This window comes from Lampetra planeri, chromosome 45, assembly GCF_965212315.1.
Source record: "Lampetra planeri chromosome 45, kcLamPlan1.2.h2, whole genome shotgun sequence".
Classification (NCBI taxonomy): Eukaryota; Metazoa; Chordata; class Hyperoartia; order Petromyzontiformes; family Petromyzontidae; genus Lampetra; species Lampetra planeri.
The window spans coordinates 3,215,291-3,286,938 of NC_136151.1; the positions used below are offsets into that span (position 1 = coordinate 3,215,291).

The following is a 71,648-nucleotide window of genomic DNA, read 5'->3' on the forward strand; positions in this document are numbered from 1 at the left end:
CAGGCAAGGCTGCGTTGGCTGGGTCATGTAGCCCGCATGCCCAGCCAACGCATTCCCAAGCAGCTTCGGTTTGGCCGGATAGAGGGTGCTAAACGGGCGCGGCACAGGCTAGTGAAGAGATGTAGTGATGTGGTCTAAGAGGATGTGGAGCTGAGCGGACTTGCCGATGACTGGTACCAGCGGTGTTAAAATCAGCCTCTGTAGAGGAGGCTCGTGAAGGAAGCTACTGGGCAGTCGGAGGCAAGTGCCCCCCAGCAACAGTGGAGGGCAGAGGAGTGAGCGGAGTGCCGGGCAGATACAATTATGCAAGTTGTTATCGAGGCGCCATGGTGGCGAGATATTTATTATCTCGCAACCCTGACGCCTGCTATATATTTGGAGTTTGCGTCTCTCTTTCTATCCCTGTTGCCACGTGGCTTTTTCTCTGGGTCCTCCAGTTTGTCTCTCCACGTTTAGAATCAATGGCAAGCGTTTAGAGTATTTGGCTGATATACATTTCCACGTGATTATCCACTTTGTTGAGCTACACAGGTTAGTGGGTCTTGTACCTGGTAAAATAACAAAAACATTTTTTTTCGTTTATCTCATTTAGTCAACCCATAGCCCCTAGGACCACTTCACGTGGCCTCGGAGTGCACCTAGCTTGGCACAAGTGCCGTGGTGATGTCACCGATAGTGGTGAATGGCGGCTGTTGATGTTGAGTGGGTGATAGAGTGGGGAGCGGTCGTGGAGTGCTTTGCGTGTTGTACTACGAACTTGGATGAGTAGGTGGGTGAACAGGTGAGTGGAGGAATGAATAGGTGAGTGAGTGGTTAAATGATTGAGTGAGTGGGAGGGTGAATGAGTGGGCGAATGAGTGTGTGAATTAGTGGGTGAGTGAGTGGTTGAATGAATGATCGGTGAGTCGGTGAATGAGTGATTGGGTGAGTGAGTAAGCAAGTGGGTGGGTGAATGAGTGAGCAGGATGGATGAGTGGGTGGGTGGTTGAGTGAGTGAGTGAGTGGGTGATTGAATGAGTGAGGGAGCGGTTGAGTGAGTGGGTAAATAAGTGGGTGAAAACGTGAGTGCTTACATGAGTGAATGAGTGGATGGGTTGGTGAATGAGTGGGTGAGTGTGTGGGTGCTTGAATGAGTCAGTGGGTGAGTGAGTGGGTGAGTGAGTGGATGGGTTGGTGAATGAGTGAGTGGTTTAGTGAGTGGGTGAATTAATGAATGCGTAGGTGAGTGGGTGAGTGGTTTGCTTGAGTGAGCAGGTGAGTGAATGAATGGGTTCGTGAATGATTGGGTGGTTCAGGGACTGGGTGGGTAAGTAAGTGGATAGGTTGGTGAATGAGTGAGTGGGTAAATGAGTGAGTGGGTGAATGAGTGAGTGGGTAAATGAGTGAGTGGGTGAATGACTGAGTGGGTGCATGACTGAGTGGGTGCATGAGTGAGTGATTGGGTGAGTGAGTGGGTGAATGGTTGATTGAGTGGGTGATTGAGTGAGTAAGTGAGTGAATGAGTGAGTGGATGAATGAGTGAGTGAGTTGGTGAATGAGTGGGTGATCCCATCTCTCTCTCCTCTGACTCCTTCCTCCCTTCCTCCCCATCTCCCCCCCCAACCCACCTCCCCCATCAGAAGAAGACAAAGGCGGTCGCAAGAAGCCGGGGGGGAAGGGGGGTCGAGGCAACAACAATAACAACAACAATAACAACAACGAGAACAACAAGAACAAGAAGAGGAAGAAGACGGGGGAGGTGGGGGTGGTCTCCGAGGTGTCCCCCACGGGACCGCCCACCTCGGCCCCGGCCATGCGAGCGAAGTGGCGGCCCGTGGTGGCCGTGCTGGAGGGCGAGAAGGTGGTGCTCAAGGTGGGCGGACGTTTCGGGCCCAGGGGCCTTTTTCAGGACCACGTGGTCCTGCTGCTGCTGCTGTTATTACCCGAGTTCGATTCCCGCTCACGGCCACCAATACTGGTGACATCGATGATCTGACCGGACCTGAGCCTCCTCCCCCGAGGTCGACTCAGCCTCAAATGAGTTCCCTGGTGCTGTGGTTTGTCGTGAACATCGCCACTGGGGGAGACAAAGGTGGCCGGGGCGTGGCGTTGGCCACCCACCCCCACTGTTTGTGCCACAATGCCGGCCTTCAAAGGGTGCTGCTACTCGCTACTAACAGTACTTGACCCAACAGTCTGTTTACAGGCTACATGGGGATTTTTTTTGTTATCTTTATTTGGTGCTCAAGGTGAGGGGACGTTTCGGGCACACGCGCCTTCTTCAGGAACACGTGTTGTTGTTGTGACCACTAAAAGCTAAACCATAAATTGTTTTCATCTCACCAGGTGTAAGCCCCCCCCAATCCACTGAGCTGTGTAGCTCTTCTTTCAGAAGCGACCACCTGGCCATCACAAATGATAGCAACTCAACCAAGTTGAGTTAATATCACATTTACACGTGATATTATCATCACATGGAAATGTATGGCAGCAAAATAATCTAAATAATCTCAATTTGTAGATCTGTTTGTTGTTGTTGTGTTCAGTTTGTTATCATGCCCCCGCAACTACGATTATCACGGTGGGCTACGTACGGTTTGAAGAAGTTCAACATAACACACTACTATACCCTACATTACACTACTATACACTACACTACTATACACTCCACTGCTATACACTGCCTCCGATTAGCACGAGTGGCTACATAAGGTGCGAAAAAGGTTCAACATGCATACATACGTACATACAATGCAGGTTTCTAAATGCACTTGTCCCTACAGCCTGCATGGGCTACATGGGGAAACTGTATCTGTGCCTGTGTCTCCGTGTCAGTGCCAGGCATCGGGAAGCCCCGAGTACACGTGGCTCCTGAACGGGGTGCGCCTGAAGAAGGGGAAGGGAGTGCGGATCAACACCAAGAAGTGAGTGGGTGGGCGAGTGGGTGGGTGGTGGGTGAGTGGGTGAGTGAGTGGGTGAGTGAGTGAGTGGGTGAGTGAGTGGGTGAGTGAGTGGGTGAGTGGTTGAGTGGTTGAGTGAGTGGGTGTTGGGTGAGTGGGTGGGTGGTTGAGTGAGTGGGTGAGTGAGTGAGTGGGTGGTGGGTGAGTGGGTGAGTGAGTGGGTGAGTGGTTGAGTGAGTGAGTGGGTGAGTGGGTGGTGGGTGAGTGGGTGGGTGGGTGTGTGGGTGAGTGAGTGAGTGGGTGAGTGAGTGGGTGAGTGGTTGAGTGAGTGAGTGGGTGAGTGGGTGGTGGGTGAGTGGGTGGGTGGGTGTGTGGGTGAGTGAGTGGGTGAGTGAGTGGGTGAGTGGTTGAGTGAGTGGATGAGTGAGTGGGTGAGTGAGTGGGTGAGTGAGTGAGTGCGTGGTGGGTGAGTGGGTAAGTGAGTGAGTGGTTGAGTGAGTGAGTGGATGAGTGAGTGGGTGAGTGAGTGCGTGGTGGGTGAGTGGGTAAGTGAGTGAGTGGGTGGTGGGTGAGTGGGTGAGTGAATGCGTGAGTGGTTGAGTGAGTGAGTAGATGAGTGAGTGGGTGAGTGAGTGGGTGAGTGGGTGGTGGGTGCGTGGGTGAGTGGGTGTGTGTGTGGGTGTGTGTGTGCACAGACTGCCCTATATGACATCATAACAACAGTCTGGACCACTGGACGGGTTCCGCAGGACTGGAAGGATGCCCTGGTGGTCCCCCTCTTTAAGAAGGGGGACCGCACAGACTGTAACAACTACAGGGGCATCTCACTCCTCAGTGTGCCGGGTAAGGTCCTGGCAAGGATTATTCAACATCGCCTTGCTAGGCATGCTGAGGAGAGGCTTGCGGAGCCCCAATGTGGTTTCAGGAAAGGGCGGTCCTGCACAGATGCCATATTTTCTGTCCGTCTGCTACAGCAGAGGTGTAGGGAATTCCAAAAAGACCTACATCTCTGCTTTATTGACCTGGTCAAGGCCTATGATACCATCAGTAGGACTGGGCTCTGGGTTGTTCTTCGTGCTTTCGGAGTCCCTGACCCTCTGCTCACGATCATTAAGGACCTTCATGATGGTGAGCGGGCCCGGGTAAAACTACGTGGCCGGGAGTCGGAGCCTTTCCCTGTACACCTTGGGGTGCGACAGGGATGTCCTCTGGCTCCCACATTATTTAACATCTATTTCGACTGCGTAGTTCGTGAAGCCTTCAATAGCTGTACCGGGGGAATTACCATTTGGTACAGATATAATGGGAGGCTGATCGACGCCCGGGTGCGATCAAGGGATGGCTCCCTATTGGTCAACCACGTTATGTATGCCGATGATTTGGTAATAGCTGCTCATTCAGAAGAGGAGTTGGAGACGCTGCTGCTGAGACTGGAGTGTGCCACTAAGAGGTGGGGCCTTACCATCAGCCCCACCAAAACTAAGCACCTGCCTGGGTATTTTGTACCATCGGGCACTCCGCCCCCACAACTCCCAATCGGTGATGGGGCAGTTGTGGAGAGAGTAGAGAGTTTCCCATACCTGGGCAGTGTGCTCATGACCAGCTCCAGTTTATCAGCAGAGGTCTCACTCCGAATCAGTCGAGCGGCAATATCTTTTCATCGGTTGCGTAACGCTGTGTGGAAGCTACCTGGTCTGTCGCTCCGCACGAAGCTTCAGGTCTTCTCGGCCACGGTCATTCCCTCCCTTCTCTACGCTTGCGAAACGTGGACCCCCCTAGTGGAGCATCTTCGCCGGTTGGAAACATTTAGGCTGGCCTGCCTACGATCCATCCTGGGTTTAACCAGGCTGGATTGTGTGAGGAGCTCACAAGTCCTTGAAAGATCTGGGCAAAGTCCCATCAGTGAGCTCCTCCGGCAGGCAAGGCTGCGTTGGCTGGGTCATGTAGCCCGCATGCCCAGCCACCGCATGCCTAAACAGCTTTTGTTCGGCCGGATCGAGGGGGCTAAACGGGCGCGGCACGGGCTAGAGAAGAGATGGAGTGATGTGGTACAGGAGGACGTGGAGCTGAGTGGACTTGCCGATGACTGGTACCAGCGGTGTCAAGATCGGCCTCAGTGGAGGAGGCTCGTGAAGGACGCTACTGGGCAGTTGGAGGCAGTCGCCCTCCAACAACAACGGAGGGCGGAGGAGCGACGCTCACAACAACGAGCGGAGCGCCGGGTGGCTAAAGCACAGCAAGTTGGCACAGTAGGGGGCACAGGTGGTGCATCAGCCAGTCATCTCGGTCATCTCGGTCAGTCGACCCGTGGCACCTGCTGGGTCTGCCCCGTGACCTCCTGCCAGCGGGAGTTCGACACTTCACATGGCCTCAGGGTGCACATGGCCTGGCACAAGCGTCGTGGTGACGTCACCGCCACTTAGTGGCGAATGGCGGTTGTTGTTGTGTTGTGTGGGTGAGTGAGTGGGTGGTGGGTGAGTGGGTGAGTGAGTGGGTGAGTGGGTGGTGGGTGCGTGGGTGAGTGGGTGTGTGTGTGGGTGTGTGGGTGGGTGAGTGAGTGGGTGAGTGGGTGAGTGAGTGGTTGAGTGGTTGAGTGGTTGAGTGAGTGCGTGGTGGGTGAGTGGGTGAGTGTGTGGGTTGTTGAGTGAGTGGGTGAGTGAGTGGGTAAGTGAGTGAGTGGGTGAGTGAGTGGGTGGTGGGTGAGTGGATGAGTGGGTGGGTAAGTGATTGAGTGAGTGGGGGGGGGGGTGAGTAGCTGGGTGGGTGAGTAAGGAGTAAGTGGGTGGATGAGTGTATGAGTGGGTGGGTGGGTGATTGAGTGGCTGGTTGGGTGGGTGAGTGAGTGAACAAGCCAGCACTTGCCCCAGTAGCCTGCGTGGACTGAGCTGTGTCCTTACCCTGTAGAGGGATTTCCCGACTCACGATCTCCCGGGCCGGCAGCCTGCACTCGGGCTCGCTGTCCTGCCAAGCATCCAACAGCCTGGGAACCACCACCATCACCACCACCGTCAGCGTGACGAGTAAGCCATGATACACACTCTTTACCCCACCACCACGTGACTCATCTGCCAATCACAGGTCCAGCTGCCGCGATGGGAGATAGAAGACCGTGTGTGCATCTGCGTTTGTGTTGGGAGCGGTGGTGTCGCAGTTGGGCCCGCTGCGCTGCGAACCCGACTGTGACCCCAGTTCGATACCTGCTCACGCCCACCACCACCAGCGATAGCTATTATCTGAACTGGTCCTGGGCCTCCCCCGAGGTCGGCTCAGCCTCAAATGAGTACATGCTGCGGTGTGCAGTAAGCATCGCCACTGGGGAGACAAAGGCGGCCGGGCGTAGTGCTGGCCACCCACCCCCTCGTGTGCCTTCATAGGTGCTACTCGCTAACAGCACTTGCCCCGAATGTCTGTTAAGTCTATATGGGGGATCTGTGTCTTCGTGCGTGTGTGTGTGTATTTAGGTCGACTCAGACTAAAACGAGTTACCTGCTGCATATGTTTGTGCGTGCTAATATGATGATAACCAGATAACCTTTGTCCATACTGGAGGAATCCGATAAGCTGTAAAGCTCTTGTTCACACATCTCCAGAGAAACAAAGGCGGTCTGGCGAGGTGCTTCCTACCACTCCACTCCCCCCACTCAGCCAGCGGGGCGCTGGTGCTCGCTAACAGCACTTGCCCCAATGGTGCGTTTGGGCTACATGTGGGAGCTTTGTCTTTGTGTGTTTGGGTGGTAGGTAAATGGTTAGGTGAGTGGATGGGAGGGTGAGTGAGTGAGTGGGTGGGTGAGTGGGTCAATGAGTGGGTGGGTGACTGAGTTGTGGGTGAGTGGGTGAGTGGGTCATTGGGTGGGTGAGTGGGTGTGTGGGTGAGTTAGTGGGTCATTGGGTGGGTGAGTGAGTGTGTGAGTGAGTGTTTGAATGGGTGAGTGGGTGGGTGAGTGGGTGGGTGAGTGAGTTGTGGGTGAGTGAGTGGGTCAGTAAGTGGGTGGGTCAGTTATAGGGGCATTGAGTGGGTGAGTGAGTGAATGCGTGAGTGGATGGGTGAGTAGGAGAGAGACAGGAGGATAGAGGGAGAATATAGATTGAGGGAGAGAGAGTGTGTGTGTGGATGTGAGAGAGGGAGAGAGAGACAGGGGAGAGAAAGGGGGGGGAGGTTGAAGAGAGGGAGAGAAGGGGAGAGCTAGAATACAGATTGAGATAGAGATGAGGAGAGAGGGAGGAGAGATATTGAGAGAGGGCGTGGATGAGATAAAGAGGGGGCGGTGGCGGGATAGAGAGAAAAAATAAAAGAATACAAAAGAAAGAAAAGAAGTAAAAAATAAAAAATGAGAGAGATTGAGAGAGGGGATAAAGGAGAGGGAGAGAGGGGGTGGAAGGGAGAGGTTGGGAGAGAGGGAGAGAGAGAATATAGATTGAGATAGAGAGAGTAAGACTTTGACTTTTAAACAACGTTATTGCTGCCAGCAGCAACAGCACTGGAGGCGATTCCGATATGAAATACACAGTCACCAGCAAACAAATAAACGCTATAAATCCACGCGCTGTGGCGCTAAATGCACTGCGCACAACATGACATGAAAGTCATGTGGTGGTGGTGGTCATCGTGCACACCACGGTGACGAGCGAGCGCTTCAGAAGGTGAACACGAGGGTGCCATCCACGCTGGTACAGATGGCTTTTCTGGCTCCCCAGCGTTCGAAGAAGACGTGCACATCACCGACATGTGTGTGGTATGCGTGCTCCAGCCTGAGCTGCGCCTTAAGCAGGCTCCTGAACACTGGAAGCACAGAGCAGCCGTCAGTGTCACCTTTCAGCATCTTTTTCCTCGTTCTGTACACCGCCATCTTCGCCTAAGCACAGGCGAAGTTGGCGAGGTCATGGCGCTTGTTAGCCAGGTAAGGCACCCCATATATGAAGCTGCTGTTGTTTCCTGAAGATGTTCCCCAAAAGGCGAACATTGGTTTGAACCGCTGGCAGCGGAAATACTGGTGGGACACATCCTCCCTGGCACCACCATCCCCCGGCGCCGCCAGCTTCAGGTGCAGCTCCTTCATGGCGCAGAGCACGTCCCGCAGCAGCTTCTCCCCAGCGAGCATGGAGCGGAGTCCCGCGGTGCTGCTGATCTCAGCTGCGGTCTTCCACTTGGGCTGGTCGGCCTGCACGAGGTGGAAGACTGTCCGCTGCCCTGCTGATGTGAGGCGTAGAGCCAGGGTCCTCTCTCCTCTGATCCCCTGGAAGAGGCTGTTGCAGAACAAGGGCTCGTTTAGGAACTGTACGAGGTCGTAGGGCGCGCGCGTTCTGCTCCACTCGAAGTTCCGCCACGCGTCCAAGAGGCTCTGGTGATAACCTGGCAGCCTCGTGTAGTCGACCAGGCTCAGGTCCATCAGGAAGAGCTCCTTTCCGTACCCCAGGCACCCCCTGCATTCCTCAGCAGAGCGAGGGCCAGCGACTTCCAGGGTAGCTCCTCCCGGTCGTACTGCAGCCACCTGACTGCCATGAGCCTGAAACTCATGACCCTGGCGGCGACGTCCACCAGACCCTGGCCACCCTCGCCCACTGGCAGGCAGAGAACGCCCGGCCTGAGCCAGTGTTTCCCATGCCAGACGAAGTGTGCGAGTGAGCGGTTGACTTTGGTGAGTAGCCAAGCAGGAGCCTGGAGGGGCTTGGTCTTGTGCCACAGCACGGATGCTGCCAGGGTGTTAGCAACGAGCACTCGGCCCCTGAATGTCATCTGCGGAGCGAGGCGTGCCCATGAAGGTAATTTAGCCTCGATTGTATCGGCCAGCTTGGTCCAGTTGTTCAGAGCGACGTGTGGTTTCCCCAGGTAAACCCCCAGGTACTTGACTCTGTCGTCCCGCCAACTGACTCCTCCTGGGAGGAGCACAGAGCGACCGCCGCCTCACAACCCCAAACACAGGGCCTCGCACTTGGCCCAGTTGACCCTGGCAGAGGAGGCTTTCTCGTACACTGCAACTGCCTGACAGAGCACGGAGACGTCATGCACGTCATTGAGCAAGACGCATATGTCGTCTGCGTAAGCCAAGAGTTTGACGACCGCGTTTTCAGGTCCCCGGACTTTAAGGCCAGACAGATTTGTCTCAGGTAGCATAGCAGTGGCTCAATGGACAGGATGTACAGCAGCCCCGAGAGGGTGCAACCCTGTCTGACCCCCCCCCCACCCCCCGTCACAGGAAAAGGGGCGCCGAGCCGCTGGTTTATCTTCAAGAGGCTGGATGTGCACATGTAGAGGAGCCTAACGTGCGAGATGAAGGCCTGGCCGAAGCCGAGCGACGTTGGGAGTTTGTCTAAGTACTCGTGGCGCAACCTGTCAAATGGCCTTCTCCTCATCAAAGAAGAGGAGGCCTAAGTCCATGTTGTATCCTTCTGCAAGGGAGATGATGTCTCTGACCATACCGATGTTGTCGTATATGCACCATCCAGGGATGCAATATGACTGTTCCGGCAGGATCAGCTGACCCAGCACTGTCTTGAGACGGTTTGCCAGCGCAGGTCCCCCGGGTAGCAGGGAGACCACCACTCTCCTGCATCTCTGTTGGAGTTCACCCTTCTGCAGGCTCTCCGTCAACAATTGTAGTAGTGGAGGGCCAAGCTCATCCCAGAAGGCCGCGTAAACTCAACCGCCAGGCCGTCAATTCCTGGGGCTTTACCAGCTGCGAGCCCTTTCACAGCGATGTGGAGCTCCTGCAGGGTGACGGGGCTGTCCAGACGATCCCGCTCGGGAACTCCTAAGGTAGGGCCCCCGTCCAGTAGCTCTTGGACAGCCTCGTCGTGTATAGTTTCGGCAGCGAAAAGTTGTGAGTAGAAATCCGTAGCGGTCATGGCGATCTCGCTCTTAGATGTTGCTGTTTGTCCATCTGGGGTTCGCAAACTGGAAATTTTTGTGGTGTTGGCCGGTGCTTTGTTTAAGTGGAAGACAAACTTAGAGGGAGAGTCCATCTGCGACAGGTGCTGCATCTTTTTGCACACAAAAGCACGATGTGCCTGCTCGTCCATGATGGACCTGAAACGCCACTGCTTCTCTAGTAGCGTCTCACCCTGCTGTGTGCCGTGGGATGAGCTCAGCTCTGCCTCTAGTGCTAGCAGCTCGTTTTGCAGTTGGCGTGCCACCTCGTTCTTGGCGGCGGCGTGCTGGCTCATGAACTGCTGACAGAGAGCCCTGACCTGCGCCTTTGTGTTGTCACACCATAGCTGGTGGGAGCTGAAGCTTCCTTTGGCAGGCAGCCACTGAGCCCAAAAGGCTTTGAAGGTTTCTCTGAAGTCGGTGTCATCAAGCAGCTGTACGTTTAGTCTCCAGTAGGCGCTGTGCTGCTCCGCTCTGGGAATTCGCAGCAGCACAGAGACCAGGTGGTGATCGGAAAAACCGGAGGGTACGATTTTACTGTCCCCGAGCAGGTTAACGCTGCTGGTGTTGACGTACAATTGGTCGAGCCTGGCAAGGCTCATCCTGCCTTGAGAGCCGCAGCGGCACCAAGAGTACTGCCGCTGGGCTGGATGCTGTAGTCACCACACGTCATGCAGATCTAGTCTCCGCACGAGGTCGGCTAGCGGCGGTGTTGCGGTCGAGAGCTGGGTCGAGGGTGTAGTTGAAGTCTCCCCCCACGACAGTGAGCACGTCGTCCACGTCATCTGTCGCGAGTGCGTCCCGCAGTGCGCCAAAGAACAACTTCCTCTCGGGGGCCTTGCTCAGCGCGTACACGTTAAAGCACCTGAGGTAGGATTTATTCAGGATGAATTCCACAGAAATCAAGTGACCTTTGACGATTTATTTGAAAAAGACATTCTCTGGTGCAAACCGCTAACTGAGCACAATCGCCACGTTGGTGAAGTTGTCCTCGGCATGGCTGAAGAAGGTGCGGCCACCTAGGAAAGGCTGGCATTGGGCCTCCAGAGTGGTGTCGAGGTGAGTTTCCTGGAGGAGAGTCACATCTGCTTTGTGTTCCCTGACAAAGCGGCAGATCTGGTCCCACCTCTTGTCACTGCGAGCGCTATTACAGTTCAGACTAGCAACCTTAATAGATGAAGCCATCATGTATTTGTGTGGTGGTAGTGTTAACGGTAGTTGCCGGTGGCTGGGTTTCTTCTGGGCAGAAGTAAGCTCCTTCTACACCTTGCGCATGAACGCTTTTAGGTGGTAGTATTCCTGAGTCGAGAAGCCAAACCTGTCGCTGTTGCGGCAGATTTGTTGGGACGCTTTGAGGAAAGCCGTGAGGTCAGGGAAAACGGCCCGACCCTAACTTGATGCTGCCTGAACGTTTTCCCGAAGAAGTTGTGGAGGTCCCCAGGTGTGTAATCGCACTCGCTGTTGACTTGTGAGTAGCTGAGTTCACTCACGTTGTCCTCTCCTTCAGTCTCCGACACCTCGTCATCCAAGTCCTCGAGCTCGTCAAACTGTGACTCGGCAGAAACCTCGTTTGACGTTGGTGATGGCAGGGCCCCATCGGGAAGTGGGTGGCTGCCCTCTGGTAGTGGAGGTTCTTTTGCTCTCCCTTCGGGTGAGGGGAGCTGGCCTTCGTTGCCTCTCTGCAGCAAGGCGCCGTCAGGCGCCGCACCGGCTGGTGGTTCCTCTTGCCCTGAGGATGCTGAGGCGGCGTGCGGCGGTAGCTGCGGGGGTGTTGGCGGCACTTGGTCACCGTGCTGTCCTCATGCGGGTCGCCATCGAGCATGTCTTCATATTCATCCCCCACAACGCCGTCTGGAATGGCGCTCGCGGGGGGGCATTGCTCGTCCTGCTCTGCGACTTTTGGGTCGGGTTCGTGATCGACGGTGGCCGAGCGCTTAAGGTTAGGGGCCGCTTGGCCTCCTCCACCGTGGCCGGGCTTTACCCTGCGCTTGTGCGAGGTGACGAGGGTGAAGCCCTCGCCATCCTCGTCGTTAGTGGGCGGCTCAGCGTCCTGCTGCTGCAACAGCTGGCACTCGTGCAGTGGTGGCTGCTGCTGCTGGCGCTGTTGCTGCTGCTGTTGCTGCTGCTGCATGACGTTTGTTGCAGGCTGTGCGTTTTTTCCTTTTGGTTTGCCCGTGCAGACTGCACGGGCATGGCCGAAGCCACCGCACACGTAGCAGCGTGGCAACGCGGTGGATACGTACACGGTGTAGGCGTAGCCTTCCGAAGTGTACTTAAAGTTCACGTTGAGTTCCGTGTTGTTGCCGTTTAAAATCATGAAAGTTTGTCGCTTAAACGACAAGACGTGTGCCATTTCTGGATCCCGTGAGCGAAAGGGCAGCATAATGATGCGCGACACAACTTTTACGAACCGCTCAAGGTCTCGTTGTAGGTCGGCAATTTTGAGGAAAGGTGGTGGGGCGTTGGAGATGAGCACTTTTCACGCGGGGGAGGAGAGAAGTGTGCGTCGCACAAATATCTCCCCCTTGAAGGTGAGCCCCGTGGCGATGACACGCACCACCATCTCCACGTTGGTGAAGAGGACCACGTAGCCGCGGTTCATGGGAGTTGCGGTGATGACGTTCCGCTTCCCCACGCACTATCCAGCGGCGTCTATGGAGGGGGAGAGATTGAGCGAGAGGGGATAGAGGATAGGGAGAGGTAGGGAGAGAGATAATATAGATTTAGATAAAGAGAGGGAGAGAGAGGGGATAGAGGCAGGGAGAGGTAGGGAGAGAGATAATATATATTTAAATTTCGATTTAAAGCTTTCGTGACTGCAAGGATTCATCTTCTTGGTTCTTTCGGTAAAGTCACGTATAGAAGGGAAATAATAAAATAATAAAAATAAAACATAAAATAATTCTCACGACGTTTCGGCCACAACGCAAGCAGCCGTCCTCAGGTGACAGACCTGTTCTTCACCTGAGGACGGTTGCTTGCGTTGTGGCCGAAACGTCGTGAGAATTATTTTATTATGTTTTATTTTTATTCTTTTATTATTTCCCTGCTACGTGACTTTATCGAAAGAACCAAGAAGATGAATATAGATTTAGATAGAGAGAAGGTATAGAGGGAGGGAGAGAGGGATGGAGGAGAGGGGGGGGAAGAGGGAGGTAGAGGTTGGGAGAGAGAGAATATAGATTTAGATAGAGGGGGGGGAGAGAGGGAAGAGACAGAGGGAGAGAGAGGGGGGGCACGCTTCACGGGGAGGGAGAGAGATTGGGAGAAAGGGAGAGAGAGCGAGAATATAAATTGAGATAGAGGAGAGGGAGGGAGAGAGGGAAGAGGGGGAGTAATGAGGGGGGGGGGGTTCTCCACGCGGAGTAACGTCAACCGCTCATGATTATTAATGAGGGGTGGGTGGTGGTCCATGTGGAGGATGTAACCTGTTCATGATTATTAATGAAGGGGGCTGGTCGACATGGAGTGACGTCACACACAGGACACACAGACATTATCGGCTCATTATCGTAGTAAATAGATTATGATTATGATACCTGATGCACAAATGGAAACGTTATAAAAATAAAATAAAACTCTCCGGTAGAAAAAAAAAGAGAGGGAAAGAGAGAGACAGTGGATGTGAGAGGGAGAGGAAGAGAGTGGCGGGGGGGGGGGTTATATAAAGCAGAGCATAGAAAACCGAAATTATGAACAGAGCAAAGTGCCGACGACACCGAGCATCTTCATGTTTCCACTGATCGTAAAAAAAAGAAAAAACGAGAGAGGGGGAGAGGTTGGGAGAGAGAATATAGATTGAGATGTACTCTTAGGTTTTTTCGGTAAAGTCACGTAGGTAAAAATATTAATAATAAAAAAATACTATTATTTTTAAATTTATATTATTTAAAATAATAAAACATAATACAAATACTAATATTTTTTTATTAATATTATTATTTTAAATAATACAAATAATAATATTTTATTTCTATTATTATTTTAAATAATAATATAATTGTATTCCTATTATAATTTTTATAATTTTTATTACTTAATTTTTACCTACTTGACTTTACCGAAAAAACCGAAGAGTATGATTCCTTGCAGTCACGAAAGCTTCAAATCTAGAATAGATTAAGATAGGGGAGTGGGAGGGAGGGGGAGATAGAGGGATTGAGGGAGGGGGGGAATTGAGAGAGAGGGGAGATTGTGAGTGAGAGTGAGGAGGGGGGTGGATGTGGATGTGAGGGAGGGAGAGGGAGGGAGAGAGACGCATTCATTGCGAAAATCAGCGCCAGGCAGTGGAGTAAGAGGAGAGGGAAGAGAAGAGAGATGAGAGAGGAGAGATGAGAGGAGAGAGATTTTAATGCAGAATCGTTGAGACAGAAAATTATTATACAGTGACGAGAGATAGAGAGACGGGGACAGATCGAGTGAGAGACAGTGAGAGAGACAGGGACAGAGAGACACAGAGACACGGACAGAGAGACAGAGAGACACGGACAGAGAGACACGGACAGAGAGACAGACAGTGAGACAGAGAGACATTGAGACACGAGGAGGAGAAGAAGACCTCGGAGTGGAGAGGCTACCGTGAATTTGGGCCTACACCTCCGTCAGACCGCGCGGCTCTTTCCTGAACTTCCTGCCCGTGAAGAGGCGCCTCCCCCGGCGGAGCGAGGAGCGTGGAGGGGGGTGGTGGCCCTGGGACTCTCACCACCACCACCACGATCGCGTTCAACGACAGCGACTTTATAATCTTTATTTTATATTTTTGTTATAATTTGTTGTTACAATTCTCGTTTTTGGATGTGATTTGTGTTTGGTGAGAGAGGAGAGAGAGAGGGGGGAGATAATTTATTAAAAGTGAGGTTTAAATATAATAATCTGTCATTCGTGTTATCAGCAGCAATTGTATCAGAATCATCATCAGTATCGGTCTCAGTATCATCAGCATCAGCGGTATCATCAGCAATAACAGAATCATCAGTATCAGCAATAGCATCAGAATCATCAGTTTCAATTTAGCATCAGTATCATAGTCATCAGAATCAGCGATAGTCTCATCAGTATCAGCGATAGCATCAACAGCAGTATCGTCAGTATCTAAATACCATCATCAGCATCATCATAATCATCAGTATCAGCGATAGTCTCATCAGATCATCATCAGTATCAGCGATAGCATCAGAATCATCAGCGGTATCATCGACAGCAGTATCATCAGTATCAGCAATACCATCAGCAGAATCACCAGTTTCAGTTGAGCATCAGTATCAACGACAGTATCGTCAGTGTCAGTCTCATTAGCATCATCGGTATCAGCAGGATTAGCAATAGCATCATCATCTGTATCATCAGTATCAATAAATCATCAGTATCACCAGCAACACTTGCATCATAATCATTAGCAATATCAGCATTATCAGCAGCATAACGCAAAAGCAGCAGCATCATCAGCAAGCAACAACATCAGGAACAGTCTCATTAGCATCAGCAGTATCATCAGCAACATCAGCAGCGGTATCATCATTTAGCAACAGTATCATCAGCAGTATCAGTATCATCAGCACCATCAGTATCAGCAGCAACACCATCAGCAGCCATGGTCTCTCCACTACTGGTTTAAACACCACGCATAACCTCGTTAATGTTGTGGAGTATCCGTGTGTATATCTATAAACGTGTAATTATCGTTAATTATTATAATTATATTCCAATTACATGGTGTGCTCGGCGTTAATAAGTATTTATAATCATAACGCGTTTAACTGGTATATGTAAAGTCTGGCTTTATAGCACGTGGCTGTGTGTTAAGTAGCCTCTGTGAATATACATTAGGCTCATGAATATTCATTAGCTCATGCATATTCATGACATCGGTATTATTCATAGCAATCGATATATTCATAGCATTAACGTGTTGCGTATCGATTGCGTTGATGTAACTTCGATATGAATATTAATATCGTCTAGGGTTGCACGCGCGTGCTTGCGATCCGATCCCACGCTCATTTGGGCTCGAGTTGGACTGAGGCACCGATGATCCTGTGAGTCTAGAGGTGTTAGTCCGAGTCTGTGTGTGAGTCCGTCTATAGGTGTATTAAGAAGGTCTATAGGTGTGTGTGAGTTGGTCTATACGTGTGTGAGTAGACCTGTGTCGGTCTATAGGTGAGCCTGTGTGAGGAGGTGTTTAGGTTGAGTGAGTGGGAGTCTGTGTGTGAGGAAGTGTGAGTGTAAGTATGTCTATAGGTGTATGAGTAAGTCTATAGGTGAGTGCGAGGCTGTGTGTGTGGAGGTGTATAGGTGAGTTAGTAGGTCTGTGTGAGTAGGTGTGAGTGTGAGTCTATAGGTCAGTGCGAGTCTGTGTGTGAGTGTGAGTCTATAGGTGAGTGCGTGACGGTAAGTCGGTCTATAGGCGTGTAAGTCAGTCTGTGTATGAGTAGGTGTGAGTGTGTCTATAGGTGTGTGAGCAGGTGTATCAGTGTGTGAGTACGGTCGATAGGTGAGTGTGAGTAGGTGTATAGGTGTGTGCGTAGGCCTGTGTGAGTAGGTGTATAGGTGTGTGAGGTGAGTGAGAGTAGGTCTGTACGAGTGTGACGAGGTCGATAGGTGAGTGAGTAGGTCTATGTGTGAGTGGGTCTATATTTGAGTGTGAGTCTGTGTGAGTAGGTCTGTAGGTGTGTGAGGGAGTGTCAGTAGCTATATAGATGTGTGAGTAGGTCTGTGTGTATGTCTATAGGTGTGTAAGTAGGTCTGGAGGTGAGTGAGTGTGAGTAGGTAAATAGGCCTCATAGCTGCTCGCTAACAGCACTTGCCCCCAACAGCCTGTTTAGGCTATATGGGAGATCTTTGTGTCGGCCTGTAGGTGATCGTGAGACAGTGTGTGAGTCTTGAGTGTGTGAGTAGGTATATATATGTCAGTGTAAGTAAGTCTGTGACTGTGAATAGGTGTATAGGTGAGTGTGAGTCTTGAGTCTGTAAGCGAGTGTAAGTAGGTCTGTAGGTGAATTGTGAGTCTCTGATTAGGTCTGTAGGTGAGTGTGGGTTGATGTGTAGGTGAGTGAGTCTGTGAGTCTTTGAGGAGATCTGTGGTATCAGTCTTAGGTGAGTGAGTCTGAGTGCTAGTCTGTGAGTAGGTGTGTAGGTTAGTCTGTGAGTGTGTGTAAGTTTAAGTCTGTGTGAGTCTATGGGATAATCACTGACCAATTAGTTATTCGCTAGTAGCCCATGGAATCCCATACAACGTAAACCTATCTCGTTTTTGTAATGTAACCATGCCGCGTTTATCAGTACCGGCTAATGTATGAAAATACAATCGTCTTATTTAATCTGTGCTTGTTAATTTAGTGTGAAAGGTCGCCAGTTTCTACCCTTCCGACACGGCCTATGAAATCGAATAGCGTTAATGCCCGCGTTTTTATCTACTCTGTGGAATGTAATACGCGTCTTGGGTTGTGCACGTGATGGTCCCGGGCATTTAAATCCCTGCCGAGAAATCTGCGTTTGAAGTCACTGCATTGCCCGTCCAAAGTCATTCTAAACCCCACGTGTGGCTAGTTGGATTGTACCTGGTCCACTAGAAAGTCTCGGTATTCATACATTCTTAATTATATCCATCCATAACATAATTCCGATTTGTGTACTGACACGAGCTACTGAATGACCCCCCGTGCAGCGGATCCGAAACTGGTCAATTTAAGTGAGCGCCTACCCGGTCTGGAAAATGCAACCCGGCTTCCCGTGGCTTTCGCTGGTGTGAATTTGTGATCGCGCCCTTCGACGTATCCGTAGTGCGAGATTCAGTCGCGTGCATTCCTATGGGAGCGCCTCCTCGCGAAGCACGCGTGTGGATGCACATAGCTTGGCACGGCCGCCGCCTGTGTGTGAGTGGTGTGTAGTAAACATCGGCCACTAGGAGAGAGACAAAGGCGGCGTGCTTGGTTACTGGCCACCCACCCTCTCATCTGTGTGGTGCCACAGTGCCGGTAGCCTTCATAGGTGCTGCTGTTGTTCGCTAGCTACTAAGGGCCACTTTCCTCTGACGGTTCTGTTACAGGCTACAACAGGGGGTTCTTTTTTGTCTGTGTACCTAGCCTGGCACCAGATACCATCACGACGTCGCTGCTCCTGCAGCGTAGCGAAGTGCGCGTGTGTGCGTAAGCGGCCTTCATAGGTGTTCCATGATACAGGTTGTATTTGGGTTAGAGCGCGTAAATATATCAATGTGTCGTTTAACCCGCCAACACACGACACAGCCAACTAGTAAGGTTTGTCACGTAAACACAACGTGGCCAATTCGTCACTAGTACAGCACACCGGTGTGTTGGAGAGCCAAGCCACAACATTTACAATCTGAGTACCGTGACGTTTCGCCAATATTTACAACCAGCATCATCAGGCGGACAGCCAGATTTGTGAATAAATCCTCCTGTTTCGTTCCTTAAATAGAGGGGAACCGACAACTCTGTACTGGTGGTGATGGTGGACCTTTTGCCTGCATCTTTGGTGTATTTATAATCGATGTGTACGTACAGACTATCCGTTGTAGCAATTGTTTAATCCCTACCCCCCCCCGGAACTCCGCGGATTATTATAGTGAATTAACGAAAGCGCATGACGGTTGCGTTGTAATTATTTGTTACAAGCACTGTGGCGGTGATGTCGTGTGGGGGTCGTGGTTGTACGGGGAGAGACCCGTAGACTCGTGTAGCGACCCGTAGATTCGTGTAGGGACCCTGTAGCCTCGCACAGAGACCCATAGACTCGCACAAAGACCCATAGACTCGCACAGAGACCCATAGACTCGCATAGAGACAGACCCATTGACGTGCCAGATACCCATAGACTCACATATATCCATAGATTTACCACACAGAGACCCATAGAGTCACCACACAAAGACCCATAGACTCACATAGAAACCCATAGATTTACCAAACAGACTCATAGATTCACCAAACGGAGACTCATAGACTCGCATAGAGACCCATAGACTCACCACACAGAGCCCCATATAATGTAACAGGGACCTGGACATGAGTCTTGACTAATTGTGATTCTGTCTGCCTCGGTAATAACCACTCACCCATAGCACCTGGCTTTGTCCCGTGACCTCCTGAACCTTACTTGGCACACCAGTAAACCCATGGTTCCTGGGTCTGGGCCCGTGACCTCCTCCTGCACCTAGCCTGGCACAGCAGTCAACATATGGTACCTCGGTCTGTCCTGTGACCTCCTGTACCTAGCCTGGCATAAGTGCCGTGGTGGCATCACTGCCATTTAGAGGTGAACGGTTGCGTGATAATTATCCTTCAAGCCAAACCACGTGTTCCCCAAGATCGTGCTGATACTGTGTGCGTGTGTGAGGAGCGGTGGTGCAGCGGTTAGCATCGCGCTGCGCTACGAACCCGGCAGAGGCCCGAGTTCGATTCCTGCTCATGGCCACCAACATCAGTGACGATTATCTGAACTGGTTCTGGGCCTCACTTAGGTCGACTCGGCCTCAAATGAGTACCTAGTGCGGTGCGTAGTAAACATCGCCACGAGGGAGACTAAGGCGGCCAGGTGTGGTGCTCTCCACCCACCCCCTCGTGTGCCACAGTGCCTTCATAGGCGCTGCTGCTACTTGCTAACATCACTTGCCCCAATTGCTGTTAAGGCTACGTGAGGGATCTTTATCTTTGCGTGTGTACGTGTCTGGGCGTAGGTGTGTATCGAGGTGTCTGGGTATAGGTGTGTGTGCCCTTGTGTATTGGTTTGTGTATAGTTGTGCATATAATTGCGCGTCTACTTGTATATTTAGTGTGCACTTGTCCCAGCGGGCTATGTAGGCTACACTGAAGACCTTTGCCTGTATACGTGTGTGTGTGTGCTGTTATATGTGTGAGTGTGAGTGTGCGAGTTAAACCAGTAACCAGTTTAATTATTGGTTACTGGTTTTTGTGAAGTCAGGAACCGGTCACCGTTTAGGTGAGTGTGTGCGCGCACGCGCGTCTGTGTGTTTACGCTGTGAGGAGCTACGGCAGACCAAAGTTCGATTCCCGCTCATGGACAAAAGAATAATAGTGGTGGCAAAAATTGGGACCGATCCCGAGCCTCCCCTAGGTCGACTCGGCCTCAAATGAGCACCTGCTGCGATGTGTAAACATTGCCACTAGGGGAGACAAAGGCGGGTGTGGTGCTGGCCCACTCACCCCCTCGTGTGTCACAGTGCTGGCCTTCATAGGTACTGCTGCTACTCGCTCCTCACAGCGCTCTTCCCCAACAGTCTGTTCAAGGCTATAGGGGGGTCTTTGTAAGGGAGGTGTGTAACTGTGTGTATGTAGACTCCATAACGCGTCACTATACCCATCATTGTGTTAACGCAATTAGGGTAGAAGCAACTAGGATCACCTTTTCTGTCTTCGTTTTTTCGGAATGTACGGAAAATCTAATGAGCACTGGATAACAGGCGCTTGGTAAGAGGCACTGTTTTATAACGTCGAGACATCAGTCACTCGCACGGTGAAAGCTGCTCATGGTTCCCTCGCGTCGACTCAAGGTGCTGCGAGGAGACCCATAGACTCACACAGACACCCACGGACTCACGCAGAGACCCATAGACTTGCACACAGACCCATATACTCACACAGAGACCCACAGACACACAGAGACCCATGGACTTGGGCAGAGACCCACAGACTCCCACGTAGAACCACAGACTTACACACAGACCCATAGACTCATATAGACACACAGACTCAGACAGAGCCCATAGACTCAAAGATACTAAGACGAACAATTAGACCCATTATTATGGATAGACCCATAGCATCACACACAAATCCATAGACTCACACAGAGACCCATTGACTCACAACTAATCATGTGTATTGAATGTAAGCACTGGGGAGACACGTAAACTATCGGAGAGATTTATTACAATTGCGTTGTAAGCCATCTACCTCATTAGGGTCTTCAGACGCTCATGAATATTCATAGAGGAGCTGGCAATGTGAAAAAAATCCGCTTTGTTAGACATCGATAAACAAACTGGAGGTCCGTCGGATGCCGAGAGATTCGATAAAAATTTTGGCTATAAAATTCCTCAAAGCATCGGTCGGAATCGAAGCATTCTTGTGTCAATCTTCAGATGCTGATAGTTTATTTTGGGTCTAGGTCATCAATTAGACACCGATGAGACTGTCGGTCTGGCTCAGACACTGATGAGATAGTGGTCGGGATCTGCGTTGATCACATTGCCGAAGATTGAGTGAGAAGTGGGGCAGCTTCTTCAGAAGCTAAAGCGTCGCTGAGTTCCAGTTCCGAATCCCTTAGGATCCAGATAGATGTTTGGTGAGTCGGTGTGAGTGTTAAGAGAGAGATTGGCGAGTGTTCGTGCGTGTGTGTGTGTTTGCGTATGCATTTGTTTAAAACTATTTGTTATTTATTTTCTCGTGCAATAGAGACCAAATCCATTACTTTCATATTTATTTATTTATTACTTTGCTTTTCGGGGTGGGACCAAAGTGATACATATCATCGATCCATTGTCTCACGTGATTGGTCATTCGCCAACCCTGCTGAAACACCTTGGAGCCTACTCAACCCTGATTGGTTGATTTTGAAACCAACTTGGAGCTGATTGGACAACCTTGGACCCTACTGAAACCTGATTGGTTGATATTTAAACCAACTTGGAGCTGATTGGACAACCTTGGACCCTACTGAAACCTGATTGGTTGATATTTAAACCAACTTGAAGCTGATTGGACAACTTTTAACTCTTTCTGAAAGCTGTGTTGTAAGGACGTCATCAGATTCAACAGCCAAGGGTTCTTTCCTGAAAGCTGATTGGATCATTTTTTAAACAAGCTTGAAGCTGATTGGACAACTTTGGGACCTACTGCAACCCGGAATGGACAGCTAAAGGACTCTTCTGAAGGCTGATTGAAGGATTTAAAAACGTGCTTGAACCTGATTGGATGGTACAGGACAGTGTTGTGATTGGACGGCTAAATATTGTTCTGGAAGCCGATTGGATGATTTTGAGACCAGCTTGATTCTGATCAGGCAACTAACTGCCCCTGATGAAAGCTGATTGGATGATCATCAAACACCGCTGTGATCTGATGGAACAAGACAAGATTGTGATGCATCGTGATTGGCTGTCCTGAAGAAGCCGCTCTAACCTAATTGGACGATTGTAGATGTTGCTGAATTCTGATTGGTCGACGAAACAAAGCTACTCAGCCTTGGTTGGATTGTACATCACCCTGCTGTGATCTCGTTAGTTCTTACCAGATTGTGGTGGAAGCTGTTTGGAATGTTGTAAAATAGCAAATACCCGATTTGCCAACTAAACAAGCTCACTGATTCAGGAGCCAACTTAAATGCTGATTGGTCAAACGAAAGACACTTGTCAGAAGCTGATTGGTTGGATAATTGCAGACAGTGCTGTGATTTGATTGCTCGATGATAGGAAAATACTGTGATCTGATTGGCTAGGAGTAGAAGCCAGTGAGGGAACTTAAAGCTCACATTCAGGGCAAAAGCACTTTACACAGATTAACGGGAAAATAGCAAATTAATGTAACGTGTAATTATAGCCACTTGCTTATTTAATTTGTGCAATAAGTTTACTTAAAGTTTATCCAGTAACAATTTATTTTGTTAAAGAGTATTAAAGTATCGACGCTGTGCTTGGAGTGCGGTGGTGCAGCAGTTGACGTGCCACTGCACAACCGCTACGGCTGCTATTAGGAAACCGGCGGAGACCCGAGTTCGATTCGCAGTCACCAGTGGCTGTGCTGGGCCTTTCCCCTAGATCATTATATACACAGACACACAAACACACCAAATAACAAAGACACACCAACACACACACATAAAGACACAGACACACAGACATACAGTCAGACAAACACTCAGACACATACAGATAGAGACACAAACACACAAAACACGGACACAAATATAGACAAACACGCCACATATGAGATGCCCCTTTTTTCGTCTCATTAAGTTATCCCTCTACCTTAGTAACGTAAAGTACTTGAAAAGTATAACCTCTACCACGGTGTGTGTGTATATATCGATATATGTGTCACGTTAGGGGCATTATTGTCAGAGTTGAGAAGGACCAACACCGATCGCTGCGTTCATGCCCGTCAGGCCGATCCCTCTGCCCTTTACGATCAGAGTGAGGGATTTGTTTGTTTGGGATTAAGAGGAGCACAACGTTTTGGCTTTTAGCAGTGGGTGTTTGGGAGGCATCGAATGAGAGGTTTAGAAGTTTAAGGAAAGATTCAGGACACTGGGATATAAAAGGTTAAATTGTTGATTTTTTGTTGGTTAAGGCGAAACTCGTTGGGCTGAAGGTTTTAGATGTTTCGGGTTGTTTACATTTGAGTGGCATATGGGGTTATAGTTTCAGGTTTTGAACCGGCTATAAGAGTTACGGTTTCAGGATTTAGGGTTCGTGATAGGATCAAGGTTACAGTCAATGTTTTAGGGGTTACAGTTTAGTGTTAGGATTGAGGTTTAATGTTGGAGGTTAGGATAAGCTTCAGAGTCAAGGTTTAGGGGTTAGAAGTTAGGATCAGTATTAGGATCGAGGTTTTCGTATCAGCAGTTAGGATTCAGTGCAAGGCATTGGTCTAATATTTAAGTGTTAGTTTCGGCGTTAACTTCAAAGTTAGGGAACAATCCACCTCTGCCACCAACAGCAGTGTCGACCTGCCCTCCGCAAAACTGCACAAACCCCTGAGAGGGCTGGGTTGCAAACGGCGACGCCGCACTGCACACGGCACGGGAGTCGAACCGCTGCTGTTCACCGACTCCAAAAAGGAGGGGCAACAGACTCTTTTCTTCGCTGTGTAAACTCTGGGGGGGGGGGGGTTCTCCCGTTTCTGTGGCAGCAGTTGAGAGTTCCTCCTCAGCCGAGAGAGCTTTTTTTCTTCCTTTCCCCGTGGGCCTCGAGGTGGGCGGGGGGGGAAACATCTCCCTCCGTGTCCGTGGACTGCGTTGGAGGCACGAGGGGATTTTTTTGCAAACGCTGTGGGCGGCGCTTGTTCATTTCTCCGTTCGGATCTACGACGACGGTGGACGAATGTGAAAACTCGTGAGGCATCGATCCGACGTCGGTCTATGCCGGTTGACTGAAAACTAGCCGGGGCAGGCGAATTCAGAGGCCAGAATGGGATGTGTCGATTCGGGGAATTTAATTTGGTTGTCATAGGCAACAGAACTTTGTTATCAGAATTTTCCACGGAAAGTGAGGTCATGGGGAAATAAGCCCTGGAAACCGGGAACCTCGCGGATTCAAAAACTGGATCAGAATGTGAATCGGGATCGACGGGACGAGATCAATCGGAACCTGAAGCCAGAGAAAAGCAAAGAACTGAACTTTTGATCGGCAAATCCCCTAGAAATTGAATCGTGATTGGTGACGATTGTTTGAGCGGGGGGGGGGGTGGGGAAGGGGGGGGTGAAAGGTTGGGTGGTAAGAAGAACCAAGATCAGAAAATCCGGAACAAGCCGAATCTAAAACGCAGAGAAAAGTTGAGGGAAACCGGTAACATTAGAACGGCAAACTCCGGACACCAAAGAAAGGCGTTCAAGTTGGACCGCCGAGCCGGGGAGCGAGACGTGAGCCCTCGGGCCATGGGCGTGAGTTTCTCACCGGGGCAGCGTCGTTGAGGCCCAGGCTGCTCCTGCACGTGTGTGATGTCATCGCTGGAAGATGGAGGCTGCCGCTGCTGTCGCCGCCGCCCTTGCCGCCGCCCTTGCCGCCGCTGCCGTGATTTCACCCGCAGCCAGACGGCGGAGGCCTAGTGTCTCCCACAGAGCCTGCCCAGCGGCGAGACGTGCCCACCGCCACCGGCGGTTGCGAGCGTCCTCGTGCAGAGGGGGACGGAGTTGCCCGGTTTCTCTGGGTTGGTGGCTACCTCCTCCTCCTGTCTCTCCCTCGCTCTTCTACTCCTCTCCTCCTTCGTCTGCTCGGGACTTCCTCGACTCCGAGGCCTCCGGCCCTCCCTCGCAGCCGCCTCGGCTGTGGACTGACTCCCGGTGCCCGCGACGCCCGCGAGTGTCGTGTGTCCGCGAGCGTCGCGCCCGGTCGTCCCTCTGCCCCCCCATTCCACCGTTCCCTCCGACGTCGCCGTCATCCCCACAGCCGCGGCGGCAGCAGCAGCGGCCTCCCGTGGCTACGCCTGCTCTGGCCCCGCGTCCACTCTTCGGTCCCCCGACGGAACGTCCGGCAAAGCGTCATTGCCTGTGGACCGCGTGCAGCCACCGCCTCCATCGTCATTATTGTCATCGTCCCCCCCTTCTTCCTTTACCTCCTTTGCTGCTCCTTTTTCGGACGCCCGCGTACCAGAGGAGGCCCTTTCCTCCCCGCTCCACCAGGGCGACCGGTGTCGATAAGTCTGTTGGCGAGCTCCCTCGCCAGTTTCCAAGGAGGCCGCCGACAGGGCCGGCCTACGGGACCCCGAGCGCACCCTCGCCACCGCATTTTCCAGGACCCCTACTGGCCATCACGGCCACGTGATGGCGACGCTGCCGCGAAGAGGGAAGAGTGGCGGAGGCACCGGCAAGGACCCCGTGTCGCTCTCGCCGGGCTCCCCGCGGGGTCCCGGCGAGAGCGCTACCGTCACGCTCTTGCTGCTTGATGGCAGCAGCCGCGCCGTCGGGAGCCGCCTGAGCCGCGTGACGGGCAGCGAGAGCACCTCCAGCCTGCGGGGCCTCCACGTCGCTCCGCCGTCGCCATCGCCGCAGCAGCAGCAAAAGCAGCAGCAGCAGCACTCCACCTCCCACGGTGTGGACAAAGCACCGGGCAAGGTCCAGGTAGGAGGCGGGGCGGCACTGGCGGCGTCGGTGGAAGCTGCCGTGGCTGCGTCGGCAGTGGCTGCAGCAGCGTCGTCATCCGAATGTGGACACGGAGAAGAGACGGCGGTTGACGATTTGGATGAAGACGGCGGTGGTGTTGGCGGCGGCGGCAACGGTGCCAGTAGCGGCGGCTGCATGCGCAGCTGGAGCCGGTTGGCCTCTGCCATCCTCGCCCGGACCCGGCGGTCACCACCACCGGGCCTCGGCGAAGAAGCCATTCCGGGCGAGGCATCAGGCCCTGCCCGGCGGCCCCGCAGAGAGCGCCTCGCCGTGTTGGCGCTGCTCACCGCGCTGCTCGTCACAGGGCTGGCGGCGGCGGCGTTGCGCTGGACGATGCTGGGGTCGGGAAGCTCCGGGGCCTTCCACCCACCGCCGCCACCGCCGCCGCCCCCGGGCCTGGCCAAGGCCGGCAGCGGGGCGTCGTCTTCGCAGGGCGAGGGCCCAGCCTCGGTCTACCCTGCCCCGGTCTCTGCATCGCCACCAACCCTGCCCCCCCTACCCACCAACAGCGATGTGACGACATCGCCACCGCCGTTGTTGTTGCCGACGTCTCCGTCACGAAGGCCTCATTCTCCTCACGCTCCTCCGCACCATGTTCCCCCCCGCCCTCCGAACCTGCCGCCCGCGGGGCCAGGGCCTCCCGCCAAGGCTTCAGAGCGGGCGCAGCCAGGCGGCGCAGACGGCGTGGGGCCTCCGTGGCCGCCGTGGGGCCCCAGGGGCAGGGAGGGCAGCGGAGATTGGTCCGAAGAGGATCGGTTAGCGGGAGGTATGGGGGTGGGAGGAGCAGGGCGAGGAGGCGCGGGACCGGGGACTGGGGTAACTACCGTGATTGACGACGAGGACGACGGAGACGACGGGAGCGACGTGAACGCCGATGGGGGGGACGATGCCGGGGAGGTGAGGGTGGGTGAGGGGAGGAGCAAGGAGAAGGAGGATCAGGAGAGGGGGCCGATTCTCACCGCCGCCCCCCGGGCGGAGAGAACGGGATTCCGTAAGTGACGGGATGAGGGCGCGAGTGGAGTGTCCCCTGTGTGTACGTGTCCGTTTGAGTCTGTATGGGTCTGTGTTATGTGATGGTGTGTCTCTGTGCGTGTCTGTCTGTGTGCGAGGAGCTGAATTGTGTGAGGTGAGAAGCTCACAAATCCTTGAAAGATCCGGACAAAGTCCCATCGGTGAACTCCTGCAGGCAAGGCTTCGTTGGCTGGGTCATGTAGCCAGCATGCCCAGACGCCATGTGCCTAAACAGCTTTTGTTCGGCTGGATAGTGAAGGCTGATTGATATGGTACAAGAGGATATGGAGCTGAGTAGACTTGCTGATGACTGGTACCAGCGGTGTCAAGATAGGCCTCTATGGAGGAGGCTCGTGACGGACACTACTGGGCAGTTGGAGGCAGTTTCCCTCAAGCAACAACGGTGGGCAGAGGAGCGACGCTCACAACAACGAGCGGAGCGCCGAGCGGCTCAAACACAGCAAGTTGGCAAAGTCGAGAGCATAGCCAGCAGGCGTTCAAGACTTCACATGGCCTTAAAGTGCACTTGGCCTGGCACAAGCACCATGGTGATATCACCGCCACTTAGTGGCAAAGGGCGGTTGTGTGTTCGTGCGCTGCGCTACGAACCCGGGACCTGAGTTTGATTCCTGCTCACAGCCAACACCAGTGGTGATTATCTGAACTGGTCCTCAAATGAATACCTGCTTCAAATGAATACCTGCTTGCAATGTGTAAACATCATCTCTCGGGAGAGAAAGGTGGCCAGGTATGGTACTGGCCACCCACCCCCTCATGTGCCATGCCGGCCTTCATCACAGCTACTCGTTAATGGCACTTACCCCAATGGTCTGTCAAGGTTATATGGGTTGTAGGGAGTGACAGTGCAGCAATTTGCGCACTGTGCTGCACTAAGAACCCGGCAAAGACCCGAGTTTGTTTCCCGCTCATGGCCACCACCAGTAAACCTTAATCTGAACTGGTCCTGGGCCTCCCCTAGATCAACTCAACCTGATTCGATGTGGAAACATCGACATTTTGGAGACAAAGGCGGCTGGGCATGGTACTGGCCACCCACTCTCCTCATGTGCTGTACCGGCCTTCATTACTGCTACTCACTAACGTTTGCCCCCAACAGCCTCTTAAGGTGATAACTCTTCTATTTGATTCGGTACGGCCCAACTAAGCTATGTAACTCTTTTTCAGAAGCAACCTGCCCACGAGCATCATGTGGAAATTTGTTTGCAGTCAAATATTCTGAAACACATGTTGATTCTAAATGTGAGGGGAAAACCGGAGGACCCAGAGAAATTGGGATTCTTTGTGTTGTATGTGTATATGCATGTATCTGTCTTTGTCTCAAGCGTGCGTCTGTGTGGTCGCGTTTGTGTGTGTGCGCTCGCTATTGGCACTTTCTCCTAGAGTTTGCTTAGGCTATACGGGGGATCTTTGCCCCGTGTATCATCATTGCCGCAGCCCGCTCCTGGTGGAACCTATCAAATGAGCTTAGAGAGTCTTGCGGAGTCTGCAGTGTGAGTCTCACCGTGTGAGTCTTATGCTACTGACAGGATCAACCAGGTATCTCGGTTTCAGCGCTATTCCGGCCTGCGTAAGTGCTGCTGCTCAGAAACTGCACCGACAGCCTATGGGAAGGCTACACATGGGACCTATGTTTGTGTACACCGTGTGTGGGATGGGGAGCAGGAGTGCAAAGAGATAAGCGTGCTGCACTACGAACCCGGACGACCCGAGTTCGATTCCTTCATAGGCACTGATACTCACTCCTAACAGCACTCACCCCCAACAGTCTGTTAAGGCTCTACGGGGGGATCTTTGTTTTTTGTGTGCATGACATAAGATGTTTTTTATAGATGTGCGCATGTCTAGATGAATGTGTGTTTGCGTGGAGATGAGTCCTAGTGGGGAGTGGTAGCAAAATGGCTAGCACTGCACTACGAACCCGGCGACCCAAGTTTCATTCCCGCTCATGGTCACAAACACCGGTGACGATTATCTGAACCGGTCCCTGGGCCTCTCCAAGGTCAACTCGGCCTCAAATGAGTACCCAGTGCGATGTGTAAACATTGCCGCTGGGGAGGCATACGCGGTCAGGCGTGGTGCTGGCCACCGACCCCCTCGTGTGCCGTGCAAGCCTTCATTGATGCTGCTACTTGCCCCCTGATGGTCTATATGGGTTGATATTTCGCTTTTGTGTGCGTCACATTTGGGATGTTTATACGGATGTGTGCATGCCTCGATACATGTGTGCATTTAAGTTTGTACTTCGATGATTTTAATTCCCACCCATGGCAACCAATGCCAGTGATAGCGATTCTCTGAACTGGTCCGGTACCTCCCCGAGGTCGACTCAGCATCAAATTATTAACCGTGGTGCAGTGAGTATTAAACGTAACCTCTAGGTAGACAAAGGTGGCCGGGCATGGTGCAGGCCGCCCACCTCCAAGTTTGCCGTGCCTTCACAGGTGCTGTAGAAAGGAGAGAGCGTGGAGAGGAAATGGAGAGACGAGGATGTTGTGGAAAAGAGGGATTCAAGAGAGGGAGAGAACCGAGAGCCGTAGAGAGCACAGTTAGATTTAAGAGAGAGCATCGGACAGGAGCGAGAGGCACAGAATACTACAAGGAGATTAAAGAGAGAGAAGCATATGCGCTGCTGCTACTTTCTACATGATATACCCCTAAAACCTATGTTATGGATACTATTTGTCGCGAAAGCCTACGTGTTGAACTTGCAAACATGTAGCCTAAATGTCAACACTACATGGGGGATCTTTATCTTTGCGTGTGTACGTGTAGGTGTGTACAGAGGTGTGTGTATAGAGGTAACTGTGTGTAAGCATGTATAGGCATGTCTGGGTGTAGGTGTGTGGATAGAGGTGTCTGGGTGTAGGTGTGTGGATAGAGGTGTCTGGGTGTAGGTGTGTATAAGCGTGTCTGGGTGTAGGTGTCTGGGTGTAGGTGTGTATAGGCGTGTCTGGGTGTAGATATGTTTAGAGGTGTCTGGGTGTAGGTGTGTATAGGCGTGTCTGGGTGTAGGTGTGTATAGGGGTGTCTGGAGTGATTGGCGGGCATGGGCCAGATCAGCTCAATAACAACGGTAGGAGGCTGCTCGATTTTTGTGCAGCCCATGGGCTTGTAATTACCAACACGTTCTTCCGGCATCGGCGCATCCACACAACATCATGGATGCATGCCGGGTCCAAGCAAGAACATCTGCTGGACTACATAGTGACGGACCAGCGGATGCGAGCCCATGTCCTTCACACCAGGACCTACCGTGGAGCTGATCTGCCCTCTGACCATCGACTAGTCATCTGTAAGATGCGCCTGCCATTCTTCCACTCCGGTGGTGGGTGTACACCCAGGACCCCATTCCAACCTAAAGTGGCCTGGTCTCAGCTGATGAAAGTTGCAAGCGAGAATTTCATCATCGCTTGCGGCTGGGGTTGGCATCGTCCCCCACTTCTCCTGATGTCGAGGGTAAATGGGCAAGGTTTAGGACTGTGACTCATGCAGCTGCAATGGCTGCTTTGGGTACGTGGTCCAGACCTCCCCAGAGACCCTGGCTGACAGAGGAGGTGTTCAGGATAGTTGAGAAAAAGCGACAGACACACTCTCATTGGCTACAGCATCCCACGTCCGAGAATGAGGAAGCTTTCCGCAGCCTTCGCTCGGAGGTTCGGAGAGCCGTAAGGCACTGCAAGGATGGGTGCTGGTCGCGGGTTGCTGAGGAGATGGAGTCCTCCTCAGTGGCCCGCGATCACAAATCTCTATTTAACTCCATAAAAAAGTAAGCTGCAGCGCCATACATATTACCATAATTAGGGGAAAAACGGTGATCCAATCCGACCCCCAGGAACAGGTTTGCAGATTTGCTGAGCATTTTTGTGAGGTCTTGGGAGAGGGGAAATCCCTCAGCCAGGAAAACATCATTGCACAAAGTGGGGATAACCCTGCTGAGGCTGCGGTGCTTCAAATATTGGAAGAAGTCACCCCCTGTGAGTGGCTGGCTGAGGTGCCATCTGTTGAGGATGTACTGAAGGCGATCCGGAGTCTGAGACAAGGAAAGGCACCGGGCAGAGATGATCTCCCGAGCGAAATGCTGAGGCAGGGTGGCGTTTGTGCACAGACTGCCCTATATGACATTATAACAACAGTCTGGACCACTGGACGGGTTCCGCAGGATTGGAAGGATGCCCTGATGGTCCTCTTTAAGAAAGGGGACCGCACAGACTAACAACTACAGGGGCATCTCATTCCTCGGTGTGCCGAGAAAGGTCATGGCAAGGATTATTCAACATCGCCTTGCTAGGCACGCCGAGGAGAAGCTTGCGGAGCCCCAATGCAGTTTCAGGAAAGGGCGGTCCTGCACAGATGCCATATTTTCTGTCCGTCTGCTACAGCAGAGGTGTTGGGAATTCCAACAAGACCTACATCTCTGCTTTATTGACCTGGTCAAGGCCTATGATACCATCAGTAGGCCTGGGCTCTGGGTTGTTCTTTGTGCTTTCAGAGTCCCTGACCCTCTGCTCACGATCATTAAGGACCTTCATGATGGTGAGCGGGCCCGGGTAAAACTATGTGGCCGGGAGTCAGAGCCATTCCCTGTACACCTTGGGGTGCGAAAGGGATGTCCTCTGGCTCCCACATTATTTAACATCTATTTTGACCACGTAGTTCGTGAATCCTTCAATAGCTGTTCCGGGGGAATTTCCATTTGGTACAGATATAATGGGAGGCTGATCGATGCCCGGGTGCGATCAAGGGATGGCTACCTATTGGCCAACCACGTTATGTATGCCGATGATTTGGTAATAGCTGCTCATTCAGAGGAGGAGTTGGAGATACTGCTGCTGAGACTGGAGCGTGGTACTAAGAGGTGGGGCCTTACCATCAGCTCCACCAAAACTAAGCACCTGCCTGGGTATTTTATACCATAGGACACTCCACCCACACAACTCCCAATCAGTGATGGGGCAGTTGTGGAGAGAGTGGAGAGTTTCCCATACCTGGACAGTGTGGTTATGACCGGTTCCAGTTTAACAGCAGAGGTCTCACTCCGAATCAGTCGAGCGGCAATAACTTTTCATCGGTTGCGTAACGCTGTGTGGAAGCTACCTGGTCTGTTGCTCCGCACGAAGCTTCAGGTCTTCTCGGCCACAGTCATTCCCTCTACGCTTGCGAAACGTGGACCCCCCTAATGGAGCATCTTTGCCAGTTAGAAACATTTAGGCTGGCCGGCCTACGATCCATCCTGGGTTTAACCAGGCTGGATTGTGTGAGGAGCTCACAAATCATTGAAAGATCTGGGCAAAGTCGCATCGGTGAGCTCCTCCGGCAGGCAAGGCTGCGTTGGCTGGGTCATGTTGCCCGCATGCCCAGCCACCGCACGCCTAAACAGCTTTTGTTCGGCTGGATCGAGGGGACTAAACAGGCGTGGCACGGGCTGGAGAAGAGATGGAGTGATGTGGTACAGGAGGACGTGGAGCTGAGTGGACTTGCCAATGACTGGTACCAACGGTGTCAAGATCGGCCTCTGTGGAGGAGGCTCGTGAAGGACGCTACTTTGCAGTTGGAGGCAGTCGCCCTCCAACAACAACGGAGGGCGGAGGAGCGACGCTCACAACAAAGAGCGGAGCGCCGGGTGGCTAAAGCACAGCAAGTTGGCACAGTAGGGGGCACAGGTGGTGCATCAGCCAGTCATCTCGGTCATCTAAGTCAGTCAACCCGTGGCACCTGGGTCTGCTCCGTGACCTCCTGCCAGCGGGCGTACGACACTTCACGTGGCCTCAAGGTGCACATGGCCTGGCACAAGCATCGTGGTGACGTCACTGCCACTTAGTGGCGAATGGCAGTTGTTATTGTTGTCTGGGTATAGGTGTTTGGATAGAGGTGTCTGGGTGTAGCTGTGTGTATAGAGGTGTCTGGATGTAGGTGTGGGTCTCCTTGTGGATTGGTTTGTGTAGCGTTGTGCGTGTGCATATAATTGCGTGTCTACTTGTGTATTTAGTGCACACTTGTCCAATTGGGCTGTGGAGGCTACATGGAGGACCTTTGCCTGTGGTGCTGACCACCCCCCACAACCCTTCTCCCACCCCTCGTGTGCCGTGTCAGCTTGCATTGGTACCATTCACGAATGGCGCAGCTTGGGGTGGGTTACATAGGGCATCTTTGTATCGAGGTGTATAGATGATTTTACACATGTATGTTTGCAGAGGTCTATATGTGTGTGTATAGGTGTGTGTTTGAGTATAGATTACTGTACATGTGTATATTGAGTTGTACACGTGTGTTGTGTGTGTGTATATATAAACATTTGTATAGATTTGCATGCATGAGAGATGTCGATGCATATAGAGGTTATATAGATTTGTGTCTAAATGTCTATGCAGAGGTGTATAGATATGTGTGGATAGTAAAATGTATATATAGAGGTGTATATATGAGTGGGGAGTGGTAGTGTAGCGGTCAGCATGCTGCGCTACGAACCCGGTGACCCGAGTTCGATTCACGCTCATGGCCAACACCAGTGATAGTGATTATTTGAACCGGTCCTGGGCTTTCCCGAGCTCGACTCAGCCTCAAATGAGTACCTGATGCGGTGTGTCAACATCGCCCACTGGGGAGATAAAGGCCACCCACACCCAATATGGACCATGCTGGCCTTCATAGGTGCGACTCGCTGACAGCACTTTCCCCAACAGACTGTTGAGGATCTTTGTTCTTATAGAGGTGTGTGCATATACGAGTGTGTGCATAGATGCAATGAGTCAGTCTGTGTACGTGTGGGGGGAGAGAGAGGGAGAGAGAGGCCCCGGTCTCTATTGAACGGCAATGCTAATGGTGAATGCACATGGACCTCCCAGGAGACCCGCACAGAGCCCACATTTATAAGGGAGGGAGGGAGGGAGGGGGAGAGCGAGGGAGAAGATGGAGAAAGGGAGGAGATGGGGGAGAGAGAGTGGGAGGAGAGAGAGAAGGGAGAGAAGGGGGAGATGGAGGAGAGGGGGGAGACGGAGGAGGGAGAGTGGGAGGAGAGGGGTGAGAGCGAAGGGAGAGTGGAAGGAGAGAGAAGGAAGATTGGGAGGGAGGAGATGGAGAAAGGGAGGAAAGGAGAGAGAGGAGGGACAGAGAAGGGAGAGCAAGAAGAGAGGGAGAGTGGGAGAGAGAGAAGGGGGAGTGGAAGGAGATGGAGAAGGGAGAAAAGGAGAGAGAAGGGAGAGTGGGGGGAGCTGTAGGAACGGAGGCATTTGTCATTCTGGGGTCTTCGGCTGCGCAGATCCCTTGGGAGTGGGGAGAGAGAGCAGGGAGAGAGGAGAGAGAGGGGAGAGAGAAGACAGCAGGGAGAGATGAGAGAGCTGGGGTAGGAGAGAGCAGTGTGAGAGGATAGATGGGGAGAGGAAAGAGCGGGGAGAGAAAAGGGAGAGCAGGGGATGTGGAAGGGAGAGCTTCAAGGGAGGGAGTGGACTGAGAGCCATGGAGAGTACAGTGAGATTTAAGAGAGAGACCAGCGGACAGGAGGAAGAGGCACAGAAAGCTAGAGGGAGATTTAAGAGAGAGCAGCAGGGCTTTGAAGGGGAGAGTGGAGGGAGGGAGAGAGATGCCGGAGAGGGATTCAAGAGAGAGCGAGGGATGAAAACAGGAGAATTACGAGAGAGGGGATGGAGAGTGGGATGAGAGAGAGGAGGGAGAGGCAGGGAGATTTAAGAGAGGGATGAGCGGGGATTATATAGAAAGCCATGGAGATTCAGGGAGATTTAATAGAGAGGGATGGAGAGGGAAAGGGGAAAGTGCCGGGGGAGCTGTAAAGATTAGAGAGAGCACAGAGAGAGATTTCTCTCCTGAGTTACACCGCGATGTGTTTCGTGTCGGTGCTGCTGTGAGTATGAGGTGTGACATTTCTCGGCGTCACTCTGGATTCCACTTTCTCCTTCGACACCCACGTCAACCTCGTTCTCAAGTCCCGCAACTTTCATCTCAGTGCCCTCTGCCATCTATGTCCGCCCATCATCTCCGACATCGCAAATGCTCTTGCCTGCAGCATCGTTGGGCCGCGGCTCGACTATTGCAACTCGGTCCTCGTCTAAGCAACCAAAACAATCTGCAAACGCTTCAAAAATCACATTTACTGAGTTGTCTACGCCCTGAATCCCTGTCCATCCTTCGTGCCCTTCGTTGGCTGCCCATTCCGACCAGAATTTCCTTCAAGATCGCTTGCCTCTGCTACCGCGCCCTAAAACCCACCGTACCCAAGTTCTCTGCTGACGCCTCACACACTTCAATGCATCGTAGAAACCTTCGCAGTGCGTCGCAGAACCTCCATGAAACTCCCTGGACAAGGACTGTAATTGCTTCTCGTCGTTTCTCCGTTGCAGCCCCACTGTCATTTGCAACGACATCCCCCTATTCACATCCGTAACGATCAGTCGTTTTCTTCGTTCAAAGACCATCTAAAGGCTCAGCATCTCTTCAGCTCGACATATAACCATCGAGTCTCCCTGTGACCGTGCGACGCAATCTGACACTGAGCTCGGCTCCGCGCCACAGAATTGTCTTCGGTCCGCAACATTACTATTATTTGTGAGGTGTGTGAGAAGTGTGTGTGCGAGTGCCAGGTGTGTGAATGTGAGGTGTGTGTGAGTATGTGTGGTACAGATACAATGGGAGGCTAGTCGATGCCCGGGTGCGGTCAAGGGATGGCTCCCTATTGGTCAACTATGTTACGTATGCCAATGATCTGGTAATTGCTTCTCACTCAGAGGAGGAGTTTGAGGCGCTGCTGCTGAACCTGGAGCTTGCCACTAGGAGGTGGGGCCTTACCATCAGCCCCACCAAAACTAAGCACCTGCCTGGGTATTTTGTACCACGGGACACTCCACCCCCACAACTCCCAATTGGTGATGGGGCAGTTGTGGAGAGAGTGGAGAGTTCCCCATACCTGGGTAATGTGCTCCTGACCAGCTCCGGTTTGACAGCAGAGGTCTCACTCTGAATCAGTCGACCAGCATTATATTTCATCGGTTGCGTCACGCTGTTTGGAAGCGACATGGTCTGTCGTTCCGCACAAAGCTTCAGGTTTTCTCGGCCACAGTCATTCCCTCCCTTCTCTACGCTTGCGAAACGTGGACCCCCCTAATGGAACATCTCCGCCGGTTGGAAACATTTAGGCTGGCGTGCCTAGGACACCAGGCTGGATTGTGTGAGGAGCTCACATATCCTTTAACGATCTGGACAAAGTTCTATCGGTGAGCTCCTCCGGCAGGCATGGCTGTGTTGGCTGGGTCATGTAGCCCGCATGCCCAACCACCGCATGCCTAAACAGCTTTTGTTCAGACGGATAGAGGGGGCTAAATGGGCGTGGCACGGGCTAGAGAAGAGATTAAGTGATGTATAAGAGGATGTGGAGCTGAGTGGACTTGCCGATGACTGGTGCCAGCGGTGTCAAATTCGGCCTCTGTGGAAGAGGCTCATGAAGGATGCTATTGGGCAGTTGGAGGCAGTCACCTTCCAACAAGAACGGAGGGCGGACGAGTGATGCTCACAACAATGAGCAGAGCGCCGGGTGGCTTAATGACAGCAAGTTGTCACAGTAGGGGGCACGGTTGGTACATCAGTCAGTCATCTCAGTGGACCCGTGGCACCTGGGTCTGCCCCGTGACCTCCTGCCAGCGGGCGTTTGACACTTCACGTGGCCTCAACGTGCACATAGCCCAGCACACGCCTCGTGGTGACGTCACCGCCACTTAGTGGCGAATGGCGGTTGTATATAAGTGTGATTATGTGTGCATTGGCACAGTAGGAGGCACAGGTGGTGCCCGTGGCACCTGGGTCTGCCCCGTGACCTTCCAGCGGGCGTTCGACATTTCACGTGGCTTCAGCGTGCACAAGGGCCATCATGATGTCACCGTCACTTATTGCCTAATGGCGGTTGTTATGTGTGCGTGAGTGTGTGTGTGAGTGTGGGACTTTAATGCCTGAGAGGGTCATGACATGGGCACCTGGACTGGAGTGATTGGAAGGCATGAGTCAGATCAGCTCAACAACAAATATAACGATAGGAGGCTGCTAGAATTATGTGCATCCTATGGGCTTTTAATCACCAACGCTGTTCTGACATTGGCACATCTACACAACATCATGGATGCATGCTGGGTCCAAGCAAGAACATCTACTAGACTATACAGTGATGGGCCAGTGGGCTTGGGCACATGTCCTTGACACCAGGAGCTACCCTGGAGCTCATCTGCCCATGGACCTTTGGCTTGTCATCTTTAAGATGTACCTGCCATTCTTTCACTGTGGTGATGGGTGCCCATCTATGATTTATAACCCACAGTGGCCTCGTCTCAGTTTCAGTTTCATTTATTTGGTATAGTCATGTGAGCCATTCGGCTCTTGAATCGGGTGCAACCGCAACAAACAAAAACATGAACAAGAAAACATCTTAAAGTGACTATGTGACTATGTGCAAACAGAAAATCCAAGAAAAGACATCAAAATATTGCAGAAAAAGCACCGTACACCAACGCTGTGTGCAAAATCCCAGTGGGATGCAAGTCAAACAACAACCACACGACAACTTAGATTAAGGCCATCATTCTAACTCCGTATTACAACAAACAAACATGGCCAAACCAAAAAACGTTTCGAAATCACCAAAATAAAGCCGTAAAAGCAATGTAACAGTGATCATAAGAACTGTGACCGAATTTTCACAATAAACGACAAACAAATGTACCACCAAACCCTGCAGCCACAGCTGGTTGCATGAGTCACTCCACAACAGCAGGAGCATCAGCCGGAGTATCAACATTTTTCAATGCACCTTTCTCGGCTAGCTGATGAAAGTTGCAAGTGAGAATTTCGTCGCTACAGGGGAGACAAAGGCGATCGGGTGTGGTACTGGCCACCCCCCCCCCCCCCCGTGTGCTGTGCCGGCCTACTCATTAACAGCCCTTGCCCCAACAGCTTTTATGAGACTATACGGGGGATTTTTGTTTGTGTGAATCTTAGAACATGAACTGGCAGATGAGTAGCTGCCAAACAATTATTGAGTCTCTCTGTTGCTCTCTCCCCATGTCTCCCCGTGTCTCTCTATCTCCCTCCACCCCACCCACCCATGTCTCTCTCCCCGTGTCTCTCTACCCCCGGGTCTTTCTCCCCCCCCCCCCCCCCCGTGTCTCTCTCCTTCCACCCCACCTATGTCTATCTCTCCATGCCTATCTGTCCCTGTGTCTCCATCCACCCCTTGTCTCTCTCTATCCACCCCGTGTCTCTCCCCTATGTTGCTCTTTCCCCCCATCTCTCCCGATGTTTCACTCTGTCCCCCCCCTCCCCACCCCCCATGTCTCTATGTGCAGGCACGGGGCACCTCCATCCCTGCGAACCGAAACTCCAGCACGGGTTTTGCTTCAACGGAGGAACCTGCCAGAGGGTGCAAGGAGCTGAAGTCACGGGACTCTCGTGCATGTGAGAGAAACGCACAAAGAGAGAGAGACGCGGGCAGAGAGAGGGAGACACGGGGCGAGAGAGACACGGGGCGAGAGAGACACGGGGCGAGAGAGACACGGGGAGAGAGACGCGGGCAGAGAGAGATACACGGGGAGAGAGAGACACGGGGAGAGAGAGAGACACGGGGAGAGTGAGAGACACGGGGAGAGAGAGATACACGGGGAGAGTGAGAGACACTGGGAGAGAGAGAGACACGGGGAGAGAAAGACACGGGGAGAGAAAGACACGGGGAGAGAAAGACACGGGGAGAGAAAGACACGGGGAGAGAGAGACGCGGGCAGAGAGAGAGACACGGGGAGAGAGACACGGGGAGAGAGAGACGTGGGCAGAGAGAGAGACACGGGGAGAGAGACACGGGGAGAGAGAGACACGGAGAGATAGAGAGACACAGGGCGAGAGAGACATGGGGCGAGAGAGACACGGGGGGAGAGACACGGGGAGAAAGAGACGCGGGCAGAGAGAGAGACGTGGACAGAGAGAGGTAGACACGGGGCGAGAGAGACACGGGGAGAGATAGACACGGGGAGAGAGAGACAAGGGGAGAGAGAGACACGGGGAGAGAGAGACACGGGGCGAGAGAGACACGGGGAGACAGAGACACGGGGAGAGAGAGACACGGGGAGAGAGAGACACGGGGAGAGAGAGACACGGGGAGACAGAGACGCGGGGAGAGAGAGACGCGGGCAGAGAGAGAGACGCGGGGCGAGAGAGACACGGAGAGATAGAGAGACACGGGGCGAGAGAGACACGGGGCGAGAGAGACACGGGGGGAGAGAGACGCAGGCAGAGAGAGAGACACGGGGAGAGAGAGACACGGGGAGAGAGAGACGCGGGCAGAGAGAGAGACACGGGGAAAGAGAGACACAGGGAGAGAGACACGGGGGGAGAGAGACGCGGGCAGAGAGAGAGACACGGGGTGGGAGAGAAACGGGGAGAGAGAGACACGGGGAGAGAGAGACACGGGGGGAGAGAGACACGGGGATAGAGAGACACAGGGCGAGAGAGAGAGACACAGGGGGAGAGAGAGACACGGGGAGAGAGAGACACGGGGAGAGAGAGACACGGAGAGATAGAGAGAGACAGGGCAAGAGAGACACGGGGCAGGAGAGACACGGGGAGAGAGAGACACGGGGAGAGAGAGACACGGGGGGAGAGACACGAGGAGAGACACGGGGTAGACAGACGCACAAAGGGGAGAGAGACATGGGCAGAGAAAGAGACACGGAGAGAGAGAGTGAAATGGGGGAGAGAGTGACACGGGGGAGAGAAAGGCACGGGAGAGAGACACGATAAGGGAGAGAGATTGTCCACATGCATCACTTCACTCTCTTTCTGACCCCTACGTCTTTTATGACCCCCGCGCTCTCTCTCATGACCCCTTGACCCGATGATGACCCTGCAGGTGCCGGGCTGGGTTTTCGGGTCAGCGCTGTGAGCAGCAGACGACCCCAACACGGCTCAAACGCAGCGCCGGTGAGCACCATCATCATCATCATCAGCACCATCAGCAGCTTCATCATCAGCAGCAGCATCATCAGCAGCATCATCAGCAGCATCACCAGCCTCATCATCAGCAGCATCTCCAGCAGCATCATCAGCAGCAGCAGCAGCATCATCATCAGCCTCATCATCATCATCAGCAGCAGCAGCATCATCACCAGCTTCATCATCACCATCAGCAGCATCATCATCATCAGCAGCATCACTAGCCTCATCGGCACCATCATCATCAGTAGCATCATCAGCACCATCAGCAGCTTCATCACCATCATCAGCAGCAGCATCAGCAGCATCATCAGCAACATCATCATCATCAGCACCATCATTAGCAGCATCATTAGCATCAGCATCATCATCAGCCTCATCATCATCATCATCAGCAGCAGCATCATCGGCAGCATCATCACCAGCATCATCATCAGCAGCATCATCAGCAGCATCATCAGCAGCAGCATCATCATCAGCCTCATCATCATCATCAGCAGCAGCATCAGCAGCAGCAGCATCATCACCAGCTTCATCATCACCATCAGCAGCATCATCATCATCAGCAGCATCACTAGCCTCATCGGCACCATCATCATCAGTAGCATCATCAGCACCATCAGCAGCTTCATCACCATCATCAGCAGCAGCAGCATCAGCAGCATCATCAGCAACATCATCAGCACCATCATCATTAGCAGCATCATTAGCATCAGCAGCAGCATCATCATCAGCCTCATCAGCAGCAGCATCATCACCAGCATCATCACCAGCAGCACCATCATCGGTAGCATCATCAGCAGCTTCATCAGCAGCATCATCATCAGCAGCATCACCAGCTCATCAGCACCATCATCATCAGCAGCATCATTAGCATCAGCAGCAGCATCATCATCAGCCTCATCATCACCAGCAGCATCAGCAGCATCATCATCGGCAGCATCTTTACCGGCAGTACCATCACCGGCAGCATCATCATCGGTAGCATCACCAGCAGCAGCAACATCAGCCTCATCATGATCAGCAGCATCAGCACCATAGCAGAATCATAACCAGCATCATCATCAGCAGCATTATTTGTTAGAGACTGGAGCTATGCACTTTTAAATCATCTCGATTGAAAACGAATTCCTTGATATTTAGTTTGTTGTCCTTCCCGAAATACTCTGATTAGCGTGGCTGGCTACATACGGTGCAAAAGAAGTTCAAAATACAGACATTGTCAGTGTCGGCATCGTCTTCATAATCATTAGCTTTAACAGCTTCGTCAGCATCATCAGCAGCATCAGCAGCATCACCATCATTATCAACGACATCATCTTCAACAGTATCAGCATCATCATCACCGGCATCATCATCAGTGGCATCATCAACATCATCAGCATTGTAGACACGCAGCGTTGAGTGAGGACATGCTGCTTCCCTTGCTGCTGATTTTGTTGATAATGATTTTGCTGATGATGATGTTAATTGACTGCTGAACCCTCCTGTATCAGGCCTAGACTCCAGGCGTCACCCTGAGGCTGTGTCGCCGGTGGTCATCTTGGTTTGGGGCCTGAGCCTCGGCCTCCTCCTCCTCATCCTGTCCCTCGCCTGGATCCCAGCCCTGAGACACAGGTGGTGACTCACTCACTACTGATCCACTCACCCACCCACTCTTCTACCCACACACTCATCCACCCACTCACCCAACCACTCATCCACTCAGCCAACCACTCACTCATCCACTTACTCACCCATCCATCTACTCAGCCACTTACTCAATCATCCACTCACCCATCCAACAACTTGCCCACTCATCCATTCACTCACCCACTCACCCATTCACTCACCCACTCATAAACTCACCTACCCACTCACTAACACCCACTCACCCATTCACTCACCCGCTCACTAATTCACCCACTCACCCATTCACTCACCCACTCACCCATTCACTCACCCACTCACTCACCCACTCACCCATTCACTCACCCACTCATCACCCATTCCTCTCCACTCCCCCTCTTTCCTACCTCTCATCTCTCTCTCTCTCCCCCAGGTCTCACCCTTCGCTCTATTCACATCCCACGCCTTCAAACCCCGGAGGAATCCCTCCTCGGCTTCCGTGGATTTCCACCTCATCGGAGCCTCCACGGATTTCTGTTCCATCAGGCCTTCCGCGGATTTCCGCCTCGTTGGAGCCTCTGCGGGGTTCTGCTTCGTCGGAACTTCCGCAGATTTCTACTGCGACCAGGAGCTATGCCTCTTGAACTCTCTTGAACTCTGCCCCGAAGAGAAACAGAGACCCAGAGGCCGGAGGTCACAGGTTGGAAAAGAGAGAGAGAGATGGAGAGAGAGAGAGAGACACAGAGAGAGAGAGACACAGAGAGAGAGAGAGATGGCTTCACTCAAATCTACAACTATTATAACATAAAGATATAGCCTAATATATAGGAGAGGAGGAGGAAGAGAGAGAGAGACGGAGAGAGAGAGCGAGACACACGGAGAAAGAGAGACACGGAGAGGGAGAGAGGCAAGGGAAGAGAGAGAGATGGGGAGAGAAACACAGTGAGAGATACATGGGGAGAGAGAGACAGACATGGAAAATGAGAGACAGACACGGAGAGAGAGAGACATGGGGGATAGAGACGAGGAGGAGAGGCATTGGAGTATACCGGACATCATGTGCCCGGAGGAGAATGGACCTGGTGTGCCATGCATGGCACACAGACCGGGAAATGGTTGAGGATCTATACTTGACGTGGTACGGCGGGAGAAGACATGGAAGGGGAGATGTGGATCAGTAGCCTGGACGTGCTGTACTGGGTACACACACACACTCACGAAGTGATGGGGATGAGTAGCCTGGAGGTTGTATGCCCCAGGAGGAGACTGAGCGTAATGTGCCGTGCGTACCCACAGAAGAAGAGTTGGGTTCGAGGGTACAGGACTTGGCGTGCCGTGAGGAGACACGGAAGGAGAGATGTGAATGAGTAGCTATGATGGACTTGGTGTGCCGGGAGGAGACTTATCTATTGGAACGGGATCTGCTATTTGCCTGCTTTGAACAAAATCAGTGTTGATGATGCTGCTGATGGTGGTGGTGATGTCGATGTTGTTGTTGTCGTCGTCGTCGTGAATTTGGGGTTTGTATGAACGTACAGACGCCGTGTGTACACACAAGACAAGGACACACGGCATGCACACAAATATACACACAGATACACATACAGATACACACACAGATTCACACAGATACACACACAGATACACACACAGATACACACACAGATATACATACAGATATACATACAGATACACATTCATGCACATATATACAGGATGCTTAAAATAAATGTTAACACTTATATAGGACTATCGTTTTTAAGGGGAAAATAACGGATCATACACTTTGCAACATGATAACAAATGTAATGTGAATAGCTTCATGAAGTCAGTCTCCACTTGTCTGCCATCATTGTCAACGCGTGCCTGGAATCTTGTTCCAGGTGGTCTCCAGAGCCCGGAGACGCCTTTCTTGTGGTGTTGTTGCAAATTCTCAGAAGAATGAAAAACATTTTAGAAGCACCCTGTACATACGCATACACAGATACACACATACCAATACCACACATACATACACTCCAATACCACACGTACATACACACACATGTATACATGCATATAAAATACAGACATATATACTCATATATACACACAGACATGTATGCACATATATACATGAACATATATACACATGTACACATATATGTACATACACCTATATATACATACATACACATGTCCATACATTTACTCGCGCGCGCTCTCACGTACACACACGTACACACACTCACACTCGTGTATATGGACGCCATTGGGTTCGTGTATTCTCTTGTCAGCTGTGCGCGCACGCGCGCATGTGTGTACACGTGTGCGCGTGCGAACACGTGTACACACACAGGCACGCGTGCGTTGTAAACAATATGGTATGTATTAAACACCATGATATGACTCGCAGCGGTGGTGGCGGTGGTCATGATCGTGCAATGATGCGAGCGAGGGGCTGGGTTAACCCCCCCTCCTCCTGGAAACTTAATTCATACCAAACCATCACGGTGGAAACAACCCAATCCAGGTCTTGACTCGAAGCTTTCGTGACTGCAGGAATTCATATTCTTTGGGTCTTTCTGTAAAGTCACGTAGAAGGGTTAAAAAACTTTTTAAAAACTACGACGTATCGATCGCAACACAAGCGACCTGTTTTTCCCCACCTCAAGTTTCATTTATTTATTTCAAGTTTAATTTATCAGGTATAGCCCTGTGAGCCATGCGGCTCTTGAGTCGGATGCAACCGCAACAAACAAAATATGAACACAGAACATCTCAAAGCGATGACGCGTAACAGAAACATCCTGGAATAAACCAGCAAATACTCCCCCCCCCAAAAAAAAGTATTAAAACGCTGTGTGAAAAAATCACAATGTGGTGCAAGCCAACAACAACAACCATAAGATAATTTAGATTAACCATATGTTTTAAAATCACTAAAATAAAGCTATAAAAACAATGTAACAACAGTAATCATAGGAACTGTGATTTAAATTGAACAATAAACTACATACATAACACGTATGAACAAACCTGACGACGGTCGCTTGTGTTGCGATCGATACGTTGTAGTTTTTTGTTCATTTTACTTTTTGAACCTATCTACGTGACTTTACAGAAAGACCCGAAGTAGATGAACCCAACCAAGCTTGTGCTGGACAAAGACAAAGATCCCCCCCCCCGGTCTAGCCTGTAACAGACTGTTGAGAGCAAGTGCTGTTGATGAGTAGCAGCGCCTATGAAGGCCGGCACTATCGACACGAGGGGGTTGTGTGGGCAGCACCACCCCTCCCCTCCCGCCTTTGCCTCCCCGGCGGCGACGTTTGCCAGCCACGCGCCACCGCACCAGATTACACATTTGAGCCCGAGTCAACCTCGGGGGAAGGCCACCGGTGGTGGCTTATGCACCCATAGAAGTTGGACATCAATGATACTGGACATCTGCGACAAAGAGCTTCATAGCCCATCCATTTCTTCCAGTCTCAATAAAGATTCTGAATCGAGGGATACAGATGCCCTCCGTGACCTCCTGTCCCATGTGCTGGCTAAAGTGGCCCCTCGGAAAACAGTTATCCTGTTGTGTGACTTTAATGTCCGAGGTGGGTCATGACGCAGGCACCTGGGCTGGAGTGATTGGAAGGCATCGGCCAGATCAGCTTAATAACAATGACAGGAGACTGCTACGTTTCTGTACAACCCATGGGCTTGTATCGGCGCATCCACACGACATCATGGATGCACGCAAGAACATCTGCTGGGCTATATAGTGACGGAACAGTGGATGCAGGTCCATCTCCTTGACACCAGAACCTACCGTGGAGCTGATCTGATCGCTGACCATCGGCTTGTCTTCTGTAAGATGTGCCTGCAATTCTTCCACTGGTGGTGGGTGTCCACCTATGACCCCATTCAAACCAACAGTGGTGGCCTGGTCTCAGCTAGCTAAGGAGACTTGCAAGCAGGAATTTAAACTTGTGGCTGAGGTTGGCATCGTCCCCCCCCCCCTACTCCTTTTGACGCTGAAGGGAAATGGGTGAGCTGCATTGGGCACGCGATCCTGACCCCGCCAGAGACCGTGGCTAAAACGGAGGTGTTCCGGCTCGTTCAGATAAAGTGACAGGCAAACTTCCATCGCCTACAGCAGTGTGAGCTCTTAACCTGGGGGTGGGAGATGCCCTTTCTGGGGGGTGCGAGACATGGCCAGATCTTTTTTTAGAAGGTAAATAATTGAAACAAATTAAGCACGGGCACGTAAGTCCAACGACTTTGTTTCATCAAGCAATGTGTATTTATTAACATTATACATTGGGTTTTTTACGATTGAGAACCAAAGGAGGGGTGGCAAAGGCTGCAGTAAAAGGTTGAGATCCGCTGGTCTAACAGCATCCCACGTTGGAGAATGAGGAGGCTTTCACTGAGCCTCAGTTCAGTTCATTTATTTCAGTTCATTTATTAGGTATAGCCATGTGAGCCATTCGGCTCTTGAATCGGGTGCAACCGCAACAAACAAAAAACATGAACAAGAAAACATCTTAAAGTGACTATGTGCAAACAGAAAATCCAAGAAAAGACAGCAAAATATTGCAGAAAAAGCACCGTACACCAACACTGTGTGCAAAAATCCCAGTGGGATGCAAGTCAAAATCTTTGGTGGTGTAGTAGTGGTTAGCGCGCTGTGTGCGAGTGGGGATCTTCGGTGATGTAGTAGCGGTTAGCGCGCTGTGTGTGTGTGGGGATCTTCGGTACCTGGTGTAGCGTTGTGTAGTAAACATCGCTAGCACTGGGGGAAACAAAGGCGGCCGGGAGTGGTGCTGGCCACCCACCCCCTCGTGTGCCTAACAGCACTCGCCCCAACAGACTGTTACAGGTGTAATGTTCTTGAAGGGAGAGGGAGTCTTCGTAGAGGCAACACGGTTTATTTTACCAACAGATTACACTAATCCCTAACACAAAGGGGTAATGGCCCCTTCCACCCACAACCTGAGGAGGTACAGCCTCCGGGCTATCGTGCCTACAACTCTCTCTACTCCATCCCTCCGGCTAGCTAGACCTAGGGGAGGCTGACCCACCGCTGGCCTGGTGGGTCCCTGACCACTGGCCCGTCCGGACCTGGCCCTTACAAGGGCATCAGGCCGAGGGATCCTCAGGGTCCTAACCCCACGACCACTGGCACCACACTGAGCCCTGGCCCTTAGAAGGACGTCGGCGGCTTGGGGTCCAGGGTCTTCTTCTTCCGGCGGCTTCTAGCTTGGCCTTGAGACGGACTGACTCGCGCTCTCAGGGACCCGCCTTATATACTCTCTCTCCCTCAGGGGCGGGGTTCTGGGGGATCGTAGCTCCTGCCAGCCCCCTCCCCTCAGAGGGGTTCCAACCGATTTATACCCCTCCCCCTGGTTGTGGCGCTTGTGTGTCAATCATGACCACCACACAGGCTACACAGATGGGTGTTGGGGTCTTTGTCTTTGGTGGTGTTGGCCGTGAGTGGGAATCGAACTGGGGTCACAGCAGTGCCGGATGAAGCTAAGTACGGAACCTGTTGCATTTGTTATGAAGGGGTCTCTAAATAAATAAATAAAACTCCTACATATTAAAGCACACAAATGTTTAGCTTGCATAGTAAAGTAATTGTAAATTTTAAAAGTTGCTACATAGCCGGATAATACTGTTGTGTGTCTAACTAACTACATGGAGACGGCTTCTGGAGGCAACGCGTTTATTTCAACAACTCTACGAACAGCGACTGTAACACGAAGGGGTACGGCCCCTTCAACCCGATAGCCTAAGGGAGGTACAGCCTCCCTCCTAGTGGGTCCTACACACCCCGGGCTACTCTACACCCAGGTCCCTTGCAACGGCCGCTAAGGGAGGCGAGACCGACCCGACCCTGCCAGGGTACGGGTCCCACCACTGGTCCGCTACAACCCGGCTCTGACCAGAGCCTCGGGTGAGGGTCCCCGGGTGCTGGTCCAGTCTTCAGGTCTTGGATGTATTCAGGCTTGAGTTGGCGAACACTGCCGGACCCGTTCAGAGGGCCGGCTTTTTATCCCCAGGTTGGGGCTTACCCCTCCCCTAATGACCCCCCCTCCAGAACCTTCTGGAATGTCTTGAAGGGTCTAAAATCTTAAAGGGTCTTAAAATTTGTTGGCGGTCTCTATCCCGCCCCGGCTCCCATCCAGTGAGGGTCTGGGGTGTCAACCTCCGGTCACGGGCCACCCGAGGGGGGTTTTACCTTCGGTCAACCCCTACACACCTCGTTCTCTCACTCGGCTGTTCCCTGTCGGCCCGTGAGCGTGGTGGCAGGTAAAGCGACCTACAGCGCCTTGTTATGGCGCAACATCACCCCCCCCACCCCCCTCCATAGCACTCAACCGTCCCTGCTGGCAACAATCCCAAAGGACAAGTTAATGAACAAGGTACGCAAGCCTCAACAGGAACAAATATACAGTAAAACCTTGGATTGCGAGCATAATTTGTTCCGAAAACGTGTTTGTAATCCAAAGCACTCGTATATCAAAGCAAATTTCCCCATAAGAAATCATGGAAACTCAGATGATTCGTTACACAACCCAAAAATATTCATGTAAAAATTATTAATACAAAATACCTTTTTATATTTTTATTATTTACATTTCATATAAAGTAATCAAATTTATTCATTAAATTGTATCCTGGCTGGTGTGAGGGAGACGAGAGAGATTAGAGGAGGAGGAGGGTTATTGTGTAGGACGACTTTCACTGTCACTAACGGAATCACTGCCATCTGTTGACTCACTTGAATATTTTTCTTTTTGTGCGACTTTAACAAAGAACCAATGCAATGACACTTGCTTATGCCTCCTTTTGAGGATTTCGCGGAAATGTGACATTGCATTGTCGTTAAACAGATTCATCGCTCGTATTATAGTAAACAGCATACGCTCACACGGATGTTGACTATACAATTGAGGCACGCCGACTGAAACCGAGCATGCGAGTCGATTACCCACAATCCCGCAGCGAGAGAGAGAGAAGAACCATTGGCTCAGTTGTGATCACGTGACGCTTGGCAGACAAAGCGTATAAGTAACTACTCGTATTGCAAGACCTCGCTCGTTTATCAAGTTAAAATTTATTTAAGATTTTTGCTTGTCTTGCAAAACACTCGCAGACCAAGTTACTCGCAATCCAAGGTTTTACTGTAACAGCAAAAGCAACAACAAGAAGGAAGGTAAGCGACCTGCCATAAATACCCTAACCCATCTGTACAAATTTACACTTTACAAAACCGCTAATCAAACGAAAAGGCGAGGCAATGACCCGTGAAACAAGCGACCCCCGGGCTCACTGAACAAATGTACCCCGAAAGAAAGCAATTAAGGTCAACAAGATAAAGAAAAGTGTGCTTGACTCAATGTGAAGTGTGTGTGGGGTGCGTAAGCGAGTCGGGGGTCAGGAAAATCTATGAGTCCTGGACCGGGTCCTCATGGCCGGGCCGCCAACGGGCGCGGCCTCCCCTAAGGCGGTGGGACTCGAGGGTGCCGGTGATGGCAACATGGCACGGGGTCGTTCGGATCGGGTGTCCTCCTGGCTTTGTGCGGTGGAGCCGACGTCAATGGCGCCGGCGCAGGCGTCAGTCGTGCGGCGCCTGGGGAAAGGGGCAAAGGCTTCCACTGTAGCTCCGCATCAGCAGGCATGCAACCCGGCTCGCCGGACACCTCACACAACCGGCCTGGACTAAGGGGGGATGAAACAAAAGCGCGTGACACAAAGAACGGCTTAAGATGCGATGGACACATGTACCACCTGTGGCGACCCCACCGAATCCGCACGCATTAGGGCCGGACTACACGCACCACGTCAATGGACCCCACTTCTGACACCAAATGTTGTGTGTCTAACTAACTACATCGAGACGGCTTCTGGAGGCAACACGTTAATTTCAACAACTCTACGAACAGCGACTGTAACACGAAAGGGTATGGCCCCTTCAACCCGATAGCCTAAGGGAGGTACAGCCTCCCTTCTAGTGTGTCCTACACACCCCGGGCTACTCTACACCCAGGTCACTTGCCACGGCCGCTAAGAGAGGCGAGACCGACCCGACCCTGCCAGGGTACGGGTCCCACCACCGGTCCGCTACAACCCGGCTCTGACAAGAGCCTCGGTTGAGGGTCACCGGGTGCTGGTCCAGTCTTCAGGTTCTTGGATGTCTTCAGGCTTGAGTTGGCGAACACAGAGGGCCGGCTTTTTATCTCCAGGTCGGGGCTTACCCCTCCCCTAATGACCCCCCCTCCAGAACCTTCTGGAAGGTCTTAAAGGGTCTAAAATCTTAAAAGGCCTTAAAATTGGTGGGCAGTCTCTACCCCCCCAGCTCCCAGCCCTTGGGGGTCTGGGGTGTCAACCTCCGGTCACAGGCCACCCGAGGGGGGTTTCACCTTCGGTCAACCCCTACACACCTCGTTCTCTCACTCGGCTGTCCCCTGTCGGCCCGTGAGCGTGGTGGCAGGTAAACCGACCTACAATGCCTTGTCATGGCGCAACATCACGACAAATCGCTAACATTAAACACCCGGTCATTCGTAAAAGTTGAAGGCAGTATAGTACTATAGTAGTAGAGCAAGTGCAGAATCACTGAACCGGAATTGATAGCTTGAAATCATTTAGCGCGGGGGCCCTTGCAAATGCGGGGCCCGTAGCTATTACATATGTATTTACTACATATGTATCTACTACATATGATGTAGCTACTACTACATTTGATGTATCTACTACACGTATATCTACTTGTGCTACTTTTGCTGCGAGGATCATCCGGAACTGAATCGCAGCCGGGTTCGTAGCGAGGCGCGCGCACAGAGAGAGACACTCACTCACTGACGACGACGCCGAACAACCAGCAACAGACAGCACTAAGTGGAGTGGTGGTGCGGATTTGACGCTTTTTTATTGGGGGGGGTTGACCGACGGTTCCACAGACAAACAATGGACCGAGCGGTGAAGCATGATGATGATGACGATGGTGACTTTGATGGTGCTGATGTTGATGATGCTGATGATAATGATGATGTAGATGTTGCTGATGATGATGGTGCTGATGATGATACTGACGATGTTGATGATGACGTAGATGTTGCTGATGATGATGCTGACGATGTTGATGATTATGGTGCTGATGATGGTGCTGATGATAATGATGCTGACGATGATGTTGCTGATGCTGTTGCTGATAATAATGATACTGACGATGATGTTGCTGATGATGACACAGCGAGGTATTATGGGTAACGGTTCAGGTGTAATTCTGCGCACCGCAGTGCAGCAAGTAGGGTGAATACATATACTGTATTTACTGTATATATATATACCGTCAGTAGTTTATACATTCTATACTGTCTATACTGAATACATAGCTTGTATACTGTGTATACTGTCAGTAGTCTTAGATAATGTATATATACTGTACGTATACTGTTAGTACTTCGTGTACTGTATACTGTATATACTGTGTACGTATAATGTCGGTACAATGTTGCTATACTGCGTGTGTACTGCCAGTACACACTGCGTCTGAAATGATTGGAGCTCGCCGGAGGCGGCGTGGTCTATGTTAATGAGATAGACGGGGCTAACGAAGTGGCCTGGTCTATGTTAATGACGGGGCGGGGCTAGCGGAGGGGGCGGTGTCTATGTTAATGAAAGAACGGTTTAACGGTGGGGGTCTATGTTAAGGAGAGGGCGGGGCTAGCCGAGGGGGCGGTGTCTATGTTAATGAGAGGACGGAGTTAACGGCATGGGCGAGCTCGATGTTAATGAGAGAATGGGGCTAATGGAGGGGGTCTGATTTATGTTAATGAGAGGGCGTGGCTCGCGGAGGGGGCGGTGTCTATGTTAATGAGAATACGGAGCTCACCAAGGGAGCGTGGTCTATCTTAATGAGAGGGCGGGGCTTATGGAGGGGGTGTGGTCTGACTAACGTGAAGGCCGTATGGGGGAGGGGAGTTTGTTATGCTATTGTGAGGGCAGGGCTTACCAATTTACGGTGGTCGCGGTCTGCCTGGGGATTGGCTGCGTAGGTCGGAGAGGCGTGGTTTATGTTGGTGAAGGAGGCGTGGACTAGCCGATGGGGTGTGGTCTGTGCTAACGATGGCGTTAACCTCGTAACTCGTCGTCGCCACGACGCTTGTGCCAGGCTAGGTGCACTCCGAGGCCAGGTGAAGTGACGAAGGCTCGCTGCTTCTGACTGCTGTGCCAGGCTAGGTGCAGGAGGAGGTCACGGGACAGACCGAGCAGGTGCCATGGGGTTGACTGCTGTGCCAGGCTAGGTGCAGGAGGAAGCTACGGGGCAGACCCAGCAGGTGCCATGGGTTGACTGCTGTGCCAGGCTAGGTGCAGGAGGAAGCCACGGGACAGACCGAGCAGGTGCCATGGGGTTGACTGCTGTGCCAGGCTAGGTGCAGGAGGAAGCTATGGGGCAGACCCAGCAGGTGCCATGGGTTGACTGCTGTGCCAGGCTAGGTGCAGGAGGAAGCCACGGGGCAGACCCAGCAGGTGCCATTGGTTGACTGAGATGAGTGGGCGATGCACCAACTGTGCCCCTTACTGTGCCAACTTACTGCGTTTATTCCACCCAATCTCCGCTCGTTGTTGTGAGCGTCGCTCCTCTTGCCCTCCGCTGTTGTTGGAGGGCGACTGCCTCCAACTGTCCAGTGGCCTCAAGGTGCACCTAACCTGGGACTGCCAAGTAGCCTCCTCCACAGAGGGCCATCTCGCATTTAGATAATTTAGCTTATTTCATATTCTTGGTTCTTTCTGTAATGTCACGTAGAAGGGAAATAATAAAAATAAAACAATAAAATTATCACGACGTTTCGATTGCAACACAAGCAATCATCATCAGGTGTGAAAACCACAGCAAGAAAATTTGAAAAAAGTGGCGGTTTTGCTAACGTTAGCACCACCGACAGTTGCAGTTTTATTTGCATATAGCTAATCTTTCCTTCCTATATTGTTGTACTCTTCCTATCGTGATTGTTGTTGCGGCATTCTGCCCCCCGTGTGCCGAGACTGGACATCTGCCTGGCTGCACGTCAACCCCCAGTAGGCGAACAAGAGCTTCACAGCTCATGGGATTCCTACTGCTGCTGCAGTATAATCACCGAGTCTCATTCTAGTGGTCAGGTCGCTTCTTTCTCAAGAATGGATGGGTGCGTGGGTGGGTGAGTGGGTAAGTGGGTGGGTGAGTGAGTCGGTGGGTGAGTGGGTATGTGGGTGATTGGGTGAGTGAGTGGGTTGGTGAGTGAGTGGGTGGGTGAATTAGTGGATGGGTGAGTGGGTGGGTGAGTGGGTGAGTGAGTTAGTGGATAGGTCGGTGAATGGATGGGTGAGTGGGTGCGTGGTGGGGAGAGTGGGTGCGTGGATGGGTGAGTGGGTGAATGGATGGGTGAGTGGGTGAATGGAGGGGTGAGTGGGTGAATGGAGGGGTGAGTGGGTGCGTGGATGGGTGAGTGAGTGAATGGATGGGTGAGTGGGTGATATTCACCCCTAGTACCACGTAACCCTTTTTCTCAAGAAGGGAAGAGCTCAGTGGGATAAAAAAAATAGTTGCAGGTTTATTTGTGTGTTTTTTTTGTTAAGTGATTTGTTTACATTTTCTATACGGTTGCACACCTCATATCGTGCTTGTGTAGTGCCGTGTTTGTTGTTGTAACGTTCTGACTACTCCGTGTTTCTCCTCCTGGACCCATCTGTGAACAAAGAGCTTTATAGCTCATCGGATTCCTCCTCCAGTCTAAAATAAATATTTAATTTCTCATTCTTATAGTAGTCCAATCAGCTCCCACGCCCTGCACGTCACAGCTTTGAACCAGCAACGCTGTGACGTCACGCCTCACTGCGCCATTTTCTCCTGTGACGTCACACCCACTGCTCCCTCCTCCTGGGACGTCACGCCACACTGCTCCTCATCTGACGCGACGCCCCTCACTGCTCATGTGACGTCACGCCCCGCTCGCCCCGCCCTCCACCCCCACCCAGCCTAACTCCTCGATGACGTCATCGCGCGGATGGCGCACGCGGGCAGATTCTGTCACGTGAAGAAAAGGAGTGGGAGGGGGGCCGAGGAGAGGGTTACGTGGTATTAGGGGTGAATAGCACCCACTCTTCCATCCACTCACCCATCCACTCACTCACCAAACCATCCACACTCCCATCCACCCACCCACCCACTCACCGACCCACCCACTGACCTACCCATCCACTCACCTACCGATCCGCTCATTCACCCATCCACTCACCCACTCACTCAATCAATCACCCAACGACTCACTCACCCACCCGCCAACTCACTCACGGACACTCACCCACCCACCACTCACTCACCCACCCACCAACTCACCCACCCACCCACCAACTCACCCACCCACCCACCAACTCACCCACCCACCAACTCACCCACCCACCCAACGCACCTTGCGGGAGCGGATGAGTCTCTGAATGCGAGGCGAGAATGGGTCCAGGCAGACGGTCTGCAGGGTCTGCAGCGTGGCCCTGCGACAGAGGGAGAGAGAGAGACAAATATGAAGATAAACTTCCACGACGATTGTTGGTGCCACGGTGGCGAGATGTTAACTACCTCGCCTGGCATGCAGGAAGTCGCGGGTTCCATCCCGACCCTACGAGACGTTAAACTCGCCTGATATGCAGGAAGTCGCGGGTTCCATCCCGACCCTACGAGATGTTAAACAACTCGCCTGATATACAGGAGGTTGTGGGTACGATCCAGACACTGGTGCCTGCTGTATATTTGGAGTCTGCGTCTCTCTCTCCCCGTGGACGCGTGGATTTGTATCCGGGTCCTCCTCATTTAGAATAAACATCACGCGTTTAGAGTATTTGGCTGCTATACATTTGCAGCTGATGATAGCAGCCATTTCGTTGAGTTATGATTTGTGGCGAGGTCACTTCTGCAAAAGGGCTACGCAGCTCAGTGTGTCCTCGCCTGGTAAAATAAATAATAAAGAGTTTCGTTTAAGTCTAACACGTAGCAGGCTTTCGCGACCAATATCATCCATGATAGATCTTTTTGGGGTTAGGTCGCGTAAATATATAAATGTGTCGTTAAAACCCACCACCACCCGACACAGCCAACTAGTAAGGGTTGTCACGTTAACAGAACGTGGCCAATTCGTCACTAGTACAGCACGCCGGTGTGTTGGAGAGCCAAGCCACAACATTTGTAAATGTTGTGGCTTGGCTCTCCAACAACACACCGGTATGCTGTACGACTTTACACTACACTATATACTACACTATACACTACACTATACACTACAATATACACTACACTATACACTACAATATACACTACACACTAGTGATGTACTAGTGACGGATTGGCACGTTCTGTTTGCGTGACAACCCTGACTGTGTCGGGTGGTGTCGGGTTTTAACGACACATTTATATACTTACGCGATCTAACCCAAAACAGCGTCTATTATGGAGTTTAGTATGGATCTCGATGAGTATCGGTATCTATGGGTCTCTGTGGGTCTCTATGAGTCTGTAGAAAAACGCGTTTAGATTATTTGCCTGCTGCTATGCATTTCCAGGTGATGTTGATAGCGATGATGATAATATCAGCGACTTGGTTGAGCTGCCATCATGTTGTTGATATCCAGGTCAGGGCTTCTGAAGAAGAGCTACGTAGATACTGACGTAAAGCGTTCGTGACTGCAGGAATTCATATTCTTTGGATTTTCCGTAAAGTCACGTCATCCTGATGACGATTGCTTGTGTTGCGATCGAAACGTCGTCGTTTTTTGTAAATTATTTTGTTCTACGTGACTTTACCGAAAGACCCAAAGAATAGAGCTACGTAGTTTCATGGGGCCTTATACCTGGTACAAATAAAATTGGTTTTCAATAGTTTTAATAATGACACTGCACCACCGCTCTACCACACTCACACAGATAAAGGGACACAGACGTGAACCGAGTGACGCGGCCACTTGAGAACCGACTGAGAGAGCTGGAGAGAGACACGGGGAGAGAGAGACAGTGGGAGAGAGAGACATGGGAAGAGATAGAGAACGACAGTGGGAGACAGAGACACGGGGAGAGAGAGATATTTGGAAGAAAGCATTGAAAACAAAAACAACGAAACGATGAACGAAGCAAAGTGCCGACTACACCGAGAATCTCTTGTTTCCTCTAATCGTAAAAAAAATAGAGCGAGAGAGACACGGGGATAGAGAGAAACATGGGAAGAGAGACACACGCAGAGAAAGACACACGGAGAGAGAGACACGGGTAGAGAGAGACACGGGGAGAGAGAGATACATGGACAGAGAGACAGAGACACGGAGAGAGAGACACAGAGAAAGTCACGGAGAGCAGTAGAGAGACACGGGGAGAGAGACAAAGACAGGAAAAGAGACACGGGGAGAGAGATACACGGAGAGAGACACGTAGGGAGAGAGGCACGCAGAGAGAGACACGGAGTGAGAGAGACACGGGGAGAGAGAGACACGGGGGGGGGGGGGGGGGAGAGAGAGACACGGGGGGGGGGGGGAGGGAAACCCCCGGCCCATTTGTGACGTGATTCCACTGTGAACTTCATGACATGGCCATTGTGAGCCCCGTCTCCCCTCTCCCCCTCGCCTCCTCATGGTTTGCGGGAAAGGAAGAGGAGAGACAAAGACGGAAGTGCGAGGTCAACAAACACCCACCCCCCTCTCTCAGCGAGCGTGATGAGATAGAGGCGGAGCCCTGCAACAATCCGGCGTGCCACTTAGAGGCCGCTATAGCGGAGTGGAGAGGGGGGGAGGGGCTGGTAGTTACCTGCACTTTACCCCACCACCACCACGTGACCAATACAGCAAGTGGACTAATCTCCATCTGTTCCATCTCACTCCCATCTACCACGTGGGTGCGTGGACTAATCTCCATCTGTTCCATCTCACTCCCATCTACCACGTGGGTGCGTGGACTAATCTCCATCTGTTCCATCTCACTCCCTTCTACCACGTGAGCGTGTGGACTAATTTCCATCTGTTCCATCTTATTCCCTTCTACCACGTGGGTAGGCGTCAAGGAGGATCCCTACCCCCTAGCTCTGCCCGGAGAAGGCGGTACAGCGAGAGTATAGTGTGTGTTGAACTTCCTTCGCACCATACGTAGCCAACCATGCTAATCGCAGGTGCGATGATAATGATGGTCCTGCTCACGATGACAATGCTGCTATTGATGATGATGCTGCTGCTGATGATGATGCTGCTGATAATGCTGCTTATGCTGCTACTGATGATGATGCTACTGCTGATGATGATGATGCTGCTGATGATACTGCTGATGATCACGCTACTGCTAAAAATGATGCTACTAATGTCGATTCTGATGCTGACGCTGATGATGATGCTACTGCTGCTAATGATGATGCTACTGCTGATGATGATTCTGCCGGTGATGATGATGCTACTTCTGATGATGATTATGCAACTGCTGATGATGATGCTCCTGCTGATGATGATGCTACTGCTGCTGTGAATGCTACTGCTGCTGATGCTGCTGCTACTGCTGATGATGATGCTGCTGGTGATGATGATGCTACTGCTGATGATGATGATGCTACTGCTGATGATGCTCCCGCTGATGCTACTGCTGCTGTGAATTCTACTGCTGCTGATGATGATGCTACTGATGATGATGATGCTGTTGCTACTGCTGCTGATGCTGCTGATGCTGACGCTGCTGATGATGATGCTCCCGCTGATGATGATGCTGATGATGATGCTGCTGCTGCTGATGATGCTACTGCTGATGCTCCCGCTGATGATGATGCTACTGCTGATGATGATGCTCCCGCTGATGATGCTGCTGCTACTGCTGATGCTCACACTATCTGCAGGGGGCAGCCCGCGCTGGGACACGTGACGCGCGCGCGTCGGATCTTGCTGAGGTTGAAGCGAGACGGGACGGCCGCGTGACCCCGCGGTGACCCCAGCTGGCACGGACACGTGGGCGAGGGAGCGGCCCCGTGACCTGGGGGGGCAGAGAGAGAGATCGGGGGATTGGTCAGTGGCGAGATGTTAACTACCTCGCCTGGTATGCAGGAGGTCGTGGGTTCGATCCCGACCCTGCGATATGTTAACTACCTCGCCTGGTACGCAGGAGGTCGTGGGTTCGATCCCAACCATGCGAGATGTTAACTACCTCGCCTGGTACGTAGGGGGTCGTGGGTTCGATCCCCGACCCTGCTGGGTGTACGCGTAGAATGTTTTTTTCTCTCCGGTTCCTCCGGCTTTTCCCCTCCACATTTAGAATCAACGACATCACCACGCGTCTCTCTCTAGAGAGAGTATTTGGCTGCTACTATGAATTTCCACACGATGATGGTGATGATAATATCAACCACTTACACTGAGCTGCTGTCATTCGCGATTTGCCAGGTCAGGGCTTCCGAAAAATACGCTAATTGCTCAGTAGGGGGCCTTACACCTGGTCAAATAAAAAAAAATGTCAGTGAAATTGTAGCTATTAGGGGGGAGGGGGGTTATTTCCATAGAGACCACGTGACCCCCTCACACGTGGAACGAGGAAGAAACCACGTGGTCTAGGGAGGGGGGTTATTTGCATGTGGACCAGGTGACGCCCTTACACGTGGAGTGAGAAGGAGGCCACGTGGTCTAGGAAAGGTGGTTATTTGCATAGGAACCACGTGACCCCCTTCACACGTGGAGCGAGAAGGGGGCCACGCGGTCGAGGGGAGAGAGAAATCAGAACATTTATTTATAAATCCGATGAACTATGAAGCTTTTTTTCACAGATGTCCAGCAGAGAGAGATAAAGAGGGACCCATGAACACACACAGGTTCGTATCAACACGATCCTTGCCGATGAACAACTGGGCATTTCGCCAGCATAGGGCACCACGGTTGTAGGTTCAATTCCTGACCCTGCGAGATATTAACTACCCCGCCTGGTATGCAGGAGGTTGTGGGTTCGATCCCGGACCTTGCGAGATGTTAACTACCTCGCCTGGTATACAGGAGGTCGTGGGTTCGATCCCGGACCTTGCAAGATATTAACTACCTCGCCTGGTATGCAGGAGGTCGTGGGTTCGATCCCGGACCTTGCGAGATGTTAACTACCCCGCCTGGTATGCAGGAGGTCGTGGGTTCGATCCCGGACCTTGCGAGATGTTAACTACCTTGCCTGGTATGCAGGAGGTCGTGGGTTCGATCCCGGACCTTGCGAGATGTTAACTACCTCGCCTGGTATACAGGAGGTCGTGAGTTCGATTCCGGACCTTGCGAGATGTTAATTACCTCGCCTGGTATACAGGAGGTCGTGGGTTCGATCCCGGACCTTGCGAGATGTTAACTACCTCGCCTGGTATGCAGGAGGTCGTGCGTTCGATCCCGGACCTTGCGAGATGTTAACTACCTCGCCTGGTATACAGGAAATCGTGAGTTCGATCCCGACCCTGACGATGCCTGCTGTAAATCGGGAATCTGCGTCTCTTTCTATCTGTCTGTCCCCATCGTCGCGTGGATTTTCTCTCTCTGTCCTCTGGTTTTCCCCTCTACATTTAGAATAAACATCACGCGTTTATGCATACATTATTAGCCACTTCGTTGGGCTATCATTTGTAATAGCCAGGTCGCTTCTGAAAAAGAGATAGCTAGCTCAGTGGAGCCTTACACCTATTAAAATAAACATAGCTTACTTTCAGGTTCAAGCCGAGCCTGGCTCTGCTGCTGATGAGACACTTAATGTCGAAACCCGGCCCAGTTTGTTTACTTGTGCTGAAGCAAGCTGCTGCTGATGAGATGCCCTCCCCAGGCGCCCTCATTAGACTGCGGTGGCATCATCCCCATCACTATCATCACCATCAGCAGCGTCATTCCCATTATCACCATCCACTCATTTACCAACCAATGCAATCACCCACTCGTCCATTCACCTACTCACTCGCCCACTCATTCACTCACCAATCTACTCACTGATTTACCGGATCAACCACTCACCCACAAAGTGACTCACTCATCCACCCATTCACTCATCCACCCATTCACTTACCCACCCACTGACTCATTGAGTCATTCACCCACTTATTTGCCCAACAGTTCACTCACCCACCCACTCATTTACTCACTCACCCACCAACCCACTCACTCACCCACTTAGTCATCCACTCACCCACCAACCTACTCATCCACTCACTCACCACTCACTCACCCATGTGCTCATCTACCTAACCCACTTAACTACCCACTCACCCACTCACTCAACCACTCACCCACTCACACACCAACTCACCTACCACTGACTCACCCATCAACCCACTCACTCACCCACCCACTCAGTCACCCATGCACTCATCCACCAAACCCACTCAACCACTCACTCATCCACGCACTCATCCACCTCACCCACTCACCATCATCACCACCACCACAATCACTCACCTGCCATCCCCTCCGTAGCCATCATTGCCACCGTCATCGCCACCACCATCGCCACCACCATCACTCTAGACGATTTGGCCATTACGTTCCTCCTGTCACTTCAGTCACCTCTGGCGCTGCTGCTTATCAAAGCAATGTACCCTGCTACCGATACCCGCAGGCATTTAAACCTGTGCTCATTAGCATAACCACGCCCAGACCACCTCATTACCATAAACACCCCGCCCAGCTCATTAGCATGAATGCCCCCCACCCACTCCCCCATACAAGTACAAAGATCCCCCGTGTAGCCTGCATAGAATGTTGGGGGCAAGTGCTGTTAGCGAGCACTTATGAAGGCCGGCACTGTGGCACACGAGGAGGTGGGTGTCCAGCAACCACGCCCGGCCGCCTTTGTCTCCCCAGTGGCGATGTTCACTCCACACCGCACACCATCGAACTCGGGTCTTTCCCAGGTTCGCAGCGGAGCGCTAACCGCTGCGCCACCGCTCCCCCCACTCCCACAGCCCCCCCCCCCCATCCCCCGCGCAAAAGGGGTAAATATATAATAGGCGACATGTCGGTTAACGAACCTTCTCAGGGGTCCATACTCTTGGGTTCTTTCGGTAAAGTCACGTAGGTATATGTGATTTAATTTATTTTATACCTACGTGACTTTACCGAAAGAACCAAAGAGTATGGATCCCTGCAGTCAAGAAAACTTCAAATCTAGACTTTCTCAGGGGTGTTTGGCTTCTGCTGTGGAGGTCTTCAGTATAGACCCGTGGAGTTGCATAGAGACACATAGAGTTACACGGAGACCTATAGAGATGCATAGAGACCCATAGAGTTACATGGAGACCACACGGCCACCACGGGGAGAGAGAGAACTGCAGACTCCAAATACACAGCAGCAGGCATCGTGAGGGTCAGAATAAAACCCACAACCCCCTGCATACTAGGCATACTAACATATCAGGGGTAGAGAGATAGAGAGGGAGGGAGACACCGCGAAGAAGATGGAGAGAGGGAGACGGAGGGAGAGAAGCAGAGAGAGAGGTGGAGTTAAAGAGGTGGAGAAAGAAATGGAGAAAGAGAGAACGAGAAAGATGGATGAAGAGAGATAGAAAGAGAGGGGGGGAGAGAGAGAGAGATTGAGAGAGGGGGGGGGGAAGAGATGGAAACAGAGAGGGGGTGAGAGACATGGAGGGGAAAGAGAGAGAGAGATTGAGAGGGTGAGTGGATGTAGAGATAGAGCTAGATCAAGCGAGAGATATTTATAGAAAGAGGGCAAGAAACATTTCCCAGAATCTGTGACCGTGACGCGGCCATTATGAACCTCTGCTTGTGACGTCACGACGGGGAAGCCGCCTCGTCAGGGTTCAGGAGGGTGCCTTGAAGTGAGGGCGGAGAGAGAGGGGGGAAAGAGAGAGAGAGGTGGCATGAGATGGAGAGATGCAAAGAGAGATGGAGTGAAATGGAGAGAGTGTGAAATATTTCATTTTAAAAGGGGGGGGGTTACATAAAGAAAAATTATATTTAAAAAACCTAAATGATGAACGAAGCAAAGTGCCGACTACACCGAGCATCTTCTTGTTTCCTCTGATCGTAAAAAAAGAGAGAAGGCGAGGCAGATTGGAGAGAAAGAGGGGGAGGGAGGAGAGATGGAGATGGAGAGCCGTAGAGAAGTGGTTTCAGTGGTGACACCGCGTTCTCGACTGTGACACCCAGCACGGAGGCAAACATCCCCATCCGCGTGTTGCTGCACACAGCGGATGTTGGCCAAGTGTAAGCCGTGGGATCAGCTTTTGTGGATGGGGTAGGGGGTGTAAGTGGGGATAGTACCGTGCCTTTTTTAATTTCCCCGGCCGCCTTTTGTCGCTTGACCCCTCAAACAGCTGACTCGCGTGAGGCGTGAGTCAACCTAGGAGAAGGGGGGGGATGCCAGCGGCGAGGTTTAAGGATATCTGACCCAGGCGCCAAAATAGAGGCAGCCAGACACGTGATGTCCTCCCCGTACTGCACCATTGACTCACATTGCTACCCATAGCCTCAACACTGCACCATCGACTCAGCACTGCACCATAGACTCAACACTGCACCATAGACTCAACACTGCACCATAGACTCAACACTGCACCATAGATTCAGCACTGCACCATAGACTCAACACTGCTACCCATCGACTCAACACTGCACCATAGACTCAACACTGCACCATAGACTCAACACTGCACCATAGACTCAACACTGCACCATAGACTCAACACTGCCCATAGACTCAACACTGCCCATAGAAGTGTAGTGACTTCGACACATCTTCGTCTTTACTAAGAGCCTTCATTTCGGACACAACACTATTCCTAGACCGGGGCTTCGGTTCTTGATGCTTGGACTTCGTCTTCTCTTCAACCATCCCCTCCTCTCGTGCTCTCCCCTTGTATATCCTCCAAGTCCCCTTTCTGGAAGCTTCACTCACCCCCATTTCACTCAGCCAATCCTCGTCGTCCTCCTCCAATGCAGTAGTTGTCAACCGTCGCCCCTACCGTCAACCCTCCTTTCCCGCCTTTTACGTTTGAATCTCTCCTCCAATCCCTTTAAATCTATTTTCCTAACCAATCGTCTTTGAGTATTCCCTGCACCAATCAGAGGCCTTGATTAACTTCCTGACTGGCCAATCGTATGTTCGCTTATGTCAGGTAAGCGGTCTGTTGCCTCGGTCATTACATCACCCAAAAAAAAACATGTCTTGGCATTGCATGGACTTGCTAATGTACGTATCTAACATGCTATGTTCTGTTTACCTGCATCAAAGAGTTTGGTAAGTATCCATTCTAGACCCTTTAAAAAAAACGTGCCATCCCGGCTAATACCAAGGAGGTAAATGACCAGTCCAACAGCACGGGAAGCCAAGGGAAACTCCACCCACTCGAACTTAATGACCTCTTAATAATGTGACCCTGTGTCTGACTTATGGTAATTAACATTTACATGAAAAAGCGATTGTGTGGTGTCAGTAATTTCGGCGCACGGATTATGCACCTCCCACAGTTAGTCAACACATCCACGAGACTGTGGGAACAACGGGGTGTGCAATCTCTTGCTCCGTCAGGAACAGGGTTAGCGCAACCGCGCACATCTTGCATAGGTCTTTGTTGCCAGACCGCAGGATGCTGCAGGGTCCAGCAGTGAGTCGTGTGCTATTTGGCTCGGTGCTGTGGGTGGCACAGGAGCATGCACAGGTAATTCCATTTCTCCGGGCGGCTGCTGTGGCTTGTCGGACACCCCAGACTCTGGCGGAACAGGACATAGAGATGAGGTGCTTGGGTGACGATGAAGGCAGGTTTTGAGATACGACTGGTTAATAAACCAACAACGACGTTCCAATTGCACGCGTACACATTGCATCCGATTTACTTCAACGATTTCTACCTGGCCCTGCCACGGTAGGTGCAGTTCGGAAGAGGTACGTAATGGGGGCCTGTGGCGAATGCAACCACGCCTCATCTGCTACTGCCCAGGGAAGTGTGTGAACCAGTCGCCTTGTATTTCGGTCGTTAGCGGCCTGTGATATCGCCGCGCTCGCCATTGCCACTGTGCCTGCTTCGAATAGTCGGTCAAGCGTGACCTGCAAGGACGCAGGTTGGTCGGACGCACCTGCAGGGGTTTTACCCAACTGGGTTTCTATGGGAAGATCTGGCTCATGACCGTACATGAGGAAAAATGGGGGAAATCCTGTGGAGGCATATGGGGCCAGCCTACATGCTGCCAAGACCCCCGGAACCATGGAGATCCCAGTCGGTTTGCGCCTCATCAACAGTGTGGCAGAGCATGGATGGTATCGTTCTGTTCAGCCATTCCACCATACCATCCATCTGAGGATGGTATGAGGAAGTGCAAAATCGTCTTCATGCCCAGTGCTTCGCACCCCTCTTGGAAGAGTTTCGATTGAAAAATGTAGTTCCTTGATCAGTGAGGAGCTGTTCTAGGGGGCCCTTGTTCATCACATATCCGTGCAGGAGCGCATCCGCAATTGACACGGCTGTCTGCTAAGGTAGTAAACCAGGCCATTGGCCATCTCATGAAGTATTTGACTTCCGCCAAGATAAATGTATCTCCTTTTGGTGAGAATATCAAGGGCGATGAGCTCGTTCACTCTGAAGACTGTGATGGACTGCAAGGGAGGTTGTGACCTGTGAGCTGGCGGTTTACGACGCACACACTCCGTAAAACCCGCGACCTGATCCTACCCGTCGGCAGATATACATGGCCAGTAAGTCGCAAAATACAGGTTTTTTTGGGTTAGATCGTGTAAATATATAAATATATCATTAAACCCGCCACCACCTGACACAGCCAATTAGTAAGGTTTGTCACGTAAACAGAACATACCAATCCGTTACTAGCACAGCACACCGGTATGTTGGAGAGCCAAGCCACAACATTTACAATCTGAGTACGACGTTTCGCCAATAATTACAGCTAGCTTCATCAGGCGACAGCCAGATATGTGCGACAGCCAGATTTGTACTATGTGTAGTGACATAGCGCTGACTGTTGTACAGCAGCTGCAACTGCAGGTGGGCACTTAGCACGCACGCCATTGAGCACATACGTGGGTGAGTCGGCAGGGCAGAGGAATTGGGGTAAGGGTCACGATAGACCTCGTGGGGAAGCTCCTGGAACCCTCTGGTGGGTTTGAAAAGGGAGGCGCAGCTAGGGCAGAGTCAACCTGTGCCGAGGGAATAAAAGCAGCAGAGAGCGAGAGCTCCAGGCTGCCGGGTCTGGAAGTGGACTCGTCTCGTTGTCGCTGTCATTGTCACTGCCTTCATCGCTGCTGCCTTCGCCTGATCATTGCACGGCCGGACAGTAGTTGGCTGTCCCAGTCGACACCGTCGGTGCAATGCGGACAGGGTCGTGTCTGGGACAGGCCGTGCAGCAGCGTGGTTGTGAGAGAGAGGGGGCCCGAGTGGTGGCGTGAACTCAACAACAATAAAAGGGGAGGACGGTGCCTCCTGCGACTACCTCGTCTCTGACTGAGTGTGTGTGCAACGCACACCACCCGCACGCACACACAAGCCTCGAGAAACAAGAAGGAAGAGACCTACGACACTACACATGGATAATACCGCGGTACAGTCACTGCAAATATTTGTCAAACGTGCGACCGAAAACAATGACGTAATTCAGATATATAAGGCACGAGTCCCATTGCAATCCTGCTAAAACCAATTCCATCCACCTTTGAAATGTGGCAGGCACTGGTTTAAGGCCCATCAGGAGACAGTTAAATTGATAGAGCCCTTAAGGTGTATGGAATGCTGTTTTAGGCTTTCAGGCCTTGTCCAAGAGCAGTTGCTAAAATCCCGAGAGCAAGTTTAACATGGAAAAAACTTTTCTCCGGATAATGCGTCTAATGAGTCGTCAATGCGCTGAAGTGGTTCTGCATCAGCCAATGTCACCTTATTAAGGCAGCGAAAATCGACGCAAAATCGCAGACTTCCATCCGGCTTTTTAACCAGCACAACAGGAGCCCCCAAAGGGCTAGAGGATGTAGAAATGATCTGCCCAGCTAGCATGTTGTCCACAGACTTTTGTATGTATAGTTTCTAAACTGGGCTCATACGACATGAATATAGCCGGATAGGGGGCAAATTTTCTATATCGATGAGGTGTGACATTTGGACGTGCAGTCTATGAGTACATCAGATAACTGCATGAGTATTGATCTGAGTTGGCTATGTTGTGTTTCTGATAGCTCCGCATTTTCTCCACAAAGCTTTTCCAACCAATTTTTATTGCCTTATGGAATACCATGATTAGCGACTCCAACAACCACCATTTTCATCGGGTCCTCCGATTCAAGAGACACAGGCATCGCGTGGGCTAGGACAGTCCCCGCCTGAACAGCGATTGGACCCTCCCTGACATTTAGCACCTGCAAGAATGGTTTTTGGTCTGCTCTCCAAACCATCTGCACCCCTGCCAACGTTAACCTGCGGGTCATCGCATTTGATGGAGTGATCACAATCGGCGGGTCAGTCCGAGTCGCAACAATCTTTTTCAGTATCATAACGGTATCAGCATTTGCGCACCTGGAGGTACAATCACAGACTCACTGACCAAAAATTCGAGTTCCCAATGGCATTTCTATGCATCCCTGGTCAGTGAGTATCTGGAGAGGCATTTTATTTAAGAAATAGGTTCCCAGCAGGCATGGAACTGCCAATGTGTTGGAAACCAATATGGGTCCCGAAAATGCGAGCTCTCCAATTTTTACCTGCGTCTCGATTTGCCCTATTATTCCCATATTACTCCCCATTTGCCACTGCATACATGCTGGAGACCGGTGCCAAGTGGCAGCTACTGGGCAGTAACATGCCGAATATTGAGTTGGAAATAATAGTGGCTGACGCCCCCGTATCAATCAAAATGCATACCTCCATCACTCCTATCGAGCCCATTGCAACCGGGGTACCTGCGGCTACCGCTACGACCCACCGAGCCAGCTTCCTCAACTGGTTGCCCGACTTGGGCCACCGGTGGAGAAGCGAGTCCCGAACTTCCCCAAAGGATTTTGTGAGCCCGTTATCACCGACAATCCCCGATACAAATGTTACATCAAAAATGGTGGTGGAGATAATGAGAGGTGATGATTCCCTAGATGAGTGAGATGGACTATCTAGCCAGGTGTCTGGGGTGTCGCGACTCGCCTGGTATTGTAGTGCAATGGCTGCCGATGAAGAGGTGGATGCTGTCGGCGCTGACGGCAGAGCGTCGCTCCTACATCCCCGGGCGATGGCCGGCCACAGTGACACCAGGTGATGGGTGGACTCCGCCACGGAATCGCCGTCTCCGCTCTCGGCCCCAAACCTCGAGGTCACTATGGAGTTGTCCACCCGCGGACCGGCGCCACCATTTCTTCCAGCGGAGCCCCGCTGCCTTCAACAGCTGCCTCGATAAGCGGGCCCCCGCCAATGATGCTCCCTCGTCCTGCAGCCTGGGCAGGAAGCGCAGGCAGCAGTCTCTGGGATTTCCTCCACCCGGGTCCATCGATTACTCTCTTCCTGTGCCCGCCTCTTCCACCATGGGCAGCATCACGGCCATCTCGGGCATGCACCAGGGTCGACATCTTCTCTGTCACCAGGGAGTCCAGCGCCGATTCATCCAGAAAAGGATAGGCCGCCTGGCCGAGCACCATCAGCGCGCTGTGGTAGGCGAGGGGCGACTCGGCTTCCTCTCGCTTGCACTGCTGAAATTTCCTCTTTGCATTTTGCGGGTGGGTCGAAGACCTCTGCCATCTCGTGGCAGGCCACATGCAGCATGGCCCTCCGCTCCACCGGTATAACCTTGAAGATGGTTAGAGCTTTGTCATTTAAGGCTGTAGGTAATGTCTTCAGCGCTTCTGATTCCAACCAGTCCGAGGCCTGATACGCGGCCTCGAACCATCAGGTGAAGGTCTCCCAGTTACCACCCGCTGCTACAAACTCCTTGACCGACCCAGGTGGCGAGGTCGGTTGGCTGTTCTCTCCTGCGCCGCCAGGGCTGTCTTTGGTGATGGTGCCCCGGCCGCCACCATTGCTCCGAGTGTCCCTAGGTCCCCAGCCTCCGCAGCAATTGGCCAGACGGCTCCGACTGCTGGTTCTCCTGCCGCCATTTCCACGGCTCCCAGTCTCCCCTCCTTCCCGGCGAGCTGCAACACGAGCTGGGAGATGGCGTCCGTGAGGCGGTTGCTGTGGCTGCCCCTGCTCTGTCACCACGGGCGCTGCCACAGCTTCTCTTGCATCTCCGAGGTTGATCTCCAGGTCCACTTCGCCCGGGACGTTCTGGATGAAGACCTCCTCATCATCGGACGTCGCTGGTGGGTTCCGTCGTCGGCTTCTGACACCAGTTGTAGTGATGCTGACACACATTCTTCTATACGAACAGCTTTCATTTTGGACACAACATTATTCCTAGGCCCAGGCTTCAGTTCTTGATGCTTGAACTTTGTCTTCTCTCCAACTGTCCACTCCCCTCATGCTCTCCCCTTTTATATCTTCCGAGTCCACTTTCTGGAAGCTTCGCTCATCCCAATTTCACTCAGCCAATCCTCGTCCTCCTCCAATTGTTGTCAACCATCACCTCTACAGTCAATCCTCCTTTCCCGCCTTTTACGTTTTAATCTTTCCTCCAATCCCTTTGAATCTCCTTTCTAACCAATTATCTTTGAGTACTCCCTGCACCAATCAGAGGCCTTGATTGACTTCCTGACTGTCCGTACGCACATACGCTTATGTCAGGTAAGTGGTCTGTAGCCTCGGTCATTACAGAAGCAACACTATCCATCGACTCAATACTGCCTATAGCCTCAACACTACCCATAGCCTCAACACTGCACCATAGACTCAATATTGCACATAGACTCAACACTACCCATAGACTCAACACTGCACCATAGACTCAATACTGCACATAGACTCAACACTACCCATAGACTCAACACTGCACAGAGACTTAACACTACCCATAGACTCAACACTACTTATAGACTCACACTGCCTTGCATTGGTCTGTTCACCTCGTCACTCACCTCGTCCCCCATTCACACACTCACTCACACAGCCACTCACTCCCCCACTCATCCACTCACTAACTCCCGCACTCACTCCCCCACTTCCCCACTCACTGACTCCCCCGCTCACTCACTCACGCAATCACTCAACCACTCACCCACTTACTCACTCCCCACTCAATCATTCACCCACCCCCTCATAACTCACTCACCCACTCTCTCATCCACACACTCACTCACTCATTCATGCACCCACTCACTCACCCACTAATTACCTACACTCACACTCATACACCCACATGCTCACTCACCCACTCACCTCCCTCAACCACTCACTCAACCACTCCCTCCCCCACCCACTCACCCACTCACTCACCTTTTCCCTCTAGACTTCTTACACACCCCACCAGGTATTCACACAAACTCAATTCGAAACTTGAACCAGAACTCAGTCACATATAACATATTCACCACTCCCATCAGTGAAATGCACAAAGACAAAGCTCAACAGACTGTTTGAGCAAGTGCTGTTAGCGAGCATCTATGAAGGTCAAACACGGCACACGAGGGGGTGGGTGGCCATCACCACGCCCGACCACCTTTGTCTCCCGCAGTGGCGATGTTTACACACTCCAACAGGTACTCATTTAAGGCCGAGTCGACCTAGGGGAGGCCCAGGACCGGTTAGAATAATCGCTATCACTGGTGTTGGTGACCGTGAGCGGGAATCGTCTGTAGCGCGGCGCGCTAACCGGTACACCACCGCCCCCCCATAATATACGCAGCCGAATACTCATTCCCACTCATTCACAGAAACACTCGACAACGTCCATTCATGAAAAACAGGGAACAAACGGACACCCACCCACTCATTCACAGAAAGACTTCACAACGCCCATTCACAAAAACAGACACAGACATCCACCCATTCATTCACAGAAACATGCGCATCATTTCCACAAAATCGCCTGTTGCTAATCCAGGCCATTCAACTTTACCGAACTCCCACCCACCCAGCCCACTGGTTGTGAAAGACGAGAACGAGGTAATGGAACCATTTCCGCTTTCCCTCCTCCCCCTCAGACCCCCACCGGCCTCCACGTGTTACGTGTGTTCAGGTAAAGAGGCACTCGCAGTCCTTGCCCCTGAACATCTACTGGCAGTTAACCAGCATTGCTAAATGAGGGAATATCTTACGTTAATAAGTTAATATCTCAGTGGGCTTTTTGCCTGGGTAGGATGGGGGTGGTTTAGTGTTGTATGTGTATGTGTCTGGCTGATTTGTTTACCTTTCGTGTACTTTGCACGACTATTTCGTGCTTCTGTACTCTTTGTTGTTGTAACTCTCTTACCCGCCCCTACTGTGAGAAAGAGCTTCATAGTTTCAAGTTTCTAGTTTTAAGTTTATTTATTACGCATAGCCATGTGAGCCATGTGGCTCTTGATTCGGGTGCAACCGCAACAAACAAAAACGTGAACACAAAACATCTTAACATGACGACACGCAAAATAAACATTCAGGAAAAACCAGCAGAATCTTCCAGAAAAAGACCACCATATACGAAGGCTGTGTGCAAAAATCCCAATGGGATTACGTCAAAAGATAACTAACAAAATATAATTGAAGTACTGAGTTAACTCAGTACTTCAACAAACAAACATGGTTTAACCATACGTTTTTAAAATCACCAGCATTAAACTACTAAAACAATGTAACAACAGTGATCATAAGAACTGTGATCCAAATTTAACAATAAACGATATACATAACATGTGTAGTGATGTTAAGGGTGTCACTACAGTGTGAGCACCAGGCACTGTCATAAGAGTGTTACTGTGCATCTGGAACCTCCCGCTGGGGCCAGAGTAAGTCCAGCATGCGGACCGGCCCTAGTGGTATAGTCCTGGTAACAGCCTGACAGAGGCCAAGTCGGGACATGGTACACTGGGTGAACTTGGGAGGGCACGGGACCGGGACAGGGTAGTGAGAGGGGCCCGAGGGGGGCTTGAAGGACACGTGACGGTCGGTCGAGATCCTTAGGGAAAGGTCTCGAAGGGGGCGTAGTTGAGGGTGGAACGAGGCCACGCTCAGGAGCATAAAGGGCCAGTCCCGGAAGTGTTCTGGACTGTTCACTGGAATCAACCCTCGGCGCCACGTCTCTCCGTTGTTCGGTCTCCCTGCTCGGCATCGTGGGTCAGTCCGGACGTTACTGCCTGACCCGCTTATGTAGTTACTCTGTTAGGATCTAGAGTGTGTACGTTATGTAGTCAGCCCTTTTGGGGCTGTAAAATTAACGTGTTGCCTCCAAGTCAAGTGTGTGCCTCCGTGTTCAACAATACAACTGGTGGCGGCAGAAGTAAAAAGTAACAGGTGATAGCCTAGCGTTAATAAAATGTTGACAAGGTGGAAACAACTCATCAAGTCGTCTTCAGATGAAGAAGAGGACGACGGGGTGATCCCACAGACAGCCCCGAGAGCTGCAGCCCCGGAGATAGAGCGTGAAGAGATGCTGCCGGCGGAGCAGCGAGGGAGCCCAGACCTCGCCGCGCCGTCGCCGCCATCAGAATGCATCGACGACCTTCTCTGTCGCCGTTGCTGCTCTAGCCGCCACTGTGAAGAGGAGAGTCAAGTAGTCTCCGCCACCGCTGGTTTCCACGTGCAGGAAAACAAAGAGGCGCGGCCCGCGCAAGCGGGATTCCCGCCAAAACGGACCTCCCGCCGGAAGCACGGAAGCTTCAGGAATGCAACTTGAAGAAAAGGCTTCACTTCTTTAGATAATTTGTGGCTGCGGGTGGCGACTGGGAGGCCTTTCGATGACGCTTCGCCACCGCCTGCGATCTTGCGGGGTGGACAAAGGTAGAGGCGCTGCCGGCACTTCCCACCGCGCTCGACGACGATGCCTTGGAAGCTTTCGATGCCATCCTGTCCGGTGACAAGTCGACGCTGCCTCAAGCCCTCGCTCAGATGGCAGAAAATTTCGTACCACCATCCAACAAGTGCCAAAAGTTCTCCACGCGAAGGCGGGTGGAGGCTGAGACTCCCCTCACCTTCCGCAGCACGCTCATGGTACTGGCGAAGTCTGCATACCCCGGCATAGACCACATTGGACGAGATTCCCTGGTCCTCAAAAGGATGTTGGTGCTGGCCCAAGTTGCATGGTGCCTCCAGGCACATCTCGACATCCAGCAACGTGCAACCGTGGCCACATGCACCAGACCTCCCGAGAGCAGAGGAGCACCCGAAGACGCGGAGCCTCTGCAAGCCGCCTGTGCTTCGCTTGACAGTGCCAAGTGGAAGACAGGCGATGTGAGGCGACAAGTCGGCTGGGACCGGCCGAAGGTGACCGAAGGGGAGAGGGAAAACGGCGGGACTGTGGAAGTTGCGGCGGCTGTGGGGCAGGGTGAAAAATGTGACGAGTCATGGATTGACGCACTTTGCACTGAGAGCCCGGATTTATCCGAGGCACAAAGG

The 71,648-nt window shown here is 51.9% G+C and overlaps 2 protein-coding genes across 2 annotated transcripts; one reads left to right on the forward strand and one right to left on the reverse strand.

Moving 5' to 3' along the window:
- Window positions 1-25,147: 25,147 nt before the first annotated feature.
- LOC144733005 (uncharacterized) lies at window positions 25,148-42,206 on the forward strand. Its single transcript, XM_078614709.1, has 5 exons — window positions 25,148-26,590; window positions 37,968-38,076; window positions 39,521-39,591; window positions 41,100-41,220; window positions 41,645-42,206. The coding sequence occupies exons 1-5, from the start codon at window positions 25,261-25,263 to the stop codon at window positions 41,853-41,855; spliced, it is 1,842 nt and encodes a 613-aa protein (XP_078470835.1). The 5' UTR covers window positions 25,148-25,260; the 3' UTR covers window positions 41,856-42,206.
- Window positions 42,207-50,091: 7,885 nt separating this feature from the next.
- LOC144733006 (uncharacterized) lies at window positions 50,092-59,765 on the reverse strand. Its single transcript, XM_078614710.1, has 4 exons — window positions 59,644-59,765; window positions 57,070-57,214; window positions 53,643-53,721; window positions 50,092-53,257 (listed from the first exon to the last, which is right to left on the reverse strand). The coding sequence occupies exons 1-4, from the start codon at window positions 59,723-59,725 to the stop codon at window positions 53,210-53,212; spliced, it is 354 nt and encodes a 117-aa protein (XP_078470836.1). The 5' UTR covers window positions 59,726-59,765; the 3' UTR covers window positions 50,092-53,209.
- Between the last annotated feature and the right edge of the window lie 11,883 nt (window positions 59,766-71,648).

What these genes read in the sequence shown, in the direction of transcription:
- LOC144733006 (XM_078614710.1), bottom strand. Translation starts at nt 59,725, where the DNA reads ATGGCCAAATCGTCTAGAGTGATGGTGGTGGCGATGGTGGTGGCGATG. An exon ending in GGCTACGGAGGGGATGGCAG is followed by an intron (nt 57,215 to 59,643) that starts GTGAGTGATTGT and finishes CTGCCCCCCCAG; the next exon opens with GTCACGGGGCCGCTCCCTCG. An exon ending in GACTCATCCGCTCCCGCAAG is followed by an intron (nt 53,258 to 53,642) that starts GTGCGTTGGGTG and finishes TTCACGTGACAG; the next exon opens with AATCTGCCCGCGTGCGCCAT.
- LOC144733005 (XM_078614709.1), top strand. Translation starts at nt 25,261, where the DNA reads ATGGCGACGCTGCCGCGAAGAGGGAAGAGTGGCGGAGGCACCGGCAAG. An exon ending in GGCGGAGAGAACGGGATTCC is followed by an intron (nt 26,591 to 37,967) that starts GTAAGTGACGGG and finishes CTCTATGTGCAG; the next exon opens with GCACGGGGCACCTCCATCCC. An exon ending in GTCACGGGACTCTCGTGCAT is followed by an intron (nt 38,077 to 39,520) that starts GTGAGAGAAACG and finishes ATGACCCTGCAG; the next exon opens with GTGCCGGGCTGGGTTTTCGG.